The sequence below is a fragment of the Medicago truncatula genome, chromosome 6 (assembly GCF_003473485.1).
Source record: "Medicago truncatula cultivar Jemalong A17 chromosome 6, MtrunA17r5.0-ANR, whole genome shotgun sequence".
Taxonomy (NCBI): Eukaryota; Viridiplantae; Streptophyta; class Magnoliopsida; order Fabales; family Fabaceae; genus Medicago; species Medicago truncatula.
In genome coordinates this window covers 41,926,021-41,998,109 of record NC_053047.1, presented here as the reverse complement: position 1 = coordinate 41,998,109, position 72,089 = coordinate 41,926,021, and the positions used below count along the sequence as shown (strand labels likewise).

At 31.8% G+C, this 72,089-nt stretch overlaps 2 protein-coding genes and 10 long non-coding RNA genes across 12 annotated transcripts; all 12 read right to left on the bottom strand.

Moving 5' to 3' along the window:
• Positions 1 to 2,060: 2,060 nt before the first annotated feature.
• Positions 2,061 to 3,944, bottom strand: LOC11435606 (uncharacterized). Its single transcript, XR_005642202.1, has 3 exons — positions 3,874 to 3,944; positions 3,702 to 3,770; positions 2,061 to 2,460 (listed from the first exon to the last, which is right to left on the bottom strand). It is a non-coding gene; the product is annotated as an uncharacterized lncRNA (long non-coding RNA).
• Positions 3,945 to 4,517: 573 nt separating this feature from the next.
• Positions 4,518 to 6,879, bottom strand: LOC120576124 (uncharacterized). Its single transcript, XM_039827126.1, has 3 exons — positions 6,506 to 6,879; positions 5,915 to 6,386; positions 4,518 to 4,562 (listed from the first exon to the last, which is right to left on the bottom strand). Exons 1-3 carry the CDS (start codon positions 6,877 to 6,879, stop codon positions 4,518 to 4,520), a joined length of 891 nt encoding a protein of 296 aa, XP_039683060.1.
• A 3,781-nt stretch (positions 6,880 to 10,660) lies between these two features.
• Positions 10,661 to 12,127, bottom strand: LOC120575956 (uncharacterized). Its single transcript, XR_005642201.1, has 3 exons — positions 11,766 to 12,127; positions 11,078 to 11,160; positions 10,661 to 10,975 (listed from the first exon to the last, which is right to left on the bottom strand). It is a non-coding gene; the product is annotated as an uncharacterized lncRNA (long non-coding RNA).
• A 1,203-nt stretch (positions 12,128 to 13,330) lies between these two features.
• LOC120575909 (uncharacterized) lies at positions 13,331 to 15,467 on the bottom strand. The gene is made up of 2 exons (XR_005642154.1): positions 14,662 to 15,467; positions 13,331 to 13,543 (listed from the first exon to the last, which is right to left on the bottom strand). It is a non-coding gene; the product is annotated as an uncharacterized lncRNA (long non-coding RNA).
• Positions 15,468 to 25,990: 10,523 nt separating this feature from the next.
• Positions 25,991 to 27,875, bottom strand: LOC25481199 (uncharacterized). The gene is made up of 3 exons (XR_005646614.1): positions 27,805 to 27,875; positions 27,633 to 27,701; positions 25,991 to 26,390 (listed from the first exon to the last, which is right to left on the bottom strand). It is a non-coding gene; the product is annotated as an uncharacterized lncRNA (long non-coding RNA).
• A 573-nt stretch (positions 27,876 to 28,448) lies between these two features.
• On the bottom strand, positions 28,449 to 30,809 carry LOC112418143 (uncharacterized). The gene is made up of 3 exons (XM_039827125.1): positions 30,436 to 30,809; positions 29,845 to 30,316; positions 28,449 to 28,493 (listed from the first exon to the last, which is right to left on the bottom strand). The coding sequence occupies exons 1-3, from the start codon at positions 30,807 to 30,809 to the stop codon at positions 28,449 to 28,451; spliced, it is 891 nt and encodes a 296-aa protein (XP_039683059.1).
• A 3,764-nt stretch (positions 30,810 to 34,573) lies between these two features.
• LOC25480712 (uncharacterized) lies at positions 34,574 to 36,044 on the bottom strand. Its single transcript, XR_003008411.2, has 3 exons — positions 35,696 to 36,044; positions 35,008 to 35,090; positions 34,574 to 34,905 (listed from the first exon to the last, which is right to left on the bottom strand). It is a non-coding gene; the product is annotated as an uncharacterized lncRNA (long non-coding RNA).
• A 407-nt stretch (positions 36,045 to 36,451) lies between these two features.
• On the bottom strand, positions 36,452 to 39,395 carry LOC120580894 (uncharacterized). Its single transcript, XR_005646658.1, has 2 exons — positions 38,590 to 39,395; positions 36,452 to 37,476 (listed from the first exon to the last, which is right to left on the bottom strand). It is a non-coding gene; the product is annotated as an uncharacterized lncRNA (long non-coding RNA).
• Positions 39,396 to 47,064: 7,669 nt separating this feature from the next.
• Positions 47,065 to 48,303, bottom strand: LOC25480896 (uncharacterized). Its single transcript, XR_003008392.2, has 2 exons — positions 47,456 to 48,303; positions 47,065 to 47,353 (listed from the first exon to the last, which is right to left on the bottom strand). It is a non-coding gene; the product is annotated as an uncharacterized lncRNA (long non-coding RNA).
• Positions 48,304 to 49,801: 1,498 nt separating this feature from the next.
• LOC25480895 (uncharacterized) lies at positions 49,802 to 51,776 on the bottom strand. The gene is made up of 2 exons (XR_003008390.2): positions 51,439 to 51,776; positions 49,802 to 51,149 (listed from the first exon to the last, which is right to left on the bottom strand). It is a non-coding gene; the product is annotated as an uncharacterized lncRNA (long non-coding RNA).
• A 2,635-nt stretch (positions 51,777 to 54,411) lies between these two features.
• LOC25480894 (uncharacterized) lies at positions 54,412 to 54,858 on the bottom strand. Its single transcript, XR_003008389.2, has 2 exons — positions 54,711 to 54,858; positions 54,412 to 54,608 (listed from the first exon to the last, which is right to left on the bottom strand). It is a non-coding gene; the product is annotated as an uncharacterized lncRNA (long non-coding RNA).
• Positions 54,859 to 60,411: 5,553 nt separating this feature from the next.
• LOC25480893 (uncharacterized) lies at positions 60,412 to 60,791 on the bottom strand. The gene is made up of 2 exons (XR_003008388.2): positions 60,652 to 60,791; positions 60,412 to 60,548 (listed from the first exon to the last, which is right to left on the bottom strand). It is a non-coding gene; the product is annotated as an uncharacterized lncRNA (long non-coding RNA).
• Positions 60,792 to 72,089: the final 11,298 nt, after the last annotated feature.

Sequence of the window (72,089 nt, the reverse complement as noted above, 5' to 3'; positions counted from 1 at the left end):
ACTTTCCTGAGATGAGTTTAAATATAGAATCTAATAAAAAATACAAGAAAATAAATTTCAATTTGAAACATTCACAAACATAAAAGTTTTCATATAATAAATATGTGAAATTAACATAATTAAAAAGAGAAATGCTTAATTAAAAGATCGAGAAACTTACTATTATTTCATAGTGTACGAAATTCACTCTAAAGTAACTTATATGCTAGTCGATCCATACATCGATTACCTCATAATAACGTAAATAAACCTTTTTCGGGTTGGGTTCTAAGATGAATCTCTATTTTGTTTGTTGGATTATTTTAATATAAGTTTTTTTATTCATTTATTTTATGAATCCTATTTAATTTTACTGTAACGTAAGACTTTTCTTCTTCCGAGCGAACCAAACTTGAGATAACAGTACTTAGAAAGGCAACATACCTAATATTGGTGAATACCTACCTGAATCAAGAAGTAACTAATAACAGACCACATAATTAGGAAAACGTAAGAGCTCAAGATTTAAATCCACATAGTAACTTTATTCTTTTTAAATCAATCCTTTGTAAGGTAGACGAGATAGGGCTGCCCGTTTGTAGAACTACCAATAGCGAGAATATGTTGATGTCCTTCTAAGATTTAGCTGACGAGGGAACCTCTAGGATATAGCGAATTTAGGAACCCTAATGTCCTTCATTGATTGCAATACGTATGAGAGAGTAAGACCTACATGTACCTCTAGCGCGAAAGTGTATCTTAGATTGACGACCGTAAACACTAACTTGTGTAGAAACTCCAAAGTAAGGTTGCCACTCAATACGTGGAGGAGAATGAACCAGACCTCTGAGGTAAGGCCTCACACGCACAAACCCGTGTGACAGTAGGTGCAACTTGACACCTGATAGGCAGTAAAACTCTACGAACTCATCACTTAGATAGAAGACGTAAAATCTGAATAATGCTTGACCATTAATTAACAACAAAAAATGAATGAAGGAGATTCGAATAATCGTAACCGTCATTAACATCCTGCAATCAAAAAGAGGTTAACTCCTAAACTCTTGCTATGCTGCAAATAGACTAATTTGCAAAACCCCCTTTATCTTTTATTTTATTTTATTTTATTTTATTGTTTCCAAAAAAGTAACATGAATTGCCTAGTTGAAATGTCAATCCTTGTGGATACGATACTCTACTTACACTTTATTATTTGGTAAACGATTTGGTAGAATTGCCCAAATCCAACCATCAAATTTTTGACGCCGTTGACGGAGATTGTTGATGTTTTCGACAAAGGCAATTTAAATTACTTAATCGTATATGTTTTTTTTTATTACTTTTTTATTTTTTATTTTTTTTATTTTCATTATTGTTTTAAAACCAATTTTTAAATATATATATATATAATTCTGATTGATTCTGTCCTACTAATAACTTTGTTTAGTTTTGTTTCATGTGTGATACCAGGCCAAAACAAGTATTCTTCGGTAAGGGAAAGGACAAAACTAAACGAGACCTTCGAAACTTAGTACATACAACTTGCAAGAGAAAGGACGAATCAATCGGAGATCATCTCATTTTAGGACTATTCATCACTGGTGACAGGAAAGACTATTTATAATGGTCCAGTAATGGAAGAAAATTGAACCGAGCGAAACTAAACCGTTACAACAATTTGGTTAAAGCAAACTAAATTGTTAGTGGTTCTTTTTAAACCGAACCGAACAGGTATGGACTTTTGGCGTATTGGTTCTGTTTTTCCAATCAAACCAGAACTACTTTTACAAAAACTTGAACTATAACTTTTCAAATTGCCATTGTCAAATCATATTAAGTTTGTTAAAAAAAAAAAAAAACTAAAACCGAACCGAAGATTAGAGCTGCTTGAAAAAAAAAACGAAGCGGAAATAATTGAAGTGTGATTGGCAATTCATGAATGAACTGATCAGTATTTGTTATGTTTAACCGATCGATTTTTGTTATGTTTAATAGTCCTAACGACATTCTTATATGTTATTGGGAAACGCTAATGCCCCCGGGCACTGGTTAAGGATATGAAAAAGGAAATTATATAGTAGTTAATGCATTGAAATTGTGTAATTAATTGATAATAAAGTCAGAAACAGTTTCCTTTTATGGTATGCTTAACCCGTGCCCCGGAGGTACCGGTTAGCAGGACCCTATGTTATTATGAGTAATAATATTTTCAGAACAAGTTATGAATAATTCAATAAGTTCTTAATTCAAATACATTCTCTAATTATCACATTTATTGTTAAGTGAGCAATTTTTGGTTGTGATTGCAATACTGACATAATAAAATGTAAAATAATCATTTGGATGAGGACTAACGCTGGATCAATAAGAACCATTGCGGATTCTGCATTTCCATTATCAGTATTCTTAAACATCTTAGAGATCCCAAAATCAACTATCTTATAGGTGGCTTGCATCCATGGTGTAGGTAGTAGTCCAATCCTTCAATTCAAATACATCATTCATCAAAACATCTTTAAACATTACAAAAGAATATAGTTGCAGAAAAATATTCATGCATGTTAGAATAGTAGCCATGGTTCAAAAGAAAACAGATACGAGATAATATTTTCCATCACTTGGAATGGCTTTAGAGACAATAATGACTCTAGAAAAGAATGTTGTATGTGTGTTTGTATAAAATTATGGCTATCTAGGAAATTTTGGTTATGCATATTTGTGGTTGAAGTAGACAATTTTTTTTTAAAAAAATCCTAGATATTTCGGTTAATTCATAATCGATTTCAAAAGTAATTTTTTAGCATCCACAAATTCCAAACGCTAAGTAGCGTCAACACTTTAAATACCTTTTAGCATCAATTTTAGCATCCACATTTGTAGATGCTATTTTAGCGTCAGTTGGATTCTAGTGTATAACTTCAAGGCTTTTATTGTCGTCACTTTTTTGAATGCTATGCTGATGCTAAAAGTATTTCTGATTCACAAAGTGTATAATATCTGATTCAGGTCATCATTTCGTAAAACACTTTTGACATAAAAGTATTTTTCTCTGATTTTATGTTAAAAATGACCATGGATTACTTTAGTGAAAGCCTTATAAGCTGTATCAAAATAATAATAAAAATTCATATTCGCTATTTGAAAAAATTGTATGTTACATTGTTTATATATATCATCTATGTACTTTTTTTAGGGGATATGTCGTTTATGTATTGAATCAATTTTGATAGTATTAAATTATACTAAAATTTGTTGAATTTATTATTTATTTAATGTAAGTATTTCATTGTAACCAATAATTATCTTTTTTTTTTTGGTGGCCGGGGTTCGAACCATGGAACTTGCATATATTATGCATTGTTCAAATCAGCTGAGCTATGTTCACAAGGACGTATCCTATAATTATCTAAAGTAACGGTAAGTTTATTATTATGAAATAAAGACAAAGAAGTAAATCAAAATAATATTATTTAGCGCGCTATGTTTATTTTAATTACCATCATTAAAGAGGGTAAAATCTGTGAAATTATTAAAGAAAAACATATACAAAACAAATTAAATTATTGAATGCCGAATCATTAGTTAAATGAAATGTCATGTAACATTTTATCATCAGCGATATTTATTTGAATTATAACAAACACATGTGTAATTCACACATGGAACATTTTATCGTCATCGAAATTTATTGGAATGATAACAACCACATGCTTCATTCCTACATTGCGGTGTCCGAGGAAGCACACACTTAATTTTTGTTACACAATGAGAGTCGTCATGACAAAAAGTTGCTGTAATGATAAAAGAGAAGATATAAATGTTACTAATTAAAGGGGATAAAAGGTTAGGTAATAAGTTAAGAATAAAATTTTAAAATAATAAACAATGACTTACCGGTGGCATCGTTCTTTGCAATGAAAAATAGTGAAAGAAAGTAGATCGCAATATAAACGAACTTAGTGACATTAGCCATATTTTTCTCTTTATCATGAAATAAATAAAAAATAATTTGATAAATTTATAATGTATCAAGCACACGGTTTCTTTACACAAATTAAATAGTTGTTATAAGACATAGTAAAATGTGTCTTAACTACATTGAAGAGTTAAGTTTGTCCCTTTGATAAAATTAGTGAAGAGGTAACATAAAAAAATTCCATTTATGTGAAATAATTTTTATTTTACCCTTTCGAGATAGAAAATGGAAAATTACAAAAATGAAATACAATTTGGGAACATGTGTCACACTTTATTGAGAAAGAGTTTAAATATAGAATCTAATAAAAAATACAAGAAAAATTTCAATTTAAAACATTCATAAACAGATAAGTTATTACATGATAAACATGTGAAATTAACGTAAGCAAAAAGATGAATACTTCATTAAAAGATCGAGAAAACTTACTATTGTTTTATCATAGTGTACAAAATTGACTCTAAAGTAACTTATCTGCTAACCGATCTATACATCGACTACCTCATAATAACGTTAAAAAAAACTATGGACTGTAAAAATGAAATTTAGGTAACTCTGTAGCTTAAACTTCCGTCCCCTCTTCAAGTGTTTCCATCTTTTCATCTACCTATACAACAATGAGTAATTATATGGAAACATGGGAAGTGAGAAATCATATCCAATAAAGTAAAACTAGTACTACCTCCGTCCCTAATATAGGACCCTTTTGAAAAAATAACGGGAATTAAGATAGTGGATATTTGTATTAAATATGTTTGCAATTACTATTGTTTTTACAATTTTATCCTTTAAGAGAGAGAGTTGGTTTATGTTTTCAATATGTTATTTATTGTTGATTGAAGAAAAAGATGTATAATAATAGGGGCATGTATGTAAAGAAATAATTAATGTAGTTGGAAATAGCAAAATGGTCTTATAAAAAGGGACAAAAAAATTCTCAAAAGGGTCTTATAATTAGGGACGGAGGTAGTAATAAACATTAAACATCAATCATCAACATCATGCAAAAGAATGTAAGATCCACCCTAATCATTGATAACTAAATTCAGGAAGTGCACCAGACTGTTTTCTAGTAATAAAGTAGTAAGTAAAATCGTCTATACGGAAATTGTCGTTTTAACTAGGCAACTACCTAAACTTATTAAAACAGTAAATAATGTAAAATGGGAGGGGGAGTTTTCAAGTTTGATTTCATTGCAAAACAGTTAAGTTGATTATTGAAAATTAAAGGTTTTGATTGCAGATTTTAATGGTAATTGTGATTCATTGAATCCTCTCTATTTCTTTGTTGGATTAATTCTCATTAATTATCAGTTATTGGAATAAGGGTTTTCTTAAAGTGGTTAGCTAGTTCGATGGGATCTAACGTCCCTCCATATATATATATATGTCAAGTTGTTCATCTGATCACCCTTAGATCATATGTTCACTACATGATACAAGGTCGTCATGTTGCTCCATATATATTAGAAATTCGTTATGAGATGATGAAAAACCAAGGCTAGTTAGTCAATTTATTGCCTTTGAAGTAATTTCTTGTTTTATCTCCACTGCACTTTTTTGAGATAAGGATTTATCATAATATCTATATATGTATATTTAGTAGTCCAAAAGACAAGGTTTAGCTTGAGTTGTAATGTTACTTTGTTTGTTTTGGTATGTTTGGATAAAAAAAATTGAACTCTAAGGGTGTGTTTGGATGGAGGGTTTAGGAGTGGAAGGGAGGGGGGTTTACTTTTCTTTTTTAAATTACAAATATTATAAAATGATTTTTTGAAAATTGAATTAGCAACATGATAAATAATCATATAATACTTCAAATACACTTAGAGTGTGTTTGGATGGGGGAATGTTTTGAGGGAATTCAACTCCTTTGAGGTGCATTTTATTGTTTGGTTCCACCTCAAACAAACATTTTGGAGGGGCTGGATTATTACATATCATTTTCCTCCAACCAACCTTTGCAAAGTCACCTCTTAAAGCATTATACATTCTTTTAATAGAGAAATTAGCTTGTTGAAAAATACTGCCATCAACACTTGAAATAGTCTTTGTTGCACCAAAGACTTTTTTTATTACCCATGGAGCTTGTGCAGACACATCCATGAGTAGCACATTCCTCCCCTTAGTGTAATATTCACGAACCCATTTCACCCATAAAACATCCTTCTTGTTGGCCAAATTCCAAAGAAGTTTACAAATTGCAGTTTGATTCCAAACTTTCAAATCAATTACATTCCACCCACCAGCTGTCTTAGGTAGACATATACGCTCCCAAGCAATAAGAACTCTTTTGGAAGTGCCAGATTTTCCGGTCCAGACAAATACCCTACAAGCTGTTTGAATAAGTTTTAGAACCTTATGAGGAAGCACAAAAACCTGACTCCAATAAGTTTGAACACCAAACAAGACTGATTTGATAAGTTGTAACCTACCAGCATACATAACAACCTAGAAGACCAATTTTCGATTCTACAAATAATCCTCTTCACCAAAGGTTGACACTGAATAACAGATAATTTTTTGGATGACAAGGGGACCCCAAGGTACCGAAAAGGAAGCTCATCTTTGATGAGGTTAAACTTAGTGACAATAGCATCTTGAAAGCTCATGGATACACCTCCCAAATAAATTGAGCTCTTAACCTGATTTGCTTTAAGGCCAAAAGCAGCACTAAACAAGCTAAAAGCTTCAAAAAGTTGTGAGACAGAATTCACATCACCTCTAGAAAATAGCAGCAAATCATCAGCAAAACACACATGAATTAAGTTCAACCTTTTACATCTTGGGTGGAACCGGAAAGCAGCATTATTGATGATGGTAAATGTTTCATCAACTTTAACATTAAGATACCTTTGAATATACATTATCAAAACAGAGTGTTTGGCAATATCTTTATCCGTCTTACGCGAGTTACCTGCCATTATGAAATCATTCTCAAAAGGTCGGTCAAAGAGTAATCTTTGTTGTAACAAAATGGACAACGATATATCGAATCTAAGATTTTAAACTTGTAGTAATCATCCTTCAGTGTTTTGTAATGTCTATGCTCATACTCTACTAAATCAGATTCACGGGTATGTTCAGATTTTCTGTACATAACAGTAGTATGGTTGTTATTATGAGCCCTAATAACCAAAATTTGTACTCCTTCCCTGTTCAGATTGTTTCAGTTGTTGTTGTTGTTGTGGTCGTCAACCTTAGCTGTCAACGCCGCCATCTAATCTGACAGAGCTTTGATGGCTGCAGTTAAAGCCGCGATTTTTGTCACTGGTTGATCTCTCATGGCTGATCACATTAGGAAAAGAACTGGAGAAACCTGCTCTGATACCAACTGACGCAGTCGGAACGTAGGCTAACAAGTGCTAAACCTAGATAGAAAAGAACAAGTTTGCAAGTGACAAACATCTGAAAATAGTGTTATAGAATCCACCAGAAATTTAGAAAACTCTATAAAATATTATTGAATGAATAAAAGTTTCTTCGTAGGCTACAACTGTTAGAAAACTCTATATAAAATATTATTGAATTAATAAAAGTTTCTTCCTAGGCTACAACTGTTAAGCTTAAATAGGAAAATAACAAAACCCTAATGGGCCAAAAATAACAAACAGAAAATTACTAAAACTAAAGCTAAAATAAAAATACTATGGAAACCCTCATACGTCAGCCCCACCACCTCTAAAGAACTCGACCTCTAATAAAGAACTTCTCATGCATGTTGACTCCTCCAATGAACAGGAGACCACCCTCCAAGGTCCCATTGAATGAAATGAAAAGATGGTACGCTTTGGAAAACATAGCAGGTGACATTATATGCCATTGAAGGAATGTAATAGATGCTCTTCCACCGCGAATATCCCACACATCCACATGAGAAACATAAGTAACCCGATAAGTGTGAGGCATTGAATATTCCAACCTAGTTGCCTCTATTCAGATACTTTCTTGTGTGATAGCCTCCAAATTCTCGTTATTTTTTATTGCTTCCTCTATTTTGGTTGCCAAGTTATAGTCCTTTAATTTTTAGCAACTAATTAAACTTGTTATTTTCCCTTTTGCATCCATACGTGTAGTTTTACCTCCTCCACTTTCTTGATTTGTGATCCTTTTCAATAGATTTAACTGAATTGACATGTTCTTGTAAAATCTGCAGCTTCTTCAAGTGATTTGATATTTTCTCTTCGAAATCAGTTTTCTCTATCTTTAAAGAACTTGAATCCTCAACAATTCGATTGTTTCTACCACGTGGAACGCCATCTGATCTGACAAAGCTTTGACGGCCACAGTTAAAGCCGTGATTTTCTTCACTCACTGATCTCCTACTACTAAAAAAATTAAATTTAGTGAGGGAAAACGTAAAATCCCTCTCTAATTCCGTCACTAAATTTTGCGACCAAGAAATTTATGAGGAATTTCATTTTTTCGGTCACTAATTTCCCTCGCTAATTTTGCTTTTTCTAGTAGTGTCCCATGGCTGATTAAGTTAGGAAAAGAACGGGAGAAACCTGCTCTGATACCAACTGACGCAATTAGAAGCGTAGGCTAGCAAGCGCTAAACCTTGATTGAAATAAATAAGTTGGCAAGCGAAAAACTTGTGAAAATAGGAATCCGGAATCCACCAAAAATTGAAAAAAAACTCTCTAAAGTTAGGTTAACACCTTCACTAACTAAACCTACTAACTAAGATTGAAATATGAATTAATCTTCAACAGTAACAAACACACAACAATACCACAATAAAGAAAAAATAGAATGCGTCAGATTGGATACGTTCATAAAATACTTTCATCATTTTACCAAACAAAGAACATATTCAACAATGAATTTTATTATTCTCACCAACATAAGCAATACGTATAGATGATTGATGTAGGAGGGTTTCCATAATATTTTCTAAAATATTTTTATTTTAGCATTTTAGTAATTTCCTTTTTTTGTTTTAGTTTATTATTTTTGGCCCAGTTGGGTTTTGTTATTTTCCTATTTAAACTTAACAGTTGTAGGAGGAAACTTTTTATTTATTGAATAATATTTTAGAAAGTTTTTCTCAATTTTTGGTGGATTCCGGATTCCTATTTTCAATATTAAAATGTTATGGATACTTTAGAGTGGAAACTATAAAAGAATGGTAAAACTTTTTATTAATTTTAACTAAACTCTCTAAAGTATCCATAACATTCTAATATTTCTCTTGATTATGTATGTGCCTGTTCGATCTATTAGTTATTTTACTAGTTTATTGTTTAATTTGTTCTTGTTCATTAGGAATCAATGTTATGACTTAGCCAGTGTTTGGTACAGATGTGGCGTGAATGCAACCATGCGTTTAGTGTGAAGCTAAACTATGTAGCTTATTAACATTCGGTGAATTCGACATCGAAACTATTTGGACGCGTAACCAAACTTGCTATTTTGTGTAAATGATATTGCAATGGAAAATCAATGCTTATACACAATTTCATATTTATTTTTTTACAAAGTGTAAGATTGGAGTTTAAAACTCATGGCTCGAAAACGATTAATAAAATATAGTACTTGATTCAGGTTGTCATTTTGTAAAATGCTTTCGAAAGAAAGTGATTTTTACTGATTTTATATTAAAAATGGCCATGAATTCTTTTAGTAAGCCTTATGAACTGTTTTAAAATAATAAAAAAAGAAATATTATCTATTTGAGAAAATTGTGTGTTACATTGTTTATATATATTAGATTTTTGACCCGTGCTCAGCTCGGGTTTAATGTAAAGGGATTGACATACAGATAATAAAATGCACTATATAATAGGTAATGGTGAAAAAAATAACACGTGATACTCCATAGTAGACAAAATAAAACATTTCATAAAATGTATGAAATTCGAAAATATTATAAAAGAAAATTCGGTAATCCTATCAATAATTCGGGTATATATAACCAAGTTTAGATGGAAATTAGGGTAGCCGAAAAAAAAGTATAAAATAGAAGGTGTCAAACGTGATCATTGATATGCTCATAGTTTCTACAACAAACGTGCAACACCAAATAAGTGTAGAAAATATTTTCTTAAAAAAAAAAAAAATAGCAAGAGGATAGGAATGAAATTGGTGCGATGCATTTTTTTAGATGAAATTTGTTAGGTTAAATAATTGCAACCCTAATAAAGCAAATGAGAGGGAAAAAATTAGGTTTAATAAATAAGGATAAGTTAGAAAATATTTTCTTCAAAAAACGGAAAAAGGCAAGAGGATATGAATGAAATTGGTGCGATGCATTTGTTTTTAGATGGAATTTGTTAGGTTAAATAATGGCAAACCTAATAAACCAAATGAGCGGAAAAAAATTAGGTTAAATTGTTGCAGACCAAACGAAATTAATAAATAAGGATCATTTATATGCATTTTTTTAGGGGATATATCGTTTATATACCATTAATTGTATTGAATCAATTTTGATAATATTAAACTATACTAAAAGTTGTTAAATTTATTATTTATTTAACTTAACTATTTCATTGTAATCTATTTGGGATTGGCCTAGTGGTTGACTTGGGATCTTGGAGTTCGCTCCTCCAGAGATCTCAGGTTCGATTAACTAAAGTAACAATTAACTAAAGTTCGATTAAAAAAGAACTCTTTCATTGTATCCTACAAACAATTAACTAAAGTAACAATAAATATATTAATATAAAATGAAGACAAAGAAGATAATCTTAATAATATTATTTACTGCACAATGTTTTTTAAATTACCATCATCAAAGACCACAAAATCTGTGAAATTATTAAAGGGAAATAAATACAAAACAAATTCAATTATTGAATGCCAACTCATTAGTTAAATGACATGTCATAGAACATTCATAATTATTTGAATTATGACAAACACATGTGTAATTCCTACACATGGAACACTTTATCATCAACGATATTTATTTGAATCATAACAAACACATACATAATTCCAACATTCCGGTTTCTGAGGAAGCACACAGGTAATTTTACCTACACAATGAGAGTTCGCATGACATTCACGACCTCCTATGATGATAAAAAGAAGGTAAAAATTTTAGTAATTAAAGGGGATAAAAGCTTACGTAAGAAGTATAAAAAACAATTGTAAAATAATGAAAGATGACTTACCTGCAACGTTCATTGCAAGGAAAAATAGTGAAAGAAAGTGGATTATAATATAACCAAACTTAGTGACTTTAGCCATATTTTTCCTTTTTGCATGAAACAAATAAAGAAGGATTTGATGAATTTATAATGTATAAAGCACATGATTTCTTTATACAAATTAAATAGTTGTTATAAGATTTTGTAAAATATCTCTAACTACATTGAAGTGTTATGTTTGTCCTTTGGACAAAATTAAACAGGAGGTCACATAACAAAATTTCATTTATATGAAATAATTTTTATTTTACCTTTTTGAGATAGCAAAGGGAAAATTACAAAAAATAAAATAAAATTTGGGAATATGTGACACACTTTCCCAATAATAAGTTTAAATATAGAATCTAATAAAAAAATACAAGATTTTTTTTTATCAATTTTAAACATTCACAAACGTATAAGTTTTTTTTTTTTTTTTGAAGAAGTTAAATTGGAATAAATTGCTCAATCAAAACGTTCTTCTTCCTATCACAAGATGTTCCAGGAAAAGAACGAAAGTCACAAACTATTTACAGAAAGATGGAAACAAAAAGCAAAAACAAAAAATAGAGAAAGAAATAGTATACAAACGTATCAGTTATCACATAATAAATATGTGAAATTAACATAATTAAAAAGAGGAATGCTTCATTAAAAGATCGAGGAAACTTACTATTGTTATTTCATAGTGTACGAAATTGACTCAAGTAACTTATATGCTAGCCAATCCATATATCGCCTACCTCATAATAACGTAAATAAAATATCTATGGAATGTAAAAATGAAATTTAATAACCCTGTAGCTTAAAATTTCATCTCCTCTTCAAGTGTTTGCATCTTTTCGTCTACCTACACAACAATAAGTATCCACATGGAAACATACGAAGGAGGTTATGGTTCCTAACCAAGTACAAATTTTAAGACAAAAATTTAATTTTTATATTTTTCATATGTTTGTGATGATTCCTGCTGCATAAAATAGGTGTGCTTGTTTGGTTATGGTTCTTTCCTGCAGTCTCTTTAAGGAATGAAGTTGAATATGGAAATACTACATTGCCATGCACTATAAATTTGCAATTAAAGGCTCTTTAGCTATGAAGCCTAGATACATGATATGATACTGATACGATACGGCACTGATATGCCGATAAGGGAAAATTTTAAAATTCAAGATACGATACGGCTGGGATACTTCAATAAAAAAATAAATTTAACTACATATTAAAACTCAAAATACAAAATATGGACTAAAACTCAAAAGCAACAAAAATTGGCGCAAAACCTAGACCAAACAGACATAGAAAAACGATAAGGCACATCAGTGAAATTGCATTCACAAAACAATCAACAATAGCATCGTTTTAAAACAAACAACGACAACAATAGACGTATAAATCTAAGTAATATTAATAATAAAGAAAGCGACGATTAGTCAATTACATATATGATATATCATAAATAGAAAACATCATTACTTAGTCAATTACATATATACCAAATATAATAGAAACATCAGGTAGCTCGCACAAATTAGTTTTCCACCGCCAATTGCTCGTATCCCAGATGTATCTGAAAAGGATTGGAGAATTGTTTTTAAAAAAAGTAACATTTAATCTTCTGATACTCTCCTGATACGTATCGAGAAGTATCGGGCAAGTATCGGTGCATGATACGCAGGGGATATGGTACATCATCCATTTTAAAGTATATGGGCTTCACAACTCTTTAACATGAATTGTTGTGTGTGGAGTGCAGAGAGTTATTATGCATGCTTTATATCCACAGCAAGAAAACTAAATTTGCATGTGCTGAAAATAAGGGCTAGCTATTTGAATATGTCTTCTATATAGATATAGATTTTACGTCAACTAAACTAAATGAAAATAATAGACTTTGCAATGCTTTGATTATCAAAATAGGCATTGTCATTAAAGTTAAAGGTGATTGAATAGGCTGTACTAACATCTTGATTATCTTCAACCTCAATAGAACTAAGATACTCATCAAAAATCTCGTGATCCTTGTTGTTCAAAAGGTTGACAATGATTGGATGGGCCGTAAAAGCATGTAGCCAAAATTTAGGAACAGTCTTGAGAACTTTCCCGCGTTTATCAGTAAGCACCTTCAGAACCATATTTTAATCCCGCCGGAACCAATTATGGACTACACCATTAAAGTATTGTAACAGCCACACTAAACGTATCTAAAAAGTTTAGCATGTGCATTATCTTTAGTACTGGATACATTAAAATTTACAACATAAAGAATTCGAATGAATATTATACACAACAATTCGCGTTCATACATAGAATAATACAACACTATCTATCCAAAATATAGTAAAACACTCTTAAATCCATAAAGAACATCATGCAGAGGGTACAAACGAATCCTTGCTGAATATCCATTCGGCCACAAGCTTGTTACATCCTGCTAGCCAGCCTGCTGATCTGAAACAAATAAGGATTGGGATGAGACATAATGTCTCAATGGGTTCTACCTAATCCTACGCTATAGGTAACCTCGGGGAAAATCTAGGGTCACCACGTGTCTACAATACAACCTGTCGATTGATTATACGTGTGTGGAATATGCTTACTTAGACGGTCGTGCATACTAGATCCGTCATAGGTTCTTCGTGTCATAACTCATAAGTCTTGTCTTACATTCTACATGTCATGGCGGTCAAGGGAACCTAAGACCGCTACGTCAAGATACGATAAACGTGTCAAGACCTAATCATAAGCTATCCATGACATGATCCTAAACTGGATGATCGGGGAGATACTAAGACCGACGACACCTTAGAACATTTGTTATATGACAAACTTTTCATATTATAAATTCTTTAAGGTTTTTGATAAAATTCAAATGAAGAATTGAATGTTATTTGAACATCTCAAAAACAACATTTATAAGAGAGAGAAATAAGTAATTAAAAATAAAAAGGTTGTCGAGATAACATTTCTCAATAAAAATCTACCATGGAAACACACTTTTTTCTTTTACAATTGAGGAAAAAACAAAAACAAGAAAGCACGCCTATGTCTATCAACAATCTACAAAGGAAGACTCTTTTCTTTGTGTGATGGGACAACTACACTTTTTTAGTCTGATGTTTGGATGAAAATAGGTGTTTTATGTGATAGGTTTAGAAGATTATTTGATTTAGGTGAGAATCGATTGGGGACAGTAGCTAAGATGTATGCTTTAGGGTGGACTATCAGGGCTGATGCTTGGAAATGATGACGTCGGTTATTTGTGTGGATGGAGGAGATGTTTGGGGAGTGTAGTGCGATGTTAATCTAATAATTTTGAATTTGGTTGTTGTCTTGAAAAGCAAGAAGAAATAGTTTTCATCAGAGTACACTAGAAGAAACTCATTTTCAATATTCATTCATTCATGAGCGGTTTCACCCATTTTGGTCGTGTAAATTATGTTTTTGAGGTTACTTTTATATATTGGTATGTAACTTTGAGGTTACTTTTATATATTGGTATAACTAATAATACAAAAAAAAATAAAAAATATATCATTATTTATTGAAGTGAGAAAATCAAAAAGAACCATTTTAAAAGGAAGAAATCAAATAAACCCTAAACATTAAATATGAGATAGATTTTCTCATGTTTAATAAAAATTCGACTTCTTCCGGTGCATCCTCCTTATTGTAATTTGAAAATAAATCTCTGAAGCCCTGAATTCAACTTCTCTCGTTTGTTTGTTTACTTCAATTGTTAGGGTTAGAATTTTCTTTCTGATTAAGGCAACTCCAATTGTTGATTTATAAGTTCATTTTTATTTATTTCATTTAAGAGTAAGCAAGAACAGTATACTCTTTTTTCCTCCAAGTCTGTCATTGATAAATTTATAATGTATAAGGTGTAACAACCCGATTTTTAGCTAGATTTATTTTAATTATTTTTATTATGTGTTTTATGTGTTTGTGTGTGATTATTCATCATTAGGTGCATTTTCATTGTTTCTGTGTTAGAAGGGTATTTTGGTCATTTTGTGAGAACAGGTAAATTATAAGTTTTGGTGAGAATTACTTTTGGTGAGTAGTGAGAACCGATGTTTTACTAAGTTACTAGAGTAATATTTAAGGTTTAGTGAATTACCGTTAGAGTGTAGAAACATTCAAGATGTAAATAGAAATGGGTTAAGTCCATTAAGTGGAGGGTTGGGTCCATTAAGGAGACTTGATATAAAAACCTACACTTATGAGAAATTTCCTCATACTTTCATTCATAAGATATTTTTGGAGAGAATAGAGAGAGAAAGTGGGAGAAAGAGGAGAAAAGGGTTAGAGAGAAGAGGACTTGAAGAATCAAGGGTTGGGAGAAGAGCTAGGAGCAAAATTGAAGCCTAAGCTAGAGAGATTAACCTACTAAGGTAAGGGGGTTAGAATTCATCATAATTACTTATTGTAATTTTCAATTATTTGTATGAAAAGTGCTTAATTGGATGAATTGATTAATTGTTCATAAATGATGAAATTCATGCTCTAATTATGATGCCATGTTTAGATGTATGAAGTTATAAATAATTGAATTGTTGTTGGTTGAATTACATGTTCAAAGTATGAAAAATGGGTATATGATGAAAATATGCTCAATTGGTGAATTATGCATTGTTGTTGATAAATTATGATAAGTTTCATGATCAATTGATGTTGTTGTTGTTAAGTCATGTTGTTGATGATAATTCATGGCTTGGGTTTGCATGATTCGTTGGTTGTTGAGAAATGAGATGTTACGCTGTTGGTGTTTTGGTAAAATTTGTGAATTGGTCCAATTGTCAAGTGTTTTCAAGTTTGATTGAGTCTTTTTAGTCATATTGACCTATAAACATGTTCTGGAAACACAATTGGGCAATGAGGGATCAAAATTGGGGATTTTTGGTGAAAAGGGATTCAAACCCATAACAATTTCTGCAAAACTGTGAACGTTCGCTTAGAGGTTCGCTTAAGCGACCTGTAAGCGAGCATTCATACTGATTTTCTAGGTTAGGTCGCTTAAGCAACCAGTTAGCATGCTGGTAAGTGAAGTTTTCTGGTTGCTAGTGGAACTCGTTCGCTTAAGCGAACATGTGGTCGCTTAAGCGAACTGGTGAGCGACCAGTCAGCGACCAGAAAGCGTGCAATGTGGTTTGTTACTGTAATTCGTTCGCTTAATCGAACCAGGTGGTCGCTTAAGCGAACAGGTCCAGTTTTCAGCCACTTTGATCTTTGTTCCAGGTCTTTGGGGGCCAATCCGAGCTTTGTAAAATGATTCTTTAAACATGCTTAACTACTGTTAGTCCTCTAAAACCCACTGGAACAATGATTAGCTTGCCTAAACTTGAAATTCTTCATTTGAGTCTTAACTTGGAAGTTTTTTTTGGGAATTCTAGACTTTTGTCGAAAACAAACTTTTGCAAACATTGGAACTTGTAAGTCGAACGTACAGCTCATATAGACTTAGGTAAAGCTTGTAAAAGTGGTCAAACATCTTAATCATGTAAAAAGTGATATTTCGGGTGGGAATGTGGAAGGTTGTAAAGAGGGATTTTTCATACGAACTTAAGTTGTTCTTGGGTTAATGTCTAATGATCCGGAAGCGACTTAACTTCATGAATACATGATTGATTAAGGTTGTTTGAGAACTTTCAACTTGTCTATGACGTTTTGTCTTGGGATTGTCAAAGTTGGCCGTTTGCCATTTGACACGTTTCGGCCGGAAATGTTTCTTGAACCAATTGTCTTAAGAATTGTGGTGACCATTTTTATATAACTAAGTGAAGTTGTATGAATGAATGATTGTATTGGATATGATGTTTATCATGAGATGTGTATGCTATCTTACTTAGAATGTAAATAATGCTTGAATGGTGAAACTATATGTGATAGTTGATGTTGAATGACATTGTTGATTATTGATAATCATGTTGATGTGTGATGATGAATACTATGAATTGATTGTGTATGGACATGTTTTCTTGATAATGCAAATGTTGTGGAGATAATCAATATAATTGGGTGTTGTCCTATATATTGAGGTGAAAATTGTGGATTGTTGTCGCATTATCGAGTCCTTGTACATGTTCATGAATCATAGTCGTGTTGAGATTGTAGTTGTAAAAGGGTTGAACTCTTTTACTTCGGAGATTATGTAAGACGGGTGTGAAATCTTACATACGATATTTTTGTTGCATCGAAGGTGACGACCTTGAGGTGATTTGGTACCACATGCATGTATGTGTCGATAGGTGCATATCATGACATGAGTTTTATTGATATATGTGATTGATGATTGTGTATGAATAATTGTGTATTGATATTTGTTCATGACACATGTGATTGGTGATTATTGATGTGAGATATTGGGGTTTAATGTAACTATATGTATGAGAATGTTATTATTGATCAAATACATGATGTTTGAATTGAAATATTCATGTTAACTGTTATTTGGATTATAATGATGTAATACTTATCCCCAGTGGTTTTGACCGCCTACCTGTCTGTATGAATGGGTAGACGTTGTGCAGGATTAGTTGCTCGGTGAGTTTTTGTGCTTGGTGTGGATATCGGGAGCTTTCTCCGATATCGGTGTTTAGAGTTTAGTCGGCTCTGATCTAGGCTTCGTTGTGTCGGTCTAGATTATCTTTTACTTTGGATTTTGTTATGATTGGAGATTACCCGTATGTTGGGATTTTTAGATTCATCTATGTTGATGTAATAATTGATTCATGACATGTATATTTGGATTACTCTGGTTTATACTCCGCTGCGACTGTTGAAGTTTATATACATGTTTATGGTTTTGAATTTTTGTCTGATGGCGTAGCCTCTATTTCTTGAATAAATGTATTGTTCGCATGTTTAATTGTTTTAATAGAAATAGGAGTATTACATAAATCACATGGTTTCTTTATACAAATTAAATAGTTATTATAAGACTTTGTAAAATATCACTTAACTATATTGAAGTGTTATGTTTGTCCCTTGGACAAAATTAAACAGGAGGTCACATAAAAAAAAATTCCATTTATATGAAATAATTATTATTTTACCTTTTCGAGATAGAAAAGGGAAAATTGTAAAAAATAAAATAAAATGTGGGAAGATACACACTTTCCCAAAAATGAGTTTAAATATAGAATCTAATAAAAAATACAAGAATTTTTTTTTTTAATTTGAAACATTCACAAACGTATAAGTGTTGGATCATTGGTGTGATGTTGGAAGAAAAATTGAAAGATTAAACACCACGTAATTATACTTTGATCTAATGTTGTGTGAATTGAAAAAATATAGTGTGGGGTACCACATAAAATATAACACATATTAGTTGTGTTTAAGTTGCGGTATTTAATTTTAAATACTTGATAATGATAAAAAATAATAGTAATTATTATTTTTATTCGTGAATATCACTTCCCATAAATTTAGTTTATTGAATACCATATAAAATAATTAGAATTTCTTATATTTCCTGTATTCAATTCCAATGAGTTCGTTTCCTCCTCTTTTGTGAATTTGTTTCTTTTTAATCTTATCCACAAGTGTTGTTGAACTGATTAATGGATAAGTTCCATTTTCATCTTTATCCATTAGAGTAACTACTACTGTAATTTTTGCTAAAACAATTACAAAATCTCTATATATACAGAGGACTCCACTCAGTTCAAAAGTTACACCGTGCAGTTTATATTGAGTTGTCGAGAACTCTTTCTCTCTTCTCCTCCAACTTGTGTTGACGAGCTATTCTTCTCCTCATCTCCTTATTTATGTCCCTTCGGAATTAAGTGTGTTCTTAAGACCATAGTTCATTTTCGGTATAATGTCCCTTCGGAATTAAGAATGTCTTAAAAGCATAGTCCCTTCGATAATATACGTCCCTTCGGAATAAAGAATATTTTTAAGATCATAGTTCCTTTTTTAGAATAATATCCCTTCAGAATTATGAATGATCTTAAGAGTATAGTTCATTTTCAATACTTTCTTCCCTTGAAGAAGTTAAAGGTTAGAGTGGTGTAAAACCATATTTGAGTGATCATAGTATCATATTTGGAGAAATTAAAAATTAGAATGGTGGTAACACCATATTTGAGTGGTCTCAGTACCATAATAGAGTGGTAACATTACCATAAAAAAGTGGTTTAAGTATTAAAGAGTGGTCTTAGTACCATATTTAAGGGTATAAATCTCGAATGGTTTTCTACAATGCAGTAGTTGGGCTTGTTTTATCCTGGAGGCGGCGTGGTTGATGGTATGTCTTGCAAAAATTTTGGCATTGCCATAAAAAGTCTTAAAGAGAGCGATATGGTCGTGACTCAACCTAGTAACAACTTCGATAGATATTCTTTTTCAAAAATAGAATTTGAAAATTCAAATACGACAATTTTAAAATCCAAAAACAACAATTTTAAAATGTTTCCTACTGCTATGTCTATCGAAGAAATTACTTATTAAGCTTCTGTTGTCCCTAAATACAACAAGGATAAACCAAACTATAAAATTACATGCTCTAGCTGAAATGACAAAGTGCTTGTTGTTTTTAAACAACAACACTAAAATCCATCCGAGAACAATATTGATCTTATTTGACATTAAAAGCCGTTTGAACCATTTCATGCCACATGGCTTGTGTACCTTTCATTCATGTTTAGTAGGAATGTGACTTATGTGGTTGCTAAAGAATTTTTAGGCAATTACATAAAAGTATGAACCCTATGTACGTCATTCTTGCTATTGAAAAGCCAACATCTGCAGCGAACCTCTTATTTTGGTGACTATTAAAGAATGGATGGTAATATGCTAATAATTTCTTGGGATGCAATTAGTTGAGATGGATTCGGTTGTTACTTTAGTGCATTGTTCTATACTATTCTAAAATAACCATTTGGAAAAATGCGCAAATTTAATATTCTTAAATTTGGGCCCTTGGTTAATCGGTTAAAGGAATTAGGATGATTTTAGTTCGATAGGGAGTGCTAAAACTTAGAAGTTAGCTACTCAAAAAATAAGAAAGAATTCGAATTTCAGATTTCTACTGAATAAGATAAAGATGATTCAAAAAAAAAAAATTAAGACATGCATTTTTGTGGGAAAAGACTGTCCTTTTATGGTATGTTCAAAATTAAAATTTTCCTTCTATTTTATAAGTTGTGTGATTTTAATATTTGACATATCAAAATTTAGGATAATGATATTTATACCGAAAGAGTTTATCCCGAAATCATCCCGATCTGTGTATATAACTACATATCACCCTTCCGCCTTTATTGCCGCCATTTCTGCTTTTTTCTATTTGACCAAATTATAACTAAAAACAAGTTTCCTGAGAAATTCGTGGTCTATTCTGTCGGGAAGAATAGCACCGCTCCAAAATATATCATGTAAACAAGCGTTTAATTTTAAATTTGAGTAACTTGGACTTAATTTCAAAGTTATATGATTAGACAATTTTATATTTTGTAGTCAAGATGAATGAACTAAAAGTTCATATAAACCAGTGTTTAGAGAATTTGAATCTCTAAACTTAATAAATTATCAGAGAAAAGACGGACACCCACGTGCCCGTCTTTCCGCTCTTTTTATTGCGCTAACGTTTAAAAATTATGAAAGATTTTTTTTTAGGTATTTTATATGTGTGATAGCCTCCAAATTCTCATTCTTTTTTATTGCCTCCTCTATTTTGGTTGCCAAGCTATAGTCCTTTTTAGTAACTAAACTTGTTATTTTCCCTTTTGCATCCATACGTGCAGTTTTACCTCTAGCGGCCAGGTCCGTGCAAACTAATGTTGGGAAATCTTCGTTGTTTCTTTTTTTTTTTTTTAAATTCGGTATCCGATCCCGATTCAAGAATCGACTAATTTAAAAGGACCAATCCCGCCCACTTGTGAGGGTCCCGTTTAAAGCCAGAGCAAGCTCATAAGTTCAACGAAATTAGCATAATAAATCGAACCTGAAACCTTTGGAGGAGGAAATCTTCGTTGCTACTTTTGAACTTGTTGAGATTTTCAACCCTTGGCCCTACTGTCGATACCTCCCCATGGTAATTCACGGTAGATATATGATTTCTTTTTCAATAAAGTGATCCACATCAATTGTATGCATAGCTACCTTACTTCTTGCTTTGTAATTCACGGTGGATATATAATTTTCTTCAATAAAGTAATATACATCAATTGTTTCCGTAGCTGCCTTACTTCTTGCTTTCTGATCCTTTTCAATAGATTTAGCTGAATTTGCCTATTCTCGTAAAATATGCAGCTTCTTTCAGTGATTTGACATTTTTTCTTCGAAATCATTTTTCCCCACTTTTGAAGAACTTGAATCCACAATAATTCAATTGTTTCTACCACATGGAACGCTCATTGGTCCAAATCTCTTGAATTGATTTTTGTTGTTGTTGTTGATGTCGTCAACCTTAACTATCAAAGCCGCCATCTGATCCAACAAAGCTTTTATGGCCGCAGTTAAAGCCGCAATTTTTGTCACCTATTGATCTCCCTGGCTGATCACGTTAGGAAAAGAATAGGAGAAACTTACTCTGATACCAACTAACACAGTCAGACGTGTAATTGCTAGCAAGCGTTAAACCTAGATTGAAAGAAACAAGTTTGCAAACGACAAACTTGTCAAAATATGGTTCTGGAATCCACCAGAATTTGAGAAAAACTATCTAAAATATTATTCAATGAATAAAAGTTTCCTCTTAGGTTACAACTGTTAAGCTTAAATAAGGAAATAACAAAACCCAAAAGGGCCAAAAGTAATAAACTGAAACAAAAACAGAAAAGTGCCAAAATGGAGCTAAAATAAAAATACTATAGAAAATATTATGAAACCCTCCTACATCAATCATTTATAGCAATACGTTGGTCAGAATAATAAAATTCATTATTGAATATGTTCTTTGTTTGGTAAAATGATGAAACTATTTTATGAAGGTATCCAATATGACGCATTCTATTTTTCCTTAATGTGGCATTGTTATGTGTTTGTTACTGTTGAAGATTAATTCATATATCAATCTTAGTTAGTTAGTTTAGTTAGTTGGTTAAGGTGTTAACCCAAATATGGTTATGGTTAGTGGTTAGTAACTAACTAGTGTATAGTCTTATGATTAGTGTAATTGATATCACTCATATCTCTCTCACATTCAATAATAAAGAGTTTTATCATTCCTTTGTAGTTTCCTCTCTAAAGTGTGTGTGTGTGGAGATCACACTGATTTAAGTACAGAATGTTCTGAAGTACCCATAACATTCTAATCTTTCTCTTGATTCTGTATGTGCATGTTCTATCAGTTACTTTACTGGTTTATATTGTTAAATTTGTTCATGTTTTAGAAATCACATGTTATGACTTAGCCGGTGTTAGGTAAAGTCGTGGTGTGAATGCAGCCATTTGTTTAGTGTGAAGCTCAAATAAGTAGCTTATTAACATTGCGGTGAAATCGACATCGAAACGTGAGATTGGTAATTTGGACGCGTAACCAAACTTGCTATTTGGTGTAAATGATATTGCAATGGAAAATCAATGCTTATACACTATTTCATATTATATTTTTTTTACCAAGTGTATGATTGGATTTTAAAACTCATTGCTCGAAAACGATTAATAAAATATAGTACTAGATTCAGGTTGTCATTTTGTAAAATGCTTTCGAAAGAAAATTATTTTTATTCTGATTTTATATTAAAAATGACTATGAATTCTTTTAGTTAAAGCCTTATGAACTATTTTAAAATAAATGAAAAATAAATAAATATTTGCTATTTGAAAAAATTGTAGGTTACATTGTTTATATATATCATTTATGTAATTTTTTAGGGCTTATATCGTTTATGTACCATGTATTGAATCAGTTTTGATAATATTAAACTATACTAAAAAGTTGTTAAATTTATTATTTATTTAACTTAAGTATTTCATTGTATCCTACAATTATCTAAAGTAACAGTAAATATATCATTATAAAATGAAGACAAAGAAGATAATTTAAATAATATTATTTAGCGCGCAATGTTTATTTTAATCACCATCATCAAAGACCATAAAATCTATGAAATTATTAAAGGGAAATAAATACAAACCGAATTCAATTATTGAATGCCAAAACATTGGTTAAATGACATGTCATAGAACATTTTATCATCTGCGATATTTAATTGAATTATAACAAACACATGTGTAATTCCTACACATGGAACATTTTAACATCAGCGATATCTATTTGAATCTTAACAAACACACGTGTAATTCCTACATTGCGGTTTAAGAGAAAGCACATAGTCAATTTTTGCTACACGATGAGAGTCTGCATGACATTCAGGAATTGCTGTAATGATAAAAGAGAATATAAAAATGTTAGTAATTAAAGGGGATAAAAGGTTAGGTAAGAAGTAAAGAAAAAATTGTAAAACAATGAATGATAACTTACCGACAATGTTCATTGCAATGAAAAATAGTGAAAGAAAGTGGATCGTAATATAAACAAACTTAGTGACTTTAGCCATATTTTTCCCTTTTGCATGAAAAAAATAGAAAAGGATTTGATGAATTTATAATGTATAAAGCACACGGTTTCTTTATACAAATTAAATAGTTGTTATAAGATTTAGTAAAATATCTCTTAACTACATAAATTAAATAGTTGTTATAAGACTTAGTAAAATATCTCTTAACTACATTGAAGTGTTACGTTATGTTTGTCCCATGGACAAAATTAAACAGGAGGTCACCTAAAAAAAATTCATTTATATAAAATAATTTTTAATTTACCGTTTTGAGATAGAAAAAGGAAAATTACAAAAAATAGAATAAAATTTTGTAACATGTGACACACTTTCCTGAGATGAGTTTAAATATAGAATCTAATAAAAAATACAAGAAAATAAATTTCAATTTGAAACATTCACAAACATAAAAGTTTTCATATAATAAATATGTGAAATTAACATAATTAAAAAGAGAAATGCTTAATTAAAAGATCGAGAAACTTACTATTATTTCATAGTGTACGAAATTCACTCTAAAGTAACTTATATGCTAGTCGATCCATACATCGATTACCTCATAATAACGTAAATAAACCTTTTTCGGGTTGGGTTCTAAGATGAATCTCTATTTTGTTTGTTGGATTATTTTAATATAAGTTTTTTTATTCATTTATTTTATGAATCCTATTTAATTTTACTGTAACGTAAGACTTTTCTTCTTCCGAGCGAACCAAACTTGAGATAACAGTACTTAGAAAGGCAACATACCTAATATTGGTGAATACCTACCTGAATCAAGAAGTAACTAATAACAGACCACATAATTAGGAAAACGTAAGAGCTCAAGATTTAAATCCACATAGTAACTTTATTCTTTTTAAATCAATCCTTTGTAAGGTAGACGAGATAGGGCTGCCCGTTTGTAGAACTACCAATAGCGAGAATATGTTGATGTCCTTCTAAGATTTAGCTGACGAGGGAACCTCTAGGATATAGCGAATTTAGGAACCCTAATGTCCTTCATTGATTGCAATACGTATGAGAGAGTAAGACCTACATGTACCTCTAGCGCGAAAGTGTATCTTAGATTGACGACCGTAAACACTAACTTGTGTAGAAACTCCAAAGTAAGGTTGCCACTCAATACGTGGAGGAGAATGAACCAGACCTCTGAGGTAAGGCCTCACACGCACAAACCCGTGTGACAGTAGGTGCAACTTGACACCTGATAGGCAGTAAAACTCTACGAACTCATCACTTAGATAGAAGACGTAAAATCTGAATAATGCTTGACCATTAATTAACAACAAAAAATGAATGAAGGAGATTCGAATAATCGTAACCGTCATTAACATCCTGCAATCAAAAAGAGGTTAACTCCTAAACTCTTGCTATGCTGCAAATAGACTAATTTGCAAAACCCCTTTATCTTTTATTTTATTTTATTTTATTTTATTGTTTCCAAAAAAGTAACATGAATTGCCTAGTTGAAATGTCAATCCTTGTGGATACGATACTCTACTTACACTTTATTATTTGGTAAACGATTTGGTAGAATTGCCCAAATCCAACCATCAAATTTTTGACGCCGTTGACGGAGATTGTTGATGTTTTCGACAAAGGCAATTTAAATTACTTAATCGTATATGTTTTTTTTATTACTTTTTTATTTTTTATTTTTTTATTTTCATTATTGTTTTAAAACCAATTTTTAAATATATATATATATAATTCTGATTGATTCTGTCCTACTAATAACTTTGTTTAGTTTTGTTTCATGTGTGATACCAGGCCAAAACAAGTATTCTTCGGTAAGGGAAAGGACAAAACTAAACGAGACCTTCGAAACTTAGTACATACAACTTGCAAGAGAAAGGACGAATCAATCGGAGATCATCTCATTTTAGGACTATTCATCACTGGTGACAGGAAAGACTATTTATAATGGTCCAGTAATGGAAGAAAATTGAACCGAGCGAAACTAAACCGTTACAACAATTTGGTTAAAGCAAACTAAATTGTTAGTGGTTCTTTTTAAACCGAACCGAACAGGTATGGACTTTTGGCGTATTGGTTCTGTTTTTCCAATCAAACCAGAACTACTTTTACAAAAACTTGAACTATAACTTTTCAAATTGCCATTGTCAAATCATATTAAGTTTGTTAAAAAAAAAAAAAACTAAAACCGAACCGAAGATTAGAGCTGCTTGAAAAAAAAAACGAAGCGGAAATAATTGAAGTGTGATTGGCAATTCATGAATGAACTGATCAGTATTTGTTATGTTTAACCGATCGATTTTTGTTATGTTTAATAGTCCTAACGACATTCTTATATGTTATTGGGAAACGCTAATGCCCCCGGGCACTGGTTAAGGATATGAAAAAGGAAATTATATAGTAGTTAATGCATTGAAATTGTGTAATTAATTGATAATAAAGTCAGAAACAGTTTCCTTTTATGGTATGCTTAACCCGTGCCCCGGAGGTACCGGTTAGCAGGACCCTATGTTATTATGAGTAATAATATTTTCAGAACAAGTTATGAATAATTCAATAAGTTCTTAATTCAAATACATTCTCTAATTATCACATTTATTGTTAAGTGAGCAATTTTTGGTTGTGATTGCAATACTGACATAATAAAATGTAAAATAATCATTTGGATGAGGACTAACGCTGGATCAATAAGAACCATTGCGGATTCTGCATTTCCATTATCAGTATTCTTAAACATCTTAGAGATCCCAAAATCAACTATCTTATAGGTGGCTTGCATCCATGGTGTAGGTAGTAGTCCAATCCTTCAATTCAAATACATCATTCATCAAAACATCTTTAAACATTACAAAAGAATATAGTTGCAGAAAAATATTCATGCATGTTAGAATAGTAGCCATGGTTCAAAAGAAAACAGATACGAGATAATATTTTCCATCACTTGGAATGGCTTTAGAGATAATAATGACTCTAGAAAAGAATGTTGTATGTGTGTTTGTATAAAATTATGGCTATCTAGGAAATTTTGGTTATGCATATTTGTGGTTGAAGTAGACAATTTTTTTTTTAAAAAAATCCTAGATATTTCGGTTAATTCATAATCGATTTCAAAAGTAATTTTTTAGCATCCACAAATTCCAAACGCTAAGTAGCGTCAACACTTTAAATACCTTTTAGCATCAATTTTAGCATCCACATTTGTAGATGCTATTTTAGCGTCAGTTGGATTCTAGTGTATAACTTCAAGGCTTTTATTGTCGTCACTTTTTTGAATGCTATGCTGATGCTAAAAGTATTTCTGATTCACAAAGTGTATAATATCTGATTCAGGTCATCATTTCGTAAAACACTTTTGACATAAAAGTATTTTTCTCTGATTTTATGTTAAAAATGACCATGGATTACTTTAGTGAAAGCCTTATAAGCTGTATCAAAATAATAATAAAAATTCATATTCGCTATTTGAAAAAATTGTATGTTACATTGTTTATATATATCATCTATGTACTTTTTTTAGGGGATATGTCGTTTATGTATTGAATCAATTTTGATAGTATTAAATTATACTAAAATTTGTTGAATTTATTATTTATTTAATGTAAGTATTTCATTGTAACCAATAATTATCTTTTTTTTTTTGGTGGCCGGGGTTCGAACCATGGAACTTGCATATATTATGCATTGTTCAAATCAGCTGAGCTATGTTCACAAGGACGTATCCTATAATTATCTAAAGTAACGGTAAGTTTATTATTATGAAATAAAGACAAAGAAGTAAATCAAAATAATATTATTTAGCGCGCTATGTTTATTTTAATTACCATCATTAAAGAGGGTAAAATCTGTGAAATTATTAAAGAAAAACATATACAAAACAAATTAAATTATTGAATGCCGAATCATTAGTTAAATGAAATGTCATGTAACATTTTATCATCAGCGATATTTATTTGAATTATAACAAACACATGTGTAATTCACACATGGAACATTTTATCGTCATCGAAATTTATTGGAATGATAACAACCACATGCTTCATTCCTACATTGCGGTGTCCGAGGAAGCACACACTTAATTTTTGTTACACAATGAGAGTCGTCATGACAAAAAGTTGCTGTAATGATAAAAGAGAAGATATAAATGTTACTAATTAAAGGGGATAAAAGGTTAGGTAATAAGTTAAGAATAAAATTTTAAAATAATAAACAATGACTTACCGGTGGCATCGTTCTTTGCAATGAAAAATAGTGAAAGAAAGTAGATCGCAATATAAACGAACTTAGTGACATTAGCCATATTTTTCTCTTTATCATGAAATAAATAAAAAATAATTTGATAAATTTATAATGTATCAAGCACACGGTTTCTTTACACAAATTAAATAGTTGTTATAAGACATAGTAAAATGTGTCTTAACTACATTGAAGAGTTAAGTTTGTCCCTTTGATAAAATTAGTGAAGAGGTAACATAAAAAAATTCCATTTATGTGAAATAATTTTTATTTTACCCTTTCGAGATAGAAAATGGAAAATTACAAAAATGAAATACAATTTGGGAACATGTGTCACACTTTATTGAGAAAGAGTTTAAATATAGAATCTAATAAAAAATACAAGAAAAATTTCAATTTAAAACATTCATAAACAGATAAGTTATTACATGATAAACATGTGAAATTAACGTAAGCAAAAAGATGAATACTTCATTAAAAGATCGAGAAAACTTACTATTGTTTTATCATAGTGTACAAAATTGACTCTAAAGTAACTTATCTGCTAACCGATCTATACATCGACTACCTCATAATAACGTTAAAAAAAACTATGGACTGTAAAAATGAAATTTAGGTAACTCTGTAGCTTAAACTTCCGTCCCCTCTTCAAGTGTTTCCATCTTTTCATCTACCTATACAACAATGAGTAATTATATGGAAACATGGGAAGTGAGAAATCATATCCAATAAAGTAAAACTAGTACTACCTCCGTCCCTAATATAGGACCCTTTTGAAAAAATAACGGGAATTAAGATAGTGGATATTTGTATTAAATATGTTTGCAATTACTATTGTTTTTACAATTTTATCCTTTAAGAGAGAGAGTTGGTTTATGTTTTCAATATGTTATTTATTGTTGATTGAAGAAAAAGATGTATAATAATAGGGGCATGTATGTAAAGAAATAATTAATGTAGTTGGAAATAGCAAAATGGTCTTATAAAAAGGGACAAAAAAATTCTCAAAAGGGTCTTATAATTAGGGACGGAGGTAGTAATAAACATTAAACATCAATCATCAACATCATGCAAAAGAATGTAAGATCCACCCTAATCATTGATAACTAAATTCAGGAAGTGCACCAGACTGTTTTCTAGTAATAAAGTAGTAAGTAAAATCGTCTATACGGAAATTGTCGTTTTAACTAGGCAACTACCTAAACTTATTAAAACAGTAAATAATGTAAAATGGGAGGGGGAGTTTTCAAGTTTGATTTCATTGCAAAACAGTTAAGTTGATTATTGAAAATTAAAGGTTTTGATTGCAGATTTTAATGGTAATTGTGATTCATTGAATCCTCTCTATTTCTTTGTTGGATTAATTCTCATTAATTATCAGTTATTGGAATAAGGGTTTTCTTAAAGTGGTTAGCTAGTTCGATGGGATCTAACGTCCCTCCATATATATATATATGTCAAGTTGTTCATCTGATCACCCTTAGATCATATGTTCACTACATGATACAAGGTCGTCATGTTGCTCCATATATATTAGAAATTCGTTATGAGATGATGAAAAACCAAGGCTAGTTAGTCAATTTATTGCCTTTGAAGTAATTTCTTGTTTTATCTCCACTGCACTTTTTTGAGATAAGGATTTATCATAATATCTATATATGTATATTTAGTAGTCCAAAAGACAAGGTTTAGCTTGAGTTGTAATGTTACTTTGTTTGTTTTGGTATGTTTGGATAAAAAAAATTGAACTCTAAGGGTGTGTTTGGATGGAGGGTTTAGGAGTGGAAGGGAGGGGGGTTTACTTTTCTTTTTTAAATTACAAATATTATAAAATGATTTTTTGAAATTGAATTAGCAACATGATAAATAATCATATAATACTTCAAATACACTTAGAGTGTGTTTGGATGGGGGAATGTTTTGAGGGAATTCAACTCCTTTGAGGTGCATTTTATTGTTTGGTTCCACCTCAAACAAACATTTTGGAGGGGCTGGATTATTACATATCATTTTCCTCCAACCAACCTTTGCAAAGTCACCTCTTAAAGCATTATACATTCTTTTAATAGAGAAATTAGCTTGTTGAAAAATACTGCCATCAACACTTGAAATAGTCTTTGTTGCACCAAAGACTTTTTTTATTACCCATGGAGCTTGTGCAGACACATCCATGAGTAGCACATTCCTCCCCTTAGTGTAATATTCACGAACCCATTTCACCCATAAAACATCCTTCTTGTTGGCCAAATTCCAAAGAAGTTTACAAATTGCAGTTTGATTCCAAACTTTCAAATCAATTACATTCCACCCACCAGCTGTCTTAGGTAGACATATACGCTCCCAAGCAATAAGAACTCTTTTGGAAGTGCCAGATTTTCCGGTCCAGACAAATACCCTACAAGCTGTTTGAATAAGTTTTAGAACCTTATGAGGAAGCACAAAAACCTGACTCCAATAAGTTTGAACACCAAACAAGACTGATTTGATAAGTTGTAACCTACCAGCATACATAACAACCTAGAAGACCAATTTTCGATTCTACAAATAATCCTCTTCACCAAAGGTTGACACTGAATAACAGATAATTTTTTGGATGACAAGGGGACCCCAAGGTACCGAAAAGGAAGCTCATCTTTGATGAGGTTAAACTTAGTGACAATAGCATCTTGAAAGCTCATGGATACACCTCCCAAATAAATTGAGCTCTTAACCTGATTTGCTTTAAGGCCAAAAGCAGCACTAAACAAGCTAAAAGCTTCAAAAAGTTGTGAGACAGAATCCACATCACCTCTAGAAAATAGCAGCAAATCATCAGCAAAACACACATGAATTAAGTTCAACCTTTTACATCTTGGGTGGAACCGGAAAGCAGCATTATTGATGATGGTAAATGTTTCATCAACTTTAACATTAAGATACCTTTGAATATACATTATCAAAACAGAGTGTTTGGCAATATCTTTATCCGTCTTACGCGAGTTACCTGCCATTATGAAATCATTCTCAAAAGGTCGGTCAAAGAGTAATCTTTGTTGTAACAAAATGGACAACGATATATCGAATCTAAGATTTTAAACTTGTAGTAATCATCCTTCAGTGTTTTGTAATGTCTATGCTCATACTCTACTAAATCAGATTCACGGGTATGTTCAGATTTTCTGTACATAACAGTAGTATGGTTGTTATTATGAGCCCTAATAACCAAAATTTGTACTCCTTCCCTGTTCAGATTGTTTCAGTTGTTGTTGTTGTTGTGGTCGTCAACCTTAGCTGTCAACGCCGCCATCTAATCTGACAGAGCTTTGATGGCTGCAGTTAAAGCCGCGATTTTTGTCACTGGTTGATCTCTCATGGCTGATCACATTAGGAAAAGAACTGGAGAAACCTGCTCTGATACCAACTGACGCAGTCGGAACGTAGGCTAACAAGTGCTAAACCTAGATAGAAAAGAACAAGTTTGCAAGTGACAAACATCTGAAAATAGTGTTATAGAATCCACCAGAAATTTAGAAAACTCTATAAAATATTATTGAATGAATAAAAGTTTCTTCGTAGGCTACAACTGTTAGAAAACTCTATATAAAATATTATTGAATTAATAAAAGTTTCTTCCTAGGCTACAACTGTTAAGCTTAAATAGGAAAATAACAAAACCCTAATGGGCCAAAAATAACAAACAGAAAATTACTAAAACTAAAGCTAAAATAAAAATACTATGGAAACCCTCATACGTCAGCCCCACCACCTCTAAAGAACTCGACCTCTAATAAAGAACTTCTCATGCATGTTGACTCCTCCAATGAACAGGAGACCACCCTCCAAGGTCCCATTGAATGAAATGAAAAGATGGTACGCTTTGGAAAACATAGCAGGTGACATTATATGCCATTGAAGGAATGTAATAGATGCTCTTCCACCGCGAATATCCCACACATCCACATGAGAAACATAAGTAACCCAATAAGTGTGAGGCATTGAATATTCCAACCTAGTTGCCTCTATTCAGATACTTTCTTGTGTGATAGCCTCCAAATTCTCGTTATTTTTTATTGCTTCCTCTATTTTGGTTGCCAAGTTATAGTCCTTTAATTTTTAGCAACTAATTAAACTTGTTATTTTCCCTTTTGCATCCATACGTGTAGTTTTACCTCCTCCACTTTCTTGATTTGTGATCCTTTTCAATAGATTTAACTGAATTGACATGTTCTTGTAAAATCTGCAGCTTCTTCAAGTGATTTGATATTTTCTCTTCGAAATCAGTTTTCTCTATCTTTAAAGAACTTGAATCCTCAACAATTCGATTGTTTCTACCACGTGGAACGCCATCTGATCTGACAAAGCTTTGACGGCCACAGTTAAAGCCGTGATTTTCTTCACTCACTGATCTCCTACTACTAAAAAAATTAAATTTAGTGAGGGAAAACGTAAAATCCCTCTCTAATTCCGTCACTAAATTTTGCGACCAAGAAATTTATGAGGAATTTCATTTTTTCGGTCACTAATTTCCCTCGCTAATTTTGCTTTTTCTAGTAGTGTCCCATGGCTGATTAAGTTAGGAAAAGAACGGGAGAAACCTGCTCTGATACCAACTGACGCAATTAGAAGCGTAGGCTAGCAAGCGCTAAACCTTGATTGAAATAAATAAGTTGGCAAGCGAAAAACTTGTGAAAATAGGAATCCGGAATCCACCAAAAATTGAAAAAAAACTCTCTAAAGTTAGGTTAACACCTTCACTAACTAAACCTACTAACTAAGATTGAAATATGAATTAATCTTCAACAGTAACAAACACACAACAATACCACAATAAAGAAAAAATAGAATGCGTCAGATTGGATACGTTCATAAAATACTTTCATCATTTTACCAAACAAAGAACATATTCAACAATGAATTTTATTATTCTCACCAACATAAGCAATACGTATAGATGATTGATGTAGGAGGGTTTCCATAATATTTTCTAAAATATTTTTATTTTAGCATTTTAGTAATTTCCTTTTTTTGTTTTAGTTTATTATTTTTGGCCCAGTTGGGTTTTGTTATTTTCCTATTTAAACTTAACAGTTGTAGGAGGAAACTTTTTATTTATTGAATAATATTTTAGAAAGTTTTTCTCAATTTTTGGTGGATTCCGGATTCCTATTTTCAATATTAAAATGTTATGGATACTTTAGAGTGGAAACTATAAAAGAATGGTAAAACTTTTTATTAATTTTAACTAAACTCTCTAAAGTATCCATAACATTCTAATATTTCTCTTGATTATGTATGTGCCTGTTCGATCTATTAGTTATTTTACTAGTTTATTGTTTAATTTGTTCTTGTTCATTAGGAATCAATGTTATGACTTAGCCAGTGTTTGGTACAGATGTGGCGTGAATGCAACCATGCGTTTAGTGTGAAGCTAAACTATGTAGCTTATTAACATTCGGTGAATTCGACATCGAAACTATTTGGACGCGTAACCAAACTTGCTATTTTGTGTAAATGATATTGCAATGGAAAATCAATGCTTATACACAATTTCATATTTATTTTTTTACAAAGTGTAAGATTGGAGTTTAAAACTCATGGCTCGAAAACGATTAATAAAATATAGTACTTGATTCAGGTTGTCATTTTGTAAAATGCTTTCGAAAGAAAGTGATTTTTACTGATTTTATATTAAAAATGGCCATGAATTCTTTTAGTAAGCCTTATGAACTGTTTTAAAATAATAAAAAAAGAAATATTATCTATTTGAGAAAATTGTGTGTTACATTGTTTATATATATTAGATTTTTGACCCGTGCTCAGCTCGGGTTTAATGTAAAGGGATTGACATACAGATAATAAAATGCACTATATAATAGGTAATGGTGAAAAAAATAACACGTGATACTCCATAGTAGACAAAATAAAACATTTCATAAAATGTATGAAATTCGAAAATATTATAAAAGAAAATTCGGTAATCCTATCAATAATTCGGGTATATATAACCAAGTTTAGATGGAAATTAGGGTAGCCGAAAAAAAAGTATAAAATAGAAGGTGTCAAACGTGATCATTGATATGCTCATAGTTTCTACAACAAACGTGCAACACCAAATAAGTGTAGAAAATATTTTCTTAAAAAAAAAAAAAATAGCAAGAGGATAGGAATGAAATTGGTGCGATGCATTTTTTTAGATGAAATTTGTTAGGTTAAATAATTGCAACCCTAATAAAGCAAATGAGAGGGAAAAAATTAGGTTTAATAAATAAGGATAAGTTAGAAAATATTTTCTTCAAAAAACGGAAAAAGGCAAGAGGATATGAATGAAATTGGTGCGATGCATTTGTTTTTAGATGGAATTTGTTAGGTTAAATAATGGCAAACCTAATAAACCAAATGAGCGGAAAAAAATTAGGTTAAATTGTTGCAGACCAAACGAAATTAATAAATAAGGATCATTTATATGCATTTTTTTAGGGGATATATCGTTTATATACCATTAATTGTATTGAATCAATTTTGATAATATTAAACTATACTAAAAGTTGTTAAATTTATTATTTATTTAACTTAACTATTTCATTGTAACCTATTTGGGATTGGCCTAGTGGTTGACTTGGGATCTTGGAGTTCGCTCCTCCAGAGATCTCAGGTTCGATTAACTAAAGTAACAATTAACTAAAGTTCGATTAAAAAAGAACTCTTTCATTGTATCCTACAAACAATTAACTAAAGTAACAATAAATATATTAATATAAAATGAAGACAAAGAAGATAATCTTAATAATATTATTTACTGCACAATGTTTTTTAAATTACCATCATCAAAGACCACAAAATCTGTGAAATTATTAAAGGGAAATAAATACAAAACAAATTCAATTATTGAATGCCAACTCATTAGTTAAATGACATGTCATAGAACATTCATAATTATTTGAATTATGACAAACACATGTGTAATTCCTACACATGGAACACTTTATCATCAACGATATTTATTTGAATCATAACAAACACATGCATAATTCCAACATTCCGGTTTCTGAGGAAGCACACAGGTAATTTTACCTACACAATGAGAGTTCGCATGACATTCACGACCTCCTATGATGATAAAAAGAAGGTAAAAATTTTAGTAATTAAAGGGGATAAAAGCTTAGGTAAGAAGTATAAAAAACAATTGTAAAATAATGAAAGATGACTTACCTGCAACGTTCATTGCAAGGAAAAATAGTGAAAGAAAGTGGATTATAATATAACCAAACTTAGTGACTTTAGCCATATTTTTCCTTTTTGCATGAAACAAATAAAGAAGGATTTGATGAATTTATAATGTATAAAGCACATGATTTCTTTATACAAATTAAATAGTTGTTATAAGATTTTGTAAAATATCTCTAACTACATTGAAGTGTTATGTTTGTCCTTTGGACAAAATTAAACAGGAGGTCACATAACAAAATTTCATTTATATGAAATAATTTTTATTTTACCTTTTTGAGATAGCAAAGGGAAAATTACAAAAAATAAAATAAAATTTGGGAATATGTGACACACTTTCCCAATAATAAGTTTAAATATAGAATCTAATAAAAAAATACAAGATTTTTTTTTATCAATTTTAAACATTCACAAACGTATAAGTTTTTTTTTTTTTTTTGAAGAAGTTAAATTGGAATAAATTGCTCAATCAAAACGTTCTTCTTCCTATCACAAGATGTTCCAGGAAAAGAACGAAAGTCACAAACTATTTACAGAAAGATGGAAACAAAAAGCAAAAACAAAAAATAGAGAAAGAAATAGTATACAAACGTATCAGTTATCACATAATAAATATGTGAAATTAACATAATTAAAAAGAGGAATGCTTCATTAAAAGATCGAGGAAACTTACTATTGTTATTTCATAGTGTACGAAATTGACTCAAGTAACTTATATGCTAGCCAATCCATATATCGCCTACCTCATAATAACGTAAATAAAATATCTATGGAATGTAAAAATGAAATTTAATAACCCTGTAGCTTAAAATTTCATCTCCTCTTCAAGTGTTTGCATCTTTTCATCTACCTACACAACAATAAGTATCCACATGGAAACATACGAAGGAGGTTATGGTTCCTAACCAAGTACAAATTTTAAGACAAAAATTTAATTTTTATATTTTTCATATGTTTGTGATGATTCCTGCTGCATAAAATAGGCGTGCTTGTTTGGTTATGGTTCTTTCCTGCAGTCTCTTTAAGGAATGAAGTTGAATATGGAAATACTACATTGCCATGCACTATAAATTTGCAATTAAAGGCTCTTTAGCTATGAAGCCTAGATACATGATATGATACTGATACGATACGGCACTGATATGCCGATAAGGGAAAATTTTAAAATTCAAGATACGATACGGCTGGGATACTTCAATAAAAAAATAAATTTAACTACATATTAAAACTCAAAATACAAAATATGGACTAAAACTCAAAAGCAACAAAAATTGGCGCAAAACCTAGACCAAACAGACATAGAAAAACGATAAGGCACATCAGTGAAATTGCATTCACAAAACAATCAACAATAGCATCGTTTTAAAACAAACAACGACAACAATAGACGTATAAATCTAAGTAATATTAATAATAAAGAAAGCGACGATTAGTCAATTACATATATGATATATCATAAATAGAAAACATCATTACTTAGTCAATTACATATATACCAAATATAATAGAAACATCAGGTAGCTCGCACAAATTAGTTTTCCACCGCCAATCGCTCGTATCCCAGATGTATCTGAAAAGGATTGGAGAATTGTTTTTAAAAAAAGTAACATTTAATCTTCTGATACTCTCCTGATACGTATCGAGAAGTATCGGGCAAGTATCGGTGCATGATACGCAGGGGATATGGTACATCATCCATTTTAAAGTATCTGGGCTTCACAACTCTTTAACAACATGAATTGTTGTGTGTGGAGTGCAGAGAGTTATTATGCATGCTTTATATCCACAGCAAGAAAACTAAATTTGCATGTGCTGAAAATAAGGGCTAGCTATTTGAATATGTCTTCTATATAGATATAGATTTTACGTCAACTAAACTAAATGAAAATAATAGACTTTGCAATGCTTTGATTATCAAAATAGGCATTGTCATTAAAGTTAAAGGTGATTGAATAGGCTGTACTAACATCTTGATTATCTTCAACCTCAATAGAACTAAGATACTCATCAAAAATCTCGTGATCCTTGTTGTTCAAAAGGTTGACAATGATTGGATGGGCCGTAAAAGCATGTAGCCAAAATTTAGGAACAGTCTTGAGAACTTTCCCGCGTTTATCAGTAAGCACCTTCAGAACCATATTTTAATCCCGCCGGAACCAATTATGGACTACACCATTAAAGTATTGTAACAGCCACACTAAACGTATCTAAAAAGTTTAGCATGTGCATTATCTTTAGTACTGGATACATTAAAATTTACAACATAAAGAATTCGAATGAATATTATACACAACAATTCGCGTTCATACATAGAATAATACAACACTATCTATCCAAAATATAGTAAAACACTCTTAAATCCATAAAGAACATCATGCAGAGGGTACAAACGAATCCTTGCTGAATATCCATTCGGCCACAAGCTTGTTACATCCTGCTAGCCAGCCTGCTGATCTGAAACAAATAAGGATTGGGATGAGACATAATGTCTCAGTGGGTTCTACCTAATCCTACGCTATAGGTAACCTCGGGGAAAATCTAGGGTCACCACGTGTCTACAATACAACCTGTCGATTGATTATACGTGTGTGGAATATGCTTACTTAGACGGTCGTGCATACTAGATCCGTCATAGGTTCTTCGTGTCATAACTCATAAGTCTTGTCTTACATTCTACATGTCATGGCGGTCAAGGGAACCTAAGACCGCTACGTCAAGATACGATAAACGTGTCAAGACCTAATCATAAGCTATCCATGACATGATCCTAAACTGGATGATCGGGGAGATACTAAGACCGACGACACCTTAGAACATTTGTTATATGACAAACTTTTCATATTATAAATTCTTTAAGGTTTTTGATAAAATTCAAATGAAGAATGTTATTTGAACATCTCAAAAACAACATTTATAAGAGAGAGAAATAAGTAATTAAAAATAAAAAGGTTGTCGAGATAACATTTCTCAATAAAAATCTACCATGGAAACACACTTTTTTCTTTTACAATTGAGGAAAAAACAAAAACAAGAAAGCACGCCTATGTCTATCAACAATCTACAAAGGAAGACTCTTTTCTTTGTGTGATGGGACAACTACACTTTTTTAGTCTGATGTTTGGATGAAAATAGGTGTTTTATGTGATAGGTTTAGAAGATTATTTGATTTAGGTGAGAATCGATTGGGGACAGTAGCTAAGATGTATGCTTTAGGGTGGACTATCAGGGCTGATGCTTGGAAATGATGACGTCGGTTATTTGTGTGGATGGAGGAGATGTTTGGGGAGTGTAGTGCGATGTTAATCTAATAATTTTGAATTTGGTTGTTGTCTTGAAAAGCAAGAAGAAATAGTTTTCATCAGAGTACACTAGAAGAAACTCATTTTCAATATTCATTCATTCATGAGCGGTTTCACCCATTTTGGTCGTGTAAATTATGTTTTTGAGGTTACTTTTATATATTGGTATGTAACTTTGAGGTTACTTTTATATATTGGTATAACTAATAATACAAAAAAAAATAAAAAATATATCATTATTTATTGAAGTGAGAAAATCAAAAAGAACCATTTTAAAAGGAAGAAATCAAATAAACCCTAAACATTAAATATGAGATAGATTTTCTCATGTTTAATAAAAATTCGACTTCTTCCGGTGCATCCTCCTTATTGTAATTTGAAAATAAATCTCTGAAGCCCTGAATTCAACTTCTCTCGTTTGTTTGTTTACTTCAATTGTTAGGGTTAGAATTTTCTTTCTGATTAAGGCAACTCCAATTGTTGATTTATAAGTTCATTTTTATTTATTTCATTTAAGAGTAAGCAAGAACAGTATACTCTTTTTTCCTCCAAGTCTGTCATTGATAAATTTATAATGTATAAGGTGTAACAACCCGATTTTTAGCTAGATTTATTTTAATTATTTTTATTATGTGTTTTATGTGTTTGTGTGTGATTATTCATCATTAGGTGCATTTTCATTGTTTCTGTGTTAGAAGGGTATTTTGGTCATTTTGTGAGAACAGGTAAATTATAAGTTTTGGTGAGAATTACTTTTGGTGAGTAGTGAGAACCGATGTTTTACTAAGTTACTAGAGTAATATTTAAGGTTTAGTGAATTACCGTTAGAGTGTAGAAACATTCAAGATGTAAATAGAAATGGGTTAAGTCCATTAAGTGGAGGGTTGGGTCCATTAAGGAGACTTGATATAAAAACCTACACTTATGAGAAATTTCCTCATACTTTCATTCATAAGATATTTTTGGAGAGAATAGAGAGAGAAAGTGGGAGAAAGAGGAGAAAAGGGTTAGAGAGAAGAGGACTTGAAGAATCAAGGGTTGGGAGAAGAGCTAGGAGCAAAATTGAAGCCTAAGCTAGAGAGATTAACCTACTAAGGTAAGGGGGTTAGAATTCATCATAATTACTTATTGTAATTTTCAATTATTTGTATGAAAAGTGCTTAATTGGATGAATTGATTAATTGTTCATAAATGATGAAATTCATGCTCTAATTATGATGCCATGTTTAGATGTATGAAGTTATAAATAATTGAATTGTTGTTGGTTGAATTACATGTTCAAAGTATGAAAAATGGGTATATGATGAAAATATGCTCAATTGGTGAATTATGCATTGTTGTTGATAAATTATGATAAGTTTCATGATCAATTGATGTTGTTGTTGTTAAGTCATGTTGTTGATGATAATTCATGGCTTGGGTTTGCATGATTCGTTGGTTGTTGAGAAATGAGATGTTACGCTGTTGGTGTTTTGGTGAAATTTGTGAATTGGTCCAATTGTCAAGTGTTTTCAAGTTTGATTGAGTCTTTTTAGTCATATTGACCTATAAACATGTTCTGGAAACACAATTGGGCAATGAGGGATCAAAATTGGGGATTTTTGGTGAAAAGGGATTCAAACCCATAACAATTTCTGCAAAACTGTGAACGTTCGCTTAGAGGTTCGCTTAAGCGACCTGTAAGCGAGCATTCATACTGATTTTCTGGGTTAGGTCGCTTAAGCAACCAGTTAGCATGCTGGTAAGTGAAGTTTTCTGGTTGCTAGTGGAACTCGTTCGCTTAAGCGAACATGTGGTCGCTTAAGCGAACTGGTGAGCGACCAGTCAGCGACCAGAAAGCGTGCAATGTGGTTTGTTACTGTAATTCGTTCGCTTAATCGAACCAGGTGGTCGCTTAAGCGAACAGGTCCAGTTTTCAGCCACTTTGATCTTTGTTCCAGGTCTTTGGGGGCCAATCCGAGCTTTGTAAAATGATTCTTTAAACATGCTTAACTACTGTTAGTCCTCTAAAACCCACTGGAACAATGATTAGCTTGCCTAAACTTGAAATTCTTCATTTGAGTCTTAACTTGGAAGTTTTTTTTGGGAATTCTAGACTTTTGTCGAAAACAAACTTTTGCAAACATTGGAACTTGTAAGTCGAACGTACAGCTCATATAGACTTAGGTAAAGCTTGTAAAAGTGGTCAAACATCTTAATCATGTAAAAAGTGATATTTCAGGTGGGAATGTGGAAGGTTGTAAAGAGGGATTTTTCATACGAACTTAAGTTGTTCTTGGGTTAATGTCTAATGATCCGGAAGCGACTTAACTTCATGAATACATGATTGATTAAGGTTGTTTGAGAACTTTCAACTTGTCTATGACGTTTTGTCTTGGGATTGTCAAAGTTGGCCGTTTGCCATTTGACACGTTTCGGCCGGAAATGTTTCTTGAACCAATTGTCTTAAGAATTGTGGTGACCATTTTTATATAACTAAGTGAAGTTGTATGAATGAATGATTGTATTGGATATGATGTTTATCATGAGATGTGTATGCTATCTTACTTAGAATGTAAATAATGCTTGAATGGTGAAACTATATGTGATAGTTGATGTTGAATGACATTGTTGATTATTGATAATCATGTTGATGTGTGATGATGAATACTATGAATTGATTGTGTATGGACATGTTTTCTTGATAATGCAAATGTTGTGGAGATAATCAATATAATTGGGTGTTGTCCTATATATTGAGGTGAAAATTGTGGATTGTTGTCGCATTATCGAGTCCTTGTACATGTTCATGAATCATAGTCGTGTTGAGATTGTAGTTGTAAAAGGGTTGAACTCTTTTACTTCGGAGATTATGTAAGACGGGTGTGAAATCTTACATACGATATTTTTGTTGCATCGAAGGTGACGACCTTGAGGTGATTTGGTACCACATGCATGTATGTGTCGATAGGTGCATATCATGACATGAGTTTTATTGATATATGTGATTGATGATTGTGTATGAATAATTGTGTATTGATATTTGTTCATGACACATGTGATTGGTGATTATTGATGTGAGATATTGGGGTTTAATGTAACTATATGTATGAGAATGTTATTATTGATCAAATACATGATGTTTGAATTGAAATATTCATGTTAACTGTTATTTGGATTATAATGATGTAATACTTATCCCCAGTGGTTTTGACCGCCTACCTGTCTGTATGAATGGGTAGACGTTGTGCAAGATTAGTTGCTCGGTGAGTTTTTGTGCTTGGTGTGGATATCGGGAGCTTTCTCCGATATCGGTGTTTAGAGTTTAGTCGGCTCTGATCTAGGCTTCGTTGTGTCGGTCTAGATTATCTTTTACTTTGGATTTTGTTATGATTGGAGATTACCCGTATGTTGGGATTTTTGAGATTCATCTATGTTGATGTAATAATTGATTCATGACATGTATATTTGGATTACTCTGGTTTATACTCCGCTGCGACTGTTGAAGTTTATATACATGTTTATGGTTTTGAATTTTTGTCTGATGGCGTAGCCTCTATTTCTTGAATAAATGTATTGTTCGCATGTTTAATTGTTTTAATAGAAATAGGAGTATTACATAAATCACATGGTTTCTTTATACAAATTAAATAGTTATTATAAGACTTTGTAAAATATCACTTAACTATATTGAAGTGTTATGTTTGTCCCTTGGACAAAATTAAACAGGAGGTCACATAAAAAAAATTCCATTTATATGAAATAATTATTATTTTACCTTTTCGAGATAGAAAAGGGAAAATTGTAAAAAATAAAATAAAATGTGGGAAGATACACACTTTCCCAAAAATGAGTTTAAATATAGAATCTAATAAAAAATACAAGAATTTTTTTTTTTAATTTGAAACATTCACAAACGTATAAGTGTTGGATCATTGGTGTGATGTTGGAAGAAAAATTGAAAGATTAAACACCACGTAATTATACTTTGATCTAATGTTGTGTGAATTGAAAAAATATAGTGTGGGGTACCACATAAAATATAACACATATTAGTTGTGTTTAAGTTGCGGTATTTAATTTTAAATACTTGATAATGATAAAAAATAATAGTAATTATTATTTTTATTCGTGAATATCACTTCCCATAAATTTAGTTTATTGAATACCATATAAAATAATTAGAATTTCTTATATTTCCTGTATTCAATTCCAATGAGTTCGTTTCCTCCTCTTTTGTGAATTTGTTTCTTTTTAATCTTATCCACAAGTGTTGTTGAACTGATTAATGGATAAGTTCCATTTTCATCTTTATCCATTAGAGTAACTACTGTAATTTTTGCTAAAACAATTACAAAATCTCTATATATACAGAGGACTCCACTCAGTTCAAAAATTACACCGTGCAGTTTATATTGAGTTGTCGAGAACTCTTTCTCTCTTCTCCTCCAACTTGTGTTGACGAGCTATTCTTCTCCTCATCTCCTTATTTATGTCCCTTCGGAATTAAGTGTGTTCTTAAGACCATAGTTCATTTTCGGTATAATGTCCCTTCGGAATTAAGAATGTCTTAAAAGCATAGTCCCTTCGATAATATACGTCCCTTCGGAATAAAGAATATTTTTAAGATCATAGTTCCTTTTTTAGAATAATATCCCTTCAGAATTATGAATGATCTTAAGAGTATAGTTCATTTTCAATACTTTCTTCCCTTGAAGAAGTTAAAGGTTAGAGTGGTGTAAAACCATATTTGAGTGATCATAGTATCATATTTGGAGAAATTAAAAATTAGAATGGTGGTAACACCATATTTGAGTGGTCTCAGTACCATAATAGAGTGGTAACATTACCATAAAAAAGTGGTTTAAGTATTAAAGAGTGGTCTTAGTACCATATTTAAGGGTATAAATCTCGAATGGTTTTCTACAATGCAGTAGTTGGGCTTGTTTTATCCTGGAGGCGGCGTGGTTGATGGTATGTCTTGCAAAAATTTTGGCATTGCCATAAAAAGTCTTAAAGAGAGCGATATGGTCGTGACTCAACCTAGTAACAACTTCGGTAGATATTCTTTTTCAAAAATAGAATTTGAAAATTCAAATACGACAATTTTAAAATCCAAAAACAACAATTTTAAAATATTTCCTACTGCTATGTCTATCGAAGAAATTACTTATTAAGCTTCTGTTGTCCCTAAATACAACAAGGATAAACCAAACTATAAAATTACATGCTCTAGCTGAAATGACAAAGTGCTTGTTGTTTTTAAACAACAACACTAAAATCCATCCGAGAACAATATTGATCTTATTTGACATTAAAAGCCGTTTGAACCATTTCATGCCACATGGCTTGTGTACCTTTCATTCATGTTTAGTAGGAATGTGACTTATGTGGTTGCTAAAGAATTTTTAGGCAATTACATAAAAGTATGAACCCTATGTACGTCATTCTTGCTATTGAAAAGCCAACATCTGCAGCGAACCTCTTATTTTGGTGACTATTAAAGAATGGATGGTAATATGCTAATAATTTCTTGGGATGCAATTAGTTGAGATGGATTCGGTTGTTACTTTAGTGCATTGTTCTATACTATTCTAAAATAACCATTTGGAAAAATGCGCAAATTTAATATTCTTAAATTTGGGCCCTTGGTTAATCGGTTAAAGGAATTAGGATGATTTTAGTTCGATAGGGAGTGCTAAAACTTAGAAGTTAGCTACTCAAAAAATAAGAAAGAATTCGAATTTCAGATTTCTACTGAATAAGATAAAGATGACTCAAAAAAAAAAATTAAGACATGCATTCTTATGGGAAAAGACTGTCCTTTTATGGTATGTTCAAAATTAAAATTTTCCTTCTATTTTATAAGTTGTGTGATTTTAATATTTGACATATCAAAATTTAGGATAATGATATTTATACCGAAAGAGTTTATCCCGAAATCATCCCGATCTGTGTATATAACTACATATCACCCTTCCGCCTTTATTGCCGCCATTTCTGCTTTTTTCTATTTGACCAAATTATAACTAAAAACAAGTGTCCTGAGAAATTCGTGGTCTATTCTGTCGGGAAGAATAGCACCGCTCCAAAATTTATCATGTAAACAAGCGTTTAATTTTAAATTTGAGTAACTTGGACTTAATTTCAAAGTTATATGATTAGACAATTTTATATTTTGTAGTCAAGATGAATGAACCAAAAGTTCATATAAACCAGTGTTTAGAGAATTTGAATCTCTAAACTTAATAAATTACCAGAGAAAAGACGGACACCTACGTGCCCGTCTTTCCGCTCTTTTTATTGCGCTAACGTTTAAAAATTATGAAAGATTTTTTTTTAGGTAGAACAATGTTTTATTTTATATGTGTGATAGCCTCCAAATTCTCATTCTTTTTTATTGCCTCCTCTATTTTGGTTGCCAAGCTATAGTCCTTTTTAGTAACTAAACTTGTTATTTTCCCTTTTGCATCCATACGTGCAGTTTTACCTCTAGCGGCCAGGTCCGTGCAAACTAATGTTGGGAAATCTTCGTTGTTTCTTTTTTTTTTTTTAAATTCGGTATCCGATCCCGATTCAAGAATCGACTAATTTAAAAGGACCAATCCCGCCCACTTGTGAAGGCCCCGTTTAAAGCCAGAGCAAGCTCATAAGTTCAACGAAATTAGCATAATAAATTGAACCTGAAACCTTTGGAGGAGGAAATCTTCGTTGCTACTTTTGAACTTGTTGAGATTTTCAACCCTTGGCCCTACTGTCGATACCTCCCCATGGTAATTCACGGTAGATATATGATTTCTTTTTCAATAAAGTGATCCACATCAATTGTATGCATAGCTGCCTTGTAATTCACGGTGGATATATAATTTTCTTCAATAAAGTAATATACATCAATTGTTTCCATAGCTGCCTTACTTCTTGCTTTCTGATCCTTTTCAATAGATTTAGCTGAATTTGCCTATTCTCGTAAAATATGCAGCTTCTTTCGGTGATTTGACATTTTTTCTTCGAAATCATTTTTCCCCACTTTTGAAGAACTTGAATCCACAATAATTCAATTGTTTCTACCACATGGAACGCTCATTGGTCCAAATCTCTTGAATTGATTTTTGTTGTTGTTGTTGATGTCGTCAACCTTAACTATCAAAGCCGCCATCTGATCCAACAAAGCTTTTATGGCCGCAGTTAAAGCCGCAATTTTTGTCACCTATTGATCTCCCTGGCTGATCACGTTAGGAAAAGAATAGCAGAAACTTACTCTGATACCAACTAACACAGTCAGACGTGTAATTGCTAGCAAGCGTTAAACCTAGATTGAAAGAAACAAGTTTGCAAACGACAAACTTGTCAAAATATGGTTCTGGAATCCACCAGAATTTGAGAAAAACTATCTAAAATATTATTCAATGAATAAAAATTTCCTCTTAGGTTACAACTGTTAAGCTTAAATAAGGAAATAACAAAACCCAAAAGGGCCAAAAGTAATAAACTGAAACAAAAACAGAAAAGTGCCAAAATGGAGCTAAAATAAAAATACTATAGAAAATATTATGAAACCCTCCTACATCAATCATTTATAGCAATACGTTGGTCAGAATAATAAAATTCATTATTGAATATGTTCTTTGTTTGGTAAAATGATGAAACTATTTTATGAAGGTATCCAATATGACGCATTCTATTTTTCCTTAATGTGGCATTGTTATGTGTTTGTTACTGTTGAAGATTAATTCATATATCAATCTTAGTTAGTTAGTTTAGTTAGTTGGTTAAGGTGTTAACCCAAATATGGTTATGGTTAGTGGTTAGTAACTAACTAGTGTATAGTCTTATGATTAGTGTAATTGATATCACTCATATCTCTCTCACATTCAATAATAAAGAGTTTTATCATTCCTTTGTAGTTTCCTCTCTAAAGTGTGAGTGTGTGGAGATCACACTGATTTAAGTACAGAATGTTCTGAAGTACCCATAACATTCTAATCTTTCTCTTGATTCTGTATGTGCATGTTCTATCAGTTACTTTACTGGTTTATATTGTTAAATTTGTTCATGTTTTAGAAATCACATGTTATGACTTAGCCGGTGTTAGGTAAAGTCGTGGTGTGAATGCAGCCATTTGTTTAGTGTGAAGCTCAAATAAGTAGCTTATTAACATTGCGGTGAAATCGACATCAAAACGTGAGATTGGTAATTTGGACGCGTAACCAAACTTGCTATTTGGTGTAAATGATATTGCAATGGAAAATCAATGCTTATACACTATTTCATATTATATTTTTTTTACCAAGTGTATGATTGGATTTTAAAACTCATTGCTCGAAAACGATTAATAAAATATAGTACTAGATTCTGGTTGTCATTTTGTAAAACGCTTTCGAAAGAAAATTATTTTTATTCTGATTTTATATTAAAAATGACTATGAATTCTTTTAGTTAAAGCCTTATGAACTATTTTAAAATAAATGAAAAATAAATAAATATTTGCTATTTGAAAAAATTGTAGGTTACATTGTTTATATATATCATTTATGTAATTTTTTAGGGCTTATATCGTTTATGTACCATGTATTGAATCAGTTTTGATAATATTAAACTATACTAAAAAGTTGTTAAATTTATTATTTATTTAACTTAAGTATTTCATTGTATCCTACAATTATCTAAAGTAACAGTAAATATATCATTATAAAATGAAGACAAAGAAGATAATTTAAATAATATTATTTAGCGCGCAATGTTTATTTTAATCACCATCATCAAAGACCATAAAATCTGTGAAATTATTAAAGGGAAATAAATACAAACCGAATTCAATTATTGAATGCCAAAACATTGGTTAAATGACATGTCATAGAACATTTTATCATCTGCGATATTTAATTGAATTATAACAAACACATGTGTAATTCCTACACATGGAACATTTTAACATCAGCGATATCTATTTGAATCTTAACAAACACACGTGTAATTCCTACATTGCGGTTTAAGAGGAAGCACATAGTCAATTTTTGCTACTCAATGAGAGTCTGCATGACATTCAGGAATTGCTGTAATGATAAAAGAGAATATAAAAATGTTAGTAATTAAAGGGGATAAAAGGTTAGGTAAGAAGTAAAGAAAAAATTGTAAAACAATGAATGATAACTTACCGACAATGTTCATTGCAATGAAAAATAGTGAAAGAAAGTGGATCGTAATATAAACAAACTTAGTGACTTTAGCCATATTTTTCCCTTTTGCATGAAAAAAATAGAAAAGGATTTGATGAATTTATAATGTATAAAGCACACGGTTTCTTTATACAAATTAAATAGTTGTTATAAGATTTAGTAAAATATCTCTTAACTACATAAATTAAATAGTTGTTATAAAACTTAGTAAAATATCTCTTAACTACATTGAAGTGTTACGTTATGTTTGTCCCATGGACAAAATTAAACAGGAGGTCACCTAAAAAAAATTCATTTATATAAAATAATTTTTAATTTACCGTTTTGAGATAGAAAAAGGAAAATTACAAAAAATAGAATAAAATTTTGTAACATGTGACACACTTTCCTGAGATGAGTTTAAATATAGAATCTAATAAAAAATACAAGAAAATAAATTTCAATTTGAAACATTCACAAACATAAAAGTTATCATATAATAAATATGTGAAATTAACATAATTAAAAAGAGAAATGCTTAATTAAAAGATCGAGAAACTTACTATTATTTCATAGTGTACGAAATTCACTCTAAAGTAACTTATATGCTAGTCGATCCATACATCGATTACCTCATAATAACGTAAATAAAATATCTATGGAGTGTAAAAATGAAATTTAAATAACCCTGTAGCTTAAAATTCTATCTCTTCTTCAAATATTTCCATCTTTTCATCTACCTACACAACAATGAGTAGGTATCCACATGGAAACATATGAAGCGGGGTTATGGTTGCTAACCAAGTACAAAATTTAAGATGAAATTAAATTAAATTTTTATATTTTTCATATGTTTGTAAAGATTCATACCAGCATAAAATAGGCGTGCTTATTTGGTTATGGTTCCTTCCTGCAGTCTCTTTAATTTTGGGAGAACAACAATGGAAAAAGCGGAAAAAGTGGATGAGAAATATTAAATTTGATGAAGGTGAATATGGAAATATTAAATTGCTATTTTTGAATTAATGGTTCTTTAGCTGTTATAATGTGTTGTTGTGTTTTGAATGCAGAAAGTTATTATGCATGCTTTATGTCCACATCAAGAAAACTAAATTTGCTGGTGCTAAAAATAAAGGCTAGCTATTTGAATATGTCTTCCATATAGATATAGATTTTATGTCACCTAAACTAAATGAAAATAATATGTTCAGAATTCAACTTTTCATTTTATCAAAATATAAATAAATAATAAATATGTTAAGAATAGCTTCTATATATCCACATTAATGTTTTTCTCCCTATATATATGAACGTGTTGCTTTTACCTTAACAAAATTGAAATAACCTAATTTATAAGTTTTAACTTAGCTAGTTTTCTTTTTCACTTAGTCTATTTTTCTTCTTTAACATTACATTGTTGTGTTTTTCCTACTGAATAGTTTTATTATGTGGTTTAATTTGTTTCTATTTATTAGGAATTGCAAATTGTGACTACAGATGAGTTTACTTGAATTGGTTAGTTTAATTAGTTAAGATGTTAACCCAATTATGATTGATAAACTTGTAGCAAGTATACTAAAAATGTATCGAAGTAATAAGATTTATAAGTTTGTCTCCGCATGGATTGTTTTAATCTCAACGTAGAAATTTAATTATAATAAGATTTAACAAATGGGGTATGTAGAGCATATATTTCAGTTTAACAAAAAATAAAATAAAAATAATTTGTTTTAGAAAACATCAAAGATTAAAGTGATCAAATATTTCGAATCAATTAATTCTTGCAGTTTGGTAAATTGCACATAGTCTCTACAATTATACAACACCCTAATCCCTAAATTGAAATGTTAGATCAAACATTACACTCCCTCCGTCCTAAATTGTTATGTCACTTTAGAAAAAATATTTGTCCTAAATTGTATGTCACTTTACAATACAAATGAAACGTTAATGTTACTTTTCCTATTATATCCTTAACTATTTTACTCTTTCTTCTTTCAATTCTTTCATTTATCTTTCCCATATCATTTATTAAGGATAATTTTGTAAAGCAACTCATAATATCACTTTCCCACACAATATTAATTACATTTCTTAATATATGTGAAATGCCCAAAACGTCATACAATTTGGAACGGAGGAAGTACTATGTCCAAATCAAGAGCTCATCAATATATGAAAAGTATTAAGAAAAAATTCACTGAATAATACTAGGATAATAATTGTATTGAATAGAGTTTATACAATCACATGATTTAAGTGCTCAAATTAAAATCAACTAAAAACTAAATTAATATAAAATTAGTTAATCATATTCATGAGAATAAACAATAAGACAAAACAAAATACTCAGCAATTTATGTCTTTCCATATTTGGTTCTATATCAAAGCAAAATATACAAATTTCTAATAGATAAAATAAATTCTATGAAATGTCAAAAAATCTCGCGATTGTATTCTATTTTAAATTTAATTTAATATTGTAATTTAAAATTAAATATCAAATGACCTATAATGTGCGATATATGATCCAAGAAACCATCTTTGCTCCATTTAGGTTTCCTCAATTTATTCCTTTTCACTTTATTGATGTGTGACATGTGGCAAATTTAAAGTCAAGGGTTGGGATTAAAAGCTTTGGCATTAGCACTTTTTAATGAAAAATAAAATACACTTTTCCAACAAAACACACATGCTTTCTCCAGAAATAAACACGATCTCTTCTTCCTCCTCCTATCAGCACCATCGCCACTCACCCTTTCACTCTCGCAAACGTTGTCGTTCAGTCTCGTCGTCGCAAACAGAACCGCGGTGAATCAAGACAACCACTATCTTTGAATTGAATCACACTTATTTGTAAATCAATTAAATCATCATTGAGCTTTTACAAATTTCTCATAATTTGATTTAGAACAGCAATAAATAAGCGATTTGCAGAGAAAAAAAACGTTGTCGACAGCGAAGTTTGCGACGACGAGTTGTGTGAGGCTGTATGTGGAGAAGGAGGAGATCGCTGCAGCGGAGGGTGATGAACGGCGGTGGAGGCGGCACCGGTCACAGGGAGACGCAACCATGATGGTGAGAGGAAGGAGGAGGAAGAGTGTTGTACGTTTCTGGGAAAGAAGAAGAAGCGTGTTTCTGTTCCAGAGAAAGAAGAAAGAGAAAGTGTGTGTTTTGTTGGAAAAGGGTGTATTTTATTTTTCATTAAAAAAGTGCTCATGCCAAAGCTTTTAATCCCAACCCTTGTTTTTACATTTGCCACATGTCACACAACAATAAAGTGAAAAGGAATAAATTGAGGAAACTTAAATAGAGCAAAGATGAACTCATGATCCAATCGATAATTTTTTTATGTCATCTTTTTGTCTGCATCCAAACACCTTAGAACACGCATTACGATATACCGGAGAGAACTTTACTCTTACGTCCAGATGTCCATAAGCAATTGTTGTTGTTTTCCCTTCAAAACATGATGAACTTGACATTGACATGTCATAGAACATTGTATCATTTACGATATTTATTTGAATTATAACAAACACATGTGTAATTCCTACACATAGAACATTTTATCATCAGCGATATTTATTTGAATCATAACAACCACATGCATAATTCCTACATTGCGGTTTTCGAGGAAGCACACAGTTAATTCTTGCTACACAATGAGAGTGTGCACGACATTCATGAATTGCTGTAATGATAAAAGAGAAGATAAAAATGTTAGTAATTCAAGGGGATAAAAGGTTAGGTAAGAAATAAAAAAAAATTGTAAAATAATGAAAAACGATTTACCGGCATCGTTCATTGCAATGAAAAATAGTGAAAGAAAGTAGATCGTAATATAAACAAACTTAATAACTTTAACCATATTATTTCCCTTTTGCATGAAAAAATAAAAAGGATTTGATGAATTTATAAAGTATAAAGCACACGGTTTCTTTATACAAATTCAATAGTTGTTATAAGACATAGTAAAATACCTCTAAACTACATTGAAGTTTTATGTTTGTCCCTTGGATAAAATTAACTATATTGAAGTGTTATCTTTGTCCCTTGGATAAAATTAAAAACATAAGGGATCTACCGTCCCTCCATATGTCAAGTTGATCCTCTCATCACCCTAAGATCATATATGCGATACGAGATACCTGGTCGTCAAGCCTATAGAGATTTGTATGTTGTCGGATAGTTAATTAAGGTGAAGATTTACCCTCTCACATGTAATTGAAATACAAACGAAGTTGGTAACTACGACATTTTGCATCTACTGCAACACTTGATTTATTTTTATTTTTTTTTAAGGTAAATAAAATGTTTTGGTTGGGTGGTAAAGACAACGGTGTTTTTATATTACCAAAAAAAAAAGTGTTTTTTTATTTTGTTGCATTTAAAGGTCAATTTTATATTTTGGTGCATTTAAAGGTCAATTTTATGAACCATTTTCGTAGATTACGAGCAGAACGGCTTTTAGTTAAATTTGGCAACTTATATAAATCGGACTTGTATAAATTTTTATTTATTTTTTAAAATTATACAGTAGATACCGATGTTTAGGGGTGGGAATAGGCTAGGCCGAGCTGGGCTTTGCAAGGCCTAGGTCTGGCCTGCCAAATTTTTTAAAGGCCTGGGCCTGGCCTGCCAAATTTTTTAAAGGCCTAAGTCTGGCCTTCGGCCTATCATAGGCTTACGTTTTAGACTTGAGTCTGACCTTCCAAAAGTCTTCTACGGTCTGCTAACCTGTTTAAAGCATATTTCATATGAACATCTTTAAATAAGCAATATGATCTAAGTTTAAATAGACTATCAAACTAATATATAAATTATATTAAACGATCTCTTTTGATAATCAACATGAGTTATTAGGAAATTTGACTATATATTATATCACATTCCAATTATAGTTTAGAATAATACATTTAAATATGCAAAAATTAATGAATACTAATAAACTTAAATTACTGAAAAAGTTAACAAACTTTAATTTTAATTCAAAGTACAAAATATAATATAATAATAAATAATAATATTATTATTTATTTAAATAGGCCGGTCTAATAGGCTTAAGAGGTTTTTTGAATGGTCTGTAATCTGGCATTTTAAGCTAAATAAGCTTCTAAAAAAGCCTAAGCCTTCTCTATTTAAGAAAAAAGTTTGGCCCTAACCTGACTTGTCGTAGGCTAAGCCGTAGGCCCCTGTAGGCTGGTCTGGCATATTCCCATCCCTAGTGATATTCTCTTAGTTTTTTAATATTTTATTATTGATTCTTTCAAAAAAAATATTAATTTGTTTTTAACATAAACGCTGCCCCCTTCATTTTACTTTGTTTTAATGACTGTGTTTGACTCTGCTTGATTGGATATAGTTGGTTTTTGTTTATAGGAATGCAATTTATGATTATGCCACAATTTTTGTTTTTAGGACTTGAATTTATTTCAAAGTTTGGTTCATACCTTAAGCATTCTAATTTATCTTATATATCTGGATAAAATTGATATAGAGAATCTTCAGGATAGTGAAGGTTATTCTCTGAGAATATTACTAATTTATGATAGCCTTACAACTTCCCCTCGTTAAATCGCAGCTTCGCCGTAGTCTTTTAAATTTGTCACATTTTTTGATTGGAAAAAGATGATAAAAAATGTTGCAACCTAAAACAAAATGATGTAGCCTACAAATTCATTCCAGCACCAGATAACAATGAAATCATGAATCTTAAATTATTATAAACAATGTCATCAATTTTGCAACCATTCATTCATATACAATTCCAGGGCCTGAATACTCTTAGCTTCAAAAGGACATTCCAAATAAATGATGGGCTAGATAACTTGAGTGCTTGAAGGGGAGAGTTGCCAAATTAAGGGTTGTCAATTCAGTTGTTCATCTTGTTTCTGTATTGTGAAGTGCTACTATAAGGTATTGTTTTGTTGTTTATGCAAGGTAGAGTGCAACCCGAAGACTTGTTGCATGATCCAGAGATCGAAAAGACTGCAAGAGCCAATCGAAAAGTTGTCCTATATATTAGCTCGATCAGATGAACCTAGTTCAAGAACACACTACACGGTACCTAAACCAGCTTAACCTGAACAATTCTAATATTTCTCTCAACTATGTACGAACATGTTCTATCGGTTACCTTACCTTACTGGTTTATGTTGTTTAATTTGTTTCTGTTTAGTAGAATCACATGTTATGATTTAGCCGGTGTTTGGTACAGCGGTGGTGTGAATGCAGCCGTGCTTTTTGTGTGAAACTCAAATATGTAGCTTATTAAAATTGCGATGTAATCGGCATCGAAACACGGGATTGGTAATTTGGACGCCTAACCAAACATGCTAAATGATATTGCAACGGAAAATGAATGCTTATACACTATTTCATGATGGTTTTTTTTTACAAATTGTATGATTTGATTTTGAAACTCATTGCCCAAAAACAATTAATAAGATAGTGTTTGGTTCAAGTCATTATTTTGTAAAAGACTTTCGAAAGAAAATTATTTTTACTCTGATTTTATATTAAAGACGATCATGAATTCTTTTAGTGAAAGTCTTATGAGCTGTTTTAAAATATAAAAAAAATAAAAATAAATATTTGCTATTTCAAAAAATTGTGTGTTACATTGTTTATATATATCGTTTATGTAGTTTTTTTTAGGGGATATGTCATTTATGTATTGTTAATTTTATTGAATCAATTTTGGTAATACTAAATTATGCCGAAAGTTTGAATTTATTATTTAATTAGCTTAAGTATTCCATAAGTATTCCATTGAATCCTGGAATTAGTTAAAGTAACCGTAAGTATATTATTATGAAATGAAGATAAAGAAGATAATCGAAATAATATTATTTAGTACGTTATGTTTATTTTAATTACCATCGTCAAAGACTTTTTAAAAAAAGAATTACCATCATCAAAGAACGCAAAATCTGATAAATTATTAACGAAAATAAATTCAAAATAAAATTCAATTATTGAATGCCAAATCATTAGTTAAATTATATGTCATGGAACATTTGAAAGAATCAGAGATATCTATCTATTTAACTTATAACAAACACATATATGATTCCTACATAGTGGTTTTTGAGAAAGCACACAGATAATTTTTGATACACAATCAGAGTCCTCACGCATTTAGGAATTGCTGTAATGATAAAAGAAAAGATAAAAATGTTACAAATAAAGGGGATAAAAAGTTAGATAAGAAGTAAAGAATAAAATTGTAAAATAATGAAAAATGATTTACCGGCAACATTCATTGTAATGAAAAATAGTGAAAGAACGTGTATGGTAATATAAACAAATTTAGTAACTTTAGCCATATTTTTCCCTTTTGCTTGAAACAAATAAAAAGGATTTGATGAATTTATAATGTATAAAGCACACGGTTTCTTTATACAAATTATATAATATTTTTTTTTTAGGGATTATACAAATTATATAGTTGTTATAAGACTTAGTAAAATGTCTCTTAATTGCACACGCTATGTTTGTCACATCAAAAAAAATTCATATATGTGAAATAATTTTATTTTTTTTACCCTTTCGAGATAGAAAAAGGAAAATTACAAAAATTAAATAAAATATGGGAACATGTAACATGCTTTACCGAGAAAGAGTTTAAATATAGAATCTAATAAAAAATACAAGAAAAAAAATTTTCAATTTGAAACATTCACATAATAAACATACAAAAATATAAGATAAGTAAAAAGAGGAATGCTTCATTAAAAGATCAAGAAAAGTTAATATTGTTTTTTCGTAGTGTACGAAATTGACTCTAAAGTAACTTATAAGCATAATAATGTGAATAAAATATTTATCGAGTGTGAAAATGAAATTTAGATAACTCTGTAGCTTAAAATTACATCTGCTCTTCAAGTGTTTCCATCTTTTCATCTGTAGCTTGAAATTTAGATAACCTAATTGTCAAGTCTATAGAGATTTGTATGTTGTCGGATAGTTAATTAAGGTTCTGTTTGGTAAAAATAAGCTATAAGCTAGCTGATAGCTGATAGTTGCTGACTGATAGCTGATAGCTTATAGCTGAAAAGCTTGCTTATTAAAAATAATGTGTTTGGTAAAATTAGTTGTTGAAGTAGCTGATAAGTATAAAATGACATAAAAGGACATGTTTCTTTTAATATACATATATACACACACTTTTTTGTAATGTATTTATTTTTTAATTATAGTTAAATATGTTTTTGGTCCCTATAAATATTCAAACTTTTGGTCTTAGTCGCCATAAAAAAATTCTTCGACCTTTAATCCTAAAAAAATATTCACCGACAATTTTGATCTCTGCATTATGAATCCCAAAAATAAGATAAAGGTGGAAACAAAATGTGAGCTAGAATATATAAAATTTTACAACGTACAATAGAGTAGTTATTTTTTCCTTTTAAAAAAAAAATAGGCTAGTTATTTTTTGTGTGGTGTACGGCAGGTTAGTTATAGCAAAATATAAAGCATTTCCTTAAAAAATACATACATACATATATATATATATATATATATATATATATATATATATAAAGTGCTCCTTAAAAAAAACAACGTGACATTTTTTTTAAGGGACAAAATAGGGCGGTTATAAAGATGAACATGGGTAGTTGTTTAATTAAAAAAATAATTAATTTAAATTAATAGGGTTAAAGTTGGAAGAAAATATAAAAAGCTACTAGCTATAAGCTAAAAAGCTACTTGAAATAGCTTTTCAAAAAACGCTATAAGCTCATGAAAAAAGTTTGTTACCAAACACGCCACGTTTTCATCTAACGAATTTATAAGCTAATTCAACAAACTATAAGCTAGCTTTTTTGTGTTACCAAACACAGCCTAAGGTAGAGACTTACCCTCACTATTTTGCATCTACAAATCATATGGCAACTTATATAAATGTTTATTTATTTTTTATTTTTATTTTATTGGTCAAGTAGCCTAGTGTAGTGGCTAGAGCTCACACAGTTAAATTGTGGAGAAGTGGGATGTTTGGGGTTCGAACCTCGACTCCTACATATAATATGCAATATCCCTACCAACTGAGTTAAGTTCACGGATATTTTTATTTTTTAAAATTATACAGAACGTATACTGATGTTCTCTTAGTTTTTAATATTTTATTATTGATTCTTTCAAAAAATAAATTATTAATGATAAATTATTAGTTTTTAACATAAACGCTGCCCGCTTCATTTAACTTTGTTTGAATGAATGTGTTTGACTTTGCTTGATTGGATATAGTTGGTTTTTGTTTATAGGACAGCAATTTATGATTTATGCCACAATTTTTTATTTTAGTACTTAAATTTATTTCAAACTTTGGTTCAATCTTATATATCTGGATAAAATTGATATAGAGAATCTTCAAAAATGACCTTTTAAGAGGATATTTCATAAACCTCTTTACTCATCAAAATTGAGGCTCTTTTCTCACTTTTATTTAATTTGTGTTGTTTTTTCTTGACAACTACTCTAGTATCTTGGATTACTATGGATTGTTACAAATTACCATTTTTTTTCTTTAAAAATTTGAGTTGTTTTGTTGTCGGCAAAGGTGTTGAAAACATATTTGGAATGGATTTTAATGTGGAATTAGTCTTGTAATTCCAATATTTGAGGGTATATATGATATTAATGCATTAGCACTTTATGTTAAATTTCTTTGCTTGTTATTTATGTTAATATTAGTCGAGGTTCTACTAAATGTTTCTTGAATTTATAATCATTTTCATGGTAAGTTCATTTGAAAAACAGTGATAACATTCTTTTGCTTTTGATTCCACTACCGGTTGTTTCGGTTTTGTTTGCGCTCGAGACCAATCTTATTAGAAGCTTCAATTTAATATGGCCTTACTTTTATCTTCAATTTGATAACTTTGTACATACTTTTCCCCATAACTATTAGGAAATTTAGATAATCATTTCTCATATGTTTATTGATCATGAATTAGATGTCTTCTTTCATGCCAATTTTATTCTATCAGTTAGTGTCCTTGGAGTTTTGTTATATGCTTCTTCATTTTATATGAAGTGATTTTCCAGTATCGGAGACTTTGAGTTCCAACTAGTTATTCTAGTCTCGTGTTCTTATCACCCGCAATAATTCATGTGCAATTGATGAATCCATTATGAAATTTGTTAAGTGTATGTTAGCCCTTAAATTGTTGAATGATTGTGTTGGTGTTTAGAATTAGGAGCTGATTAAACTACAATTATGGGAACATAAAAAAAAAAAAAAACAGTATATGTATCTTATGCTACAAACAAACTACTACTCCATTCATCTCTAAATTATAATCGTTTAAGGTTTGTACATGATTATTAAGAAAATGATTAACTGTGTTGAATTCAATGGTAAAATTAATATCATTTACTAAAATATCCTTATTAATTTTAGTTAGTGGAGTAGTTAAGTTGGATGAAATTCAATAAATAAAGGTATATAATGGAAAAAATAATAAATGTTGTATTGGCATTCTAAAGTAACAATTATTTTGAGAAAAAGAAAAAATATTAAAGAGATTATTATTGTGAGACGGAGGAAGTATTAGTTTAATTTGAAGCTTAGTATAGTGTAATGTAGTGGTGGTGAGAACGCTAAGAATGTTGATGGGTTTCAGTTGTCTCTGTTGGTTGCATTATTTGATGTCGTTTATCATGTTTGGAATCTGTTTATTTTGCACATATTCCAAACATTTATATTCTATTTTGAACATATTTATTACTTTTATTTTGCAGATGAATAATGATAAAGAATTTCAAAATTTAGAAGGACAAAGATGAAGAGATATATAGATGTTTTTTAATAAATGTTGATGGTTATTTCGATTGTGATCAATGAATAATGACATTATCTCTTATACACTGAGAGCCAAAAACTTTTGTTTATTTATGTAATTTCAATTTAGAATCATATTACAATTGTATATGAATATTTTATTAAAATAATTTTTCTTTTAAGTCAAATTATAGTCATTTACAAAGTTCAAAAAAAGAAAAGATTTACGTTGCATTCAATTGTTAGTGTTAGGTTTTTCTCTAAGACAAAGAACAACTTGCTGCTTTATATGTTATTTTTTATTTATTTCAGTTGAGAGTTGATAGACTAGAATATTTATCATAATTAGTCATAATAACTTTTTGTAATTAATAATTATGATGTATCATAATTAGATAGGTAACCTACACAGTATCACCCTAATATCTTTCTCTCACACATATAGCAGCCACTTAAAGTAAGTAAGAACGGTATACTATTTTTCCTGTAAGAGTCGTTGTTTGGGTTTTGAAAATTGATGCTAACGGTGTGTAATATATAGTTATGCATTGCTCAACTTGTATGTTAAGCTTTCTAACATAGACACCTCTAATAAAAAGGTGTCTGGTGTCTGACACGTGTTAGTGTCGGACACTGCAACGACACATGTGATTGTGTTTAAATAATTCATTTTCTCAAATTATTAGCAGTGTCAATGTCGTGTCTATATCGGTGCTACATAGATGTTAACTAAGGATGAATTGATTTGTATTGTATATTTCCTATTCCCTCACTAACTAGAGAAAAAGTCAGTCCAAAAAGAAGCAAAACATGTTATTTTATTTATATATAGTATAGATAACTATACATATTTTAATTGGAGCGATAACATCCTTGTTTTTCTCTCTTTTTATTGATCAAACACAATGGAAAGAGAAAAAGAAAGAGAGAGGTTAAGAGCACCATGTGAGTATAAGAAAATTGTCAAAAAGTTTATCACAAAATGGTTGTACAAATATCATTTCTCTTTTATCTTCTTTCAGTGCTTATTTGATAAAAAGTTAATCACACTGTCATTAATGCATTTCATTACTCTTTACTTGATATATCATTTATACATATAACTTTGTTTAGAATAATAAAAATTCATTATTGAATATGTTCTTTGTTTGTTAAAATGATGAAAGTATTTTAGTGATGGTTTTGATCTCTAATCTTAGTGTTTTCCTACCACTTTTCCCCTCTAGTTTGAAAGCATAATAGATAATTATTGTGTTCTCGAATTCTTTTTTTTTTTTTTCCAGAAAGTGTATGATTGGATTTTGAAACTCATTACACGAACACAGTTCATAAAATATAATATTTAATTTAGGTCGTCATTTTGTAAAACGTTTTGGAAAGAAAATTACTTGATTTTATATTAAAGACGACCATGAATTCTTTTACTTAAAGCCTTATGAGTTGTATTAAAATAAAATAAAACATATTTTCTATTTATAAAATTGTATGTTACATTGTTTCTATATATTATTTATGAATTTTTTTAGGGGATACATCATTTATGTATTGTTAATTGTATTGATCAATTTTGATAAATATTAAATTATACTAAAAGTTGTCGAATTTATCATTTATTTAACTTTTGAAGTATTCCATGGTATCCCACAATTATCTAAAATAATTGTATGTACTCCCTCCGTCCCATATTATAAGCAAAAAAAAATAAAAAAATCACACTTATTAAGAAAATTAAAACATAGTAGTTTGTAACATAGTTTTTTGTGTTATCTTTGAAATAAGTTTTATAGGAAGATCTAAAAACAATTTCCATTGGTAGTTGATTATAGAGAAAATGAAAAAGAAAACAAATTGAATGCACTTTGCATATAATTTTGCTTTGGAAAAGATAATTTTTTGAAAAAACATAATTAAATATGATAAAAGTTGATCTTTTTTGCTTATAATTTAGGATAAAGAAAATGGATTTTTTTTGCTTATAATTTAGGACGGAGGGAGTATATTATTATGAAATGAAGACAAACAAAATAATCTAAATAATATTATTTAATGCGCTATGTTATTTTAATTATTATCATCGAAGGGCACAAAATCTGTGCAATTATTAGAGGAAAATAAATACAACAAATTCAATTATTTAATGCTACATCATTAGTTAAATGACATGTAATGGAACATTTTATCATCATATATATTTATTTGGATTATGACAAAAACATATGTAATTCCTACATTTCGGAGTTCGAGGAAGCCCACACTTAACTTTCGTTACACAATGAGAGTCCTCACGACATTCATATCTTGCTGTAATGAGAAAAGAGAATATAGAAATGTTACTAATTAAAGGGCATAAAAGGTTAGTTAAGAAGTAAAGAATAAAATTGTAAAATAATGAAAAATGATTTACCGGCATCGTTCATTGCAATGAAAAATAGTGAAAGAAAGAGAATCGTAATATAAAAAAGGTTAGTGACTTTAGCCATATTTTTCTCCTTTTGCATGAAACAAATAAAAATAATTTGATAAATTTATAATGTATAAAACACACAGTTTCTTTATAGAAATTAAATAGTTATTATAAGACTTAGTAAAATGTCTTTTAACTATTTTGAAGTGTTATGTTTGTCCCTTTGACAAAATTAGTCAGGAGGCCACAAAAAAAAATCCATTGATATGAAATCATTTTTAATTTACCCTTTCGAGATAGAAAAAGAAAAATTACAAACAAAAAAAAAACAGAATTCCTTAAAAAAAATCCATTGATATGAAATTATTTTTATTTTACCCTAGCGTACGAAATAGACTCTAAAGCAACTTATACGCTAGCCAATCTATACATCGACTACCTGGTAATAACGTAAAAGTGCGAAAATGAAATTTAGATAACTCTATGGCTTAAAATTACATATCTTCTTCATGTGTTTCCATCTTTTCGTCTACCTACACAACAATGAGTAAGTATCGACATGGAAACATATGAAGTGAGAAATCATATCCAAGAAAGTAACACTCGTAGAGTGAAGAATATTACTTATACATAATATAAACCATACACAACAGCTAAACATCAATCATCATCATATGCAAGAGAATGAAAGATACACCCTAATCATTGATGACAAAATTCGGCAAGTGCACCGAATCGTTTTCAAGTAATAAAGTAGTAAGTAAAATCGTCTCTACGAGAATTGTCGTTTCAACTAGGCAACTAGCTAAACTTGTTAAAACAGTAAATAAAAGAAATAAAATGGGGAGAGTTTGCAAGTTTGATTTGATTACACAAAGCGGTTGAGTTGATTGCGGAAAATTAAAGGTTTTGAATTGCAGATTTTTGTAGTGATAAGGATTCATTGAATCCCCTCTATTTTCGTGTTGGATTTATTCTCATCAATTATCAGTTATGAGATAAGGGTTTTCTTTAAGTGGTAAGTTCGATGGGATCTAAAGTCCCTCCAAATGTCAAGTTGCTCCTCTGATCACCCTAAGATCATATGTACGATACGAGATACATGGTCGTCAAGCCTATAGAGATCTGTATAAGTGGTTGGATAGTTAATTATGGTGATGATTTACTCTTTCACATGTAATTGAAACATAAACGAAGTTGGTATTCCTAAATTGTCATCTACCCTTAATTAAACCTATGAATTTAAGAATTTCGACACATACCCTTAATTGTCCATGGTAGATTAAATGGATAGGCCTAACTTTATCTTACTAAGGGAAAAGAATAAAGTTTATAAGTAACCTTTAGAAATTAGACCTGAAATATCTTTGTAGCCTATTTCTATGTTCAATCGCATCTTCTAGGTATGTCACACTCCCTAGGATTTGTGAAAGCATTGAACCTTTTGCATACAAAAATTAAATAGATCTCAAAACATATCTGAATGAAATACTTGAATAATTAAATCCAACAAACAAATAGATGTTTATCTTAGAACCATAATGAATAGGTGTTTAGTTACTCATGGTACCTAAAGACAAATTTTGAGGAAAGACTACTCTGTTGATGCTGCTTGCATTCCTCTTGAACCATCAAGTTTTGAATGAGAAATTTTTAATGAGAGTTCTTGTATTTATAGGCAACTTTTCTTATGGGTTTGGGTTGAAAAATTGGGCTTTTTACCAACACCCGCAAAGAAAAAATGGCATTTAGTTGTTTTTCTTGGCCTCGCACTCCCCATGCGAAGGGACACACACTACACGTGAGTGCTAGAAGCGTAGATTTTGTTCTATGTTTTGCACACCTAGGGCGCATGGTGGGATACCCGGGGCGTGTGGCTTCAACTCCTAGTATGTTTTTGCCTTTTCTTCATCTTTTTTAGTGTTTTCTTCTTCCGAATTGGTTTAGGGACTTGGGACGAAATTCCACGAACTTGTAATTTCTTGCACGCCTCATGAGTATTCATTTCATATCTTCCCCTTCTTCATGAGATGTCTTTGTAAAATTACATGATTTTTGAAGGTGAGAAAAAACACAAGAATGGGGGTTGAATTGAGTTGGTTTTTTCTTCTTTTTCTCCTAAGCTGAAAACACTGATCAGAAGCAGATAGAGAAGTGATGTTCAGGACTAACTTGCAGCGGATAAAACAGAGAGAGAGAGAGAGAGAGAGAGAGAGAGAGAGAGAGAGAGAAAGAAGAATGACACAAAGCAATTATACAGGTTCCTTCCACAAACCGGAAGTTAGTCATGTCCCCCTTGCACTTCCAAGGATAGTTCACTATGTAATATCTGATTACAATTGCTCATTGCTAAAACTAGCATGAAACTTCAAATGCTCAAGCACAACTGCAAGAGACTTCCTATGCTCCTGAACACAATCAAGAGACTTCTAATGCTCAAGCACAACTGCAAGAGACTTCTAATTCAAACAGAATTACACAGAAAAATGTTTGAAGTTGAACAATTGATATACAATCAGTGGTGTTCACAATACAAATCAAATACAGACTCTTAAGACTCTAGAATTTCTAAGATATGAACTTTGATAAGAAATTCTAAGTGAACTTTTGAATGCAGAACAATTTCAGCAGAACTTTGGCACTTTGTAAATTGTTGTTGGGTCCCCATATTGCTCTAAGTCTTCACTCCTTTATATGGAGGTGTGAAAGAGACGTTGTTTGAAGCTTTGATCAATCACCAATGATCTTTTTCCTAATATGGTTATTGTCCTATGAATGATCAATTTCAAATCCATTCCCATTGTGAAGGAACATCGTTGCAGGCAGAGCTGTTTTTCTTGTCTTGTAGCAGAGACAAAAATAGAGTAGTGGAGGTAGTGGTTGTATGTAACGCCCACTTTCGTTTAATCGTTATTTAATTGAGTTTAGGCAATTATATTATAATTATATAGTATATGCGTGATTTTGTTATGTTTTGGTGATTCACGATGAATTTAGTGATTTGATTGATGACGTGATAAGTTATGAGTTTTGAAGGATTTGATTATGATATGAGATTTATTTTATTGTTAAATAGAATAAAGATTTGAAAATAATATAAAATATTTAGTTGAGGGCTGTTTTGATATTTTAGATAGTTTTGGGGGAGAAAGTGAGATAAAATAAGTAATTAAGAGGAGATATAAAAAGGCTAGACCTAGTTTTAGAAAACATTTTGTTGTACGTACGTTTTTGGAGAAAAGGGAGAAAAAGCCAAGTCTAGAGGAACCAAGGTAGAGTGCTGCGATTTTCTTCATACAGGATAAGGGTGAGACTAATAATTCAATAATGTTATTTACTGTAATTCTGATGATTAGTTGACAAAGTTAGGATTGATTTAGAGAAGTTTTGGAATTAGGTCAAAACCCTAAAAAAATTGATGATCAAACGGTAAAACTTGTTAGATTGATGAAAGAACCGTCCTTTAACCTTAGAATATGTTTAGGATGAATTCTGGAATCAAAACCACGCCTTGAACCATGTTGTGTGATGAATTTTTGAGAAAAACCCTAGTCTGCCCGTGCTTCTGTTCATCGCTCGCCACGGCGAGTGATGATCCTCGCCTTGCGAGTGATGAACTTCATCACTCGCCACGCGAGCCCCTTTCCCTTCGCCTCGCGAGTTGTTTGGTACAACTCGCCATGGCAAGCAACCCTTCCTCGCCTCGCGAGCTTAGGCAGAGTGCATGTCATATTTCGTGTTTCGACCTTTTTAGTTGAATCTTGTATGCCTTTGAGTACCTGAACATACCTAGTATTGATTAGGAATGAATGTAGGATCAGAGGGAACCCAGAACAACCTTAGTTTGGGAGTTGAGTGGTACTCGCCATGGCGAGTAAGTACTCTCGCCTCGCGAGTACAACCAGGATGAACTTGTTTATGTGTTTATGCGATCTGTGTCGCACTTGTTGATCAAGAGTGAACCCCTAACTGGTAATGAGACCTAGTGATGTCGTTTAATGCAGATTGTAGAGTTGTTTAAGTTATATTAATATCAATTGAATATGAACTATTGTATTGTATATTCATGCAAGATAAGAAAATGTGATAATGATACAAATTATGTGCTTTGATATAATGATATCATCTTGTTATGTGACCTGTTTATGCTGCTTCCGTTATTTAACAAAGTGCATAATTATATGATGAAGTTTAGCTCCAAATTATTGGATGCATGTTGATAAGTTGATTACGATGTTTTGTTCATATGTGTCCATGCATAGCATATCATTGAGCTTAGTCCTCACCACGAATATTAGGAGCTTTGTCCTCCGCACGTTTTATAGGAGCTTTGTCCTCCGCACGATTAAAGTATATTAATACTTATGATGACGATTGGTACCACATGCATATAAGGAGTCTAGGAGCATTGTCACATTGTCATGTTCATAATGCTATGTTGTTGATGACGATTGAATAAGTGAATACGTGATACTTGTTTATTGAATATGTGAATACGTGATACTTGTTATTTGAATATGCAAAGTTATCCAAGAATGATTATGATGTTAATGTTAATTATGATTCGAATTACTTTGATTAGCATTATTTTGTTATGAAATCTCACCCCTTCTGCTTGAAAATGTTGCCCTTCGTATGGGTAACTTGCAGGTGATCGTGCTTAGTGTGCAGTTTGCTTTCGTGAGTTGGCATTGCCTTCACTGTGTCGTCTAGGTCGCTCTGATACGTAACGGGATGGGGTTATATGCTATAACATGCTTCATTCTTTTACGTGAACTGCTATGACAATTTCTGTTTTGTTTAACTCTTTTAAGATCTTTATTTGGGGCCTGCGTGCCAAACTGATTTATGGTTTATGAACTAATATTCCGCTGCTATGTTAAGATATTATGTGGAAGTTAAATTATTATTTAACTGTTTTTGGATTACGTTTTTATGTGATATCCCGTTTATGGTTTTTACTCTGATAAATGTTTAAGAAATTTGTATATTGGGAAAACGGGGTGTTACAATTGGTATCAGAGCAGGTCGGTCCGTCCGGTCAATTAGAGAGTCGTGTCGAGTCTTAGTAATATTTATATTACTATCTTATGTTGTTGTTGCTACTTTTGTAGAATCTCGGAAATGGCTGGAAGAAACGATGCTGCGTTAGCTGCTGCTCTACAAGCTGTTGCCCAAGCTGTGGGACAACAACCTAACGTGAATGCCGGTGCGAATGCTGAAGCTAGGATGTTGGAGACGTTCATGAAGAAGAACCCTCCGACTTTCAAAGGACGTTATGACCCTGATGGAGCCCAGACGTGGCTTAAGGAGATTGAGAGGATTTTCCGGGTTATGCAGTGCACGGAGGATCAGAAAGTGCGGTTTGGTACTCATCAGCTGGCCGAGGAAGCTGATGACTGGTGGGTTGCTCTTCTGCCTACCCTTGGGCAGGAGGGAGCTGTTGTGACTTGGGCTGTTTTCAGGAGAGAGTTCATGAGAAGATACTTTCCGGAAGATGTTCGCGGGAAGAAAGAGATCGAATTCCTTGAGCTGAAGCAAGGAAATATGTCCGTGACAGAGTATGCTGCCAAGTTCGTGGAGCTGTCTAAGTTCTATCCGCACTATACTGCAGAGAATGCTGAGTTCTCGAGATGCATCAAGTTCGAGAACGGTTTGAGGCCCGACATTAAGAGGGCGATTGGGTACCAACAGCTGAGAGTTTTTCAGGATTTGGTTAATAGCTGCAGGATCTATGAAGAGGATACGAAGGCTCACTACAAGGTAGTGAATGAAAGGAAGGGCAAGGGACAGCAGAGTCGTCCTAAGCCGTACAGTGCCCCCGCTGATAAAGGGAAACAGAAGATGGTCGATGTTAGGCGGCCTAAGAAGAAGGATGCTGCAGAGATTGTGTGTTTCAATTGTGGTGAGAAAGGCCACAAGAGCAACGCCTGCCCTGAGGAAATCAAGAAGTGTGTCCGGTGTGGTAAGAAAGGTCATGTTGTAGCTGATTGCAATCGTACAGACATTGTGTGCTTTAATTGCAATGGAGAGGGTCACATTAGTTCACAGTGTACTCAGCCTAAGAGGGCGCCGACTACTGGTAGGGTCTTTGCTTTGACTAGGACTCAGACAGAGAATGAGGATCGTTTGATCAGAGGTACTTGCTATATTAATAATACTCCTTTGGTTGCTATTATTGATACTGGTGCTACGCATTGTTTTATTGCTTTCGATTGTGTTTCTGCTTTGGGTCTTGATTTGTCTGATATGAATGGAGAGATGGTTGTCGAAACTCCGGCTAAGGGTTCGGTGACTACTTCTCTCGTATGTTTGAAATGTCCTTTGTCTATGTTTGGTCACGATTTTGAAATGGATTTAGTTTGTCTACCTTTGAGTGGTATGGATGTGATTTTGGGTATGAACTGGTTAGAGTACAATCACGTTCTTATTAATTGTTTTAGCAAGTCAGTACATTTCTCTTCCGTCGAAGAGGAAAGTGGTGCAGAGTTTTTATCTACTAAGCAGCTGAAGCAACTGGAACGCGACGGTATCTTGATGTTTTCGTTAATGGCTACCTTATCTATTGAGAATCAAGCAGTGATTCACAGGTTACCGGTGGTGTGTGAATTTTCTGAAGTTTTTCCAGATGAGATTCCTGATGTGCCTCCAGAGAGAGAAGTTGAGTTTTCTATTGATCTTGTTCCTGGAACGAAGCCGGTCTCGATGGCACCTTATCGTATGTCTGCTTCTGAGTTATCTGAGTTGAAGAAACAGTTGGAAGACTTGCTTGAGAAGAAGTTTGTTAGACCGAGTGTTTCACCTTGGGGAGCGCCGGTTTTGTTAGTAAAGAAGAAAGATGGTAGTATGAGGCTATGTATTGATTATCGACAGTTGAACAAGGTAACTATCAAGAATAGGTATCCACTTCCGAGAATTGATGATTTGATGGATCAGCTAGTGGGTGCACGTGTTTTTAGCAAGATTGATTTGAGGTCAGGTTATCACCAGATTAAAGTAAAGGATGAGGATATGCAGAAGACAGCTTTCAGAACGCGTTATGGTCACTATGAATATAAAATTATGCCTTTCGGTGTGACCAATGCACCTGGAGTGTTTATGGAGTATATGAATCGCATCTTCCATGCATTTTTGGATCGGTTCGTAGTTGTGTTCATCGACGATATTTTGATTTACTCCAAGACTGAAGAAGAACATGCTGAGCATCTGAAGATTGTTTTGCAAGTGTTGAAAGAGAAGAAACTTTATGCTAAATTGTCTAAGTGTGAATTCTGGTTGAAAGAAGTGAGTTTTCTAGGCCATGTTATTTCTGGTGATGGTATTGCAGTGGATCCGTCTAAAGTTGAAGCGGTATCACAGTGGGAGACTCCTAAGTCCGTTACTGAGATTAGAAGTTTCTTGGGTTTAGCTGGTTACTATAGAAGGTTTATTGAAGGGTTTTCTAAGTTAGCTCTTCCGCTAACGCAGTTGACTTGTAAAGGTAAAACTTTTGTGTGGGATGTTCATTGTGAGAACAGTTTCGGTGAATTGAAGAAGCGTTTGACGACTGCTCCAGTGTTAATTTTGCCGAAATCAGATGAACCTTTTGTGGTTTATTGTGATGCGTCCAAGTTGGGTTTAGGAGGTGTACTTATGCAAGAAGGTAAAGTGGTAGCTTATGCTTCAAGACAGTTGAGAATTCATGAGAAGAATTATCCTACGCATGATCTCGAGTTGGCGGTCGTAGTCTTTGTATTGAAGATATGGAGACATTACTTGTATGGTTCGAGATTTGAGGTGTTTAGTGATCACAAGAGTTTGAAGTATTTGTTCGATCAGAAGGAATTGAATATGAGACAGCGAAGATGGCTCGAATTGTTGAAAGATTATGACTTTGGTTTGAATTATCATCCAGGTAAAGCTAATGTTGTTGCAGATGCCTTGAGTAGGAAGACATTGCATATGTCCGCCATGATGGTCAGAGAGTTCGAATTGCTTGAACAGTTTAGAGATATGAGTTTGGTTTGCGAATGGTCACCTCAGAGTGTGAAACTGGGTATGCTGAAGATTGATAGTGAATTTCTGAAAAATATCAAGGAAGCACAGAAAGTTGATGTAAAGTTTGTGGACTTGTTGGTTGCTAGAGATCAGACTGAAGATAGTGATTTTAAAATCGATGATCAAGGTGTGTTGAGATTCCGAGGAAGAATTTGTATCCCAGACAATGAAGAGATTAAGAAGATGATTCTTGAAGAGAGTCATAGAAGTAGCTTGAGTATTCATCCGGGAGCTACGAAGATGTATCATGATTTAAAGAAGATTTTCTGGTGGTCTGGTTTGAAACGAGATGTGGCACAGTTTGTGTATTCCTGTTTAGTTTGTCAGAAGTCGAAAGTTGAGCATCAGAAACCTGCTGGAATGATGGTACCTTTAGATGTGCCAGAATGGAAATGGGATAGTATATCGATGGATTTTGTGACGAGTTTGCCGAATACTCCGAGAGGGAGCGACGCAATTTGGGTTATTGTTGATAGGTTGACGAAGTCAGCTCATTTTCTACCTATTAATATTAGTTTCCCTGTTGCCCAGTTGGCAGAGATTTATATCAAGGAGATTGTGAAGTTGCATGGTGTTCCTTCCAGCATCGTGTCAGATAGAGATCCAAGATTTACTTCTAGATTTTGGAAAAGTTTGCAAGAGGCCTTGGGTTCGAAGTTGAGATTGAGTTCGGCGTATCATCCACAGACAAATGGTCAGTCGGAGAGGACAATTCAGTCGCTAGAGGATTTGTTGAGAATTTGTGTTCTTGAACAAGGAGGAACTTGGGATAGTCATCTTCCGTTGATCGAGTTCACTTATAATAATAGTTATCATTCTAGTATTGGAATGGCACCGTTCGAGGCTTTGTATGGTCGGAGATGCAGAACTCCGTTGTGTTGGTTTGAATCAGGAGAAAGAGCGGTCTTAGGACCAGAGATTGTTCAGCAAACTACTGAGAAAGTTCAGATGATCCAAGAGAAAATGAAGGCGTCGCAGAGTCGACAAAAGAGTTATCATGATAAGCGTAGAAAAGATCTTGAATTTCAGGAAGGAGACCACGTGTTTTTGAGAGTCACTCCTATGACTGGTGTAGGACGTGCTTTGAAGTCAAAGAAGTTGACCCCGAAGTTCATTGGTCCGTATCAGATATTGGAAAGAGTTGGAACGGTGGCTTACCAAGTGGGTTTACCGCCGCATCTTTCGAATTTGCACAATGTTTTCCATGTGTCGCAACTTCGGAAGTATGTTCCGGATCCATCTCATGTAATTCAGAGTGACGATGTGCAAGTTAGAGACAACCTTACGGTAGAAACTTTACCGTTGAGGATTGATGATCGTAAAGTGAAGACGTTGAGAGGCAAGGAGATACCTCTCGTGAGAGTCGTTTGGACGGGAGCGACTGGTGAAAGCTTGACGTGGGAGATTGAGAGTAAGATGCTGGAGTCTTATCCAGAGTTGTTTGTTTGAGGTAAATTTTCGAGGACGAAAATCTTTTAAGTGGGGGAGAGTTGTAACGCCCACTTTCGTTTAATCGTTATTTAATTGAGTTTAGGCAATTATATTATAATTATATAGTACATGCGTGATTTTGTTATGTTTTGGTGATTCACGATGAATTTAGTGATTTGATTGATGACGTGATAAGTTATGAGTTTTGGAGGATTTGATTATGATATGAGATTTATTTTATTGTTAAATAGAATAAAGATTTGAAAATAATATAAAATATTTAGTTGAGGGCTGTTTTGATATTTTAGATAGTTTTGGGGGAGAAAGTGAGATAAGATAAGTAATTTAGAGGAGATATAAAAAGGCTAGACCTAGTTTTAGAAAACATTTTGTTGTACGTACGTTTTTGGAGAAAAGGGAGAAAAAGCCAAGTCTAGAGGAACCAAGGTAGAGTGCTGCGATTTTCTTCATACAAGGTAAGGGTGAGACTAATAATTCAATAATGTTATTTACTGTAATTCTGATGATTAGTTGACAAAGTTAGGATTGATTTAGAGAAGTTTTGGAATTAGGTCAAAACCCTAAAAAAATTGATGATCAAACGGTAAAACTTGTTAGATTGATGAAAGAACCGTCCTTTAACCTTAGAATATGTTTAGGATGAATTCTGGAATCAAAACCACGCCTTGAACCATGTTGTGTGATGAATTTTTGAGAAAAACCCTAGTCTGCCCGTGCTTCTGTTCATCGCTCGCCACGGCGAGTGATGATCCTCGCCTTGCGAGTGATGAACTTCATCGCTCGCCACGCGAGCCCCTTTCCCTTCGCCTCGCGAGTTGTTTGGTACAACTCGCCATGGCGAGCAACCCTTCCTCGCCTCGCGAGCTTAGGCAGAGTGCATGTCATATTTCGTGTTTCGACCTTTTTAGTTGAATCTTGTATGCCTTTGAGTACCTGAACATACCTAGTATTGATTAGGAATGAATGTAGGATCAGAGGGAACCCAGAACAACCTTAGTTTGGGAGTTGAGTGGTACTCGCCATGGCGAGTAAGTGCTCTCGCCTCGCGAGTACAACCAGGATGAACTTGTTTATGTGTTTATGCGATCTGTGTCGCACTTGTTGATCAAGAGTGAACCCCTAACTGGTAATGAGACCTAGTGATGTCGTTTAATGCAGATTGTAGAGTTGTTTAAGTTATATTAATATCAATTGAATATGAACTATTGTATTGTATATTCATGCAAGATAAGAAAATGTGATAATGATACAAATTATGTGCTTTGATATAATGATATCATCTTGTTATGTGACCTGTTTATGCTGCTTCCGTTATTTAACTAAGTGCATAATTATATGATGAAGTTTAGCTCCAAATTATTGGATGCATGTTGATAAGTTGATTACGATGTTTTGTTCATATGTGTCCATGCATAGCATATCATTGAGCTTAGTCCTCGCCACGAATATTAGGAGCTTTGTCCTCCGCACGTTTTATAGGAGCTTTGTCCTCCGCACGATTAAAGTATATTAATACTTATGATGACGATTGGTACCACATGCATATAAGGAGTCTAGGAGCATTGTCACATTGTCATGTTCATAATGCTATGTTGTTGATGACGATTGAATAAGTGAATACGTGATACTTGTTTATTGAATATGTGAATACGTGATACTTGTTATTTGAATATGCAAAGTTATCCAAGAATGATTATGATGTTAATGTTAATTATGATTCGAATTACTTTGATTAGCATTATTTTGTTATGAAATCTCACCCCTTCTGCTTGAAAATGTTGCCCTTCGTATGGGTAACTTGCAGGTGATCGTGCTTAGTGTGCAGTTTGCTTTCGTGAGTTGGCCTTGCCTTCACTGTGTCGTCTAGGTCGCTCTGATACGTAACGGGATGGGGTTATATGCTATAACATGCTTCATTCTTTTACGTGAACTGCTATGACAATTTCTGT

What these genes read in the sequence shown, in the direction of transcription:
- LOC120576124 (XM_039827126.1), bottom strand. Translation starts at nt 6,879, where the DNA reads ATGGCAGGTAACTCGCGTAAGACGGATAAAGATATTGCCAAACACTCT. An exon ending in AAAGATGAGCTTCCTTTTCG is followed by an intron (nt 6,387 to 6,505) that starts GTACCTTGGGGT and finishes GTATGCTGGTAG; the next exon opens with GTTACAACTTATCAAATCAG. An exon ending in TAAGAGGTGACTTTGCAAAG is followed by an intron (nt 4,563 to 5,914) that starts GTTGGTTGGAGG and finishes ATTGTTGTATAG; the next exon opens with GTAGATGAAAAGATGGAAAC.
- LOC112418143 (XM_039827125.1), bottom strand. Translation starts at nt 30,809, where the DNA reads ATGGCAGGTAACTCGCGTAAGACGGATAAAGATATTGCCAAACACTCT. An exon ending in AAAGATGAGCTTCCTTTTCG is followed by an intron (nt 30,317 to 30,435) that starts GTACCTTGGGGT and finishes GTATGCTGGTAG; the next exon opens with GTTACAACTTATCAAATCAG. An exon ending in TAAGAGGTGACTTTGCAAAG is followed by an intron (nt 28,494 to 29,844) that starts GTTGGTTGGAGG and finishes ATTGTTGTATAG; the next exon opens with GTAGATGAAAAGATGGAAAC.